At 41.2% G+C, this 72,089-nt stretch overlaps 1 protein-coding gene across 4 annotated transcripts; it reads right to left on the reverse strand.

Moving 5' to 3' along the window:
- Nucleotides 1-23,393: 23,393 nt before the first annotated feature.
- On the reverse strand, nt 23,394-53,730 carry VSTM2A (V-set and transmembrane domain containing 2A). Of its 4 annotated transcripts, none has more exons than XM_006119378.4 (5): nt 53,215-53,729; nt 50,895-51,061; nt 49,787-49,837; nt 43,174-43,510; nt 23,394-24,678 (listed from the first exon to the last, which is right to left on the reverse strand). In XM_006119378.4, the coding sequence occupies exons 1-5, from the start codon at nt 53,291-53,293 to the stop codon at nt 24,602-24,604; spliced, it is 711 nt and encodes a 236-aa protein (XP_006119440.1). In that variant the 5' UTR covers nt 53,294-53,729; the 3' UTR covers nt 23,394-24,601. The 4 variants fall into 4 exon arrangements, with proteins under 4 accessions (XP_006119440.1, XP_006119441.1, XP_006119439.1 ...); XM_006119379.4 differs by having other exon boundaries at nt 23,394-24,815; nt 53,215-53,727; XM_006119377.4 differs by having other exon boundaries at nt 23,395-24,556; nt 53,215-53,727.
- Between the last annotated feature and the right edge of the window lie 18,359 nt (nt 53,731-72,089).

A 72,089-nucleotide genomic window follows, 5' to 3' on the forward strand; every position in this document is an offset into this window, starting at 1 on the left:
TGGCACGGGCACCGTAGCCAGCCCGTGCCCCTTTAAGGGGTCCGGGGCCGGGAGGGGGGCATAGAGTTTCCCTGGTGTTGGCCAGAGTGGCCACCAGGGAAACCTGGGGAGGGCTAGCCTCCCACTAGTTCGAACTAAAGGGCTACACAGCCCTTAGTTCGAACTAGCTAGTTCGAACTAGGCGTTAGTCCTCGTAAAATGAGGTTTACCTAGTTCGAACTAAGCGCTCCGCTAGTTCGATTCAAATTCGAACTAGCGGAGCGCTAGTGTAGCACCTATTAAAGTTAGTTCGAACTAACGTCCGTTAGTTCGAACTAACTTTGTAGTGTAGACATACCCTTAGTTAGTTCGAATTAGTGCTGTAGTGTAGACATACCCTTTGACATCGGGGGCGGGTTAGGGAGGAGTAAGTGGAAGGACGTGAGGGAGGAATGAGGCACAAGCACCCAGTGGGGCAGACCAGAGAGACTCTTAGTGCTCCTTAGGGTGGAAGCTCTCCCGCAGGGCCTCCTTAATACTGACAGCCTCGCGATGGACCTCCTGGATTGAAGCTTGCAGAAAGTGCATCCAGGCTTGCAGCAACACATCCATGAGAAGCACCAGGGTGCCCAGGGGCAGCTCTGGCTCCATGTTGCAGAGAGCTGTGGTGTCCCGAGTGAGGGCAACCAGAGCACCCAGAGACAAAATGCTTTGCTGTCCCTCATCGATGTAGGCAAGCATGTAGGGAAACCTGAGAACCAGCTATCCAGGAGAGGGTCCCTTTAAGCACAGGCCTCTGATAGCCTCAGGCAGCAGCCACACAAAGTAACTCCTGACCTGATGCTCTGCCAGACCTGGTTCCGGCCGGCCTTAAATGCGATGTAGCATCCACTCAGTGTGGATGCGCTATTTCAAAATAGCCAAACGCTATTTTGAAATGCATTTTGTGTGTATATGCGTTATTTTGAAAAAGCTATTTTGAAATAATTATTTTGAAATACAATATTTTAAAATAACGCTGTTGTGTAGACATACCCTAAGGGTACGTCTTGACTGTGCTTCTCTTTCGAAAGACGTTTTTTCGAAAGACACTTTTGAAAAGTGTCTTTCAAAAAAGAGTGTCTAGATTACATTATGTGGATCGGAAAATAGATCTGCTTTTTCAAAAAAGAGCGTCCTGACTGCTGGACGCTCTTTCAAAAGAAAAAGCCACCTGGAACCGCTTCTTGCAGGCCATGGGGGCAGCATTTCCTTCCGGGTGCTGCTGCCTGCTCTTTGCAGAGACACGTGGTTAAAGGGACCCGCCTGAACACTCATTGCTCTGCTCCTGCAGCTGCCTTTGCTGTCCTTCTAGGAGGTATGCAAGGTATTGCAATGCTTGTTTTGAGTGCCCAGCTTCCTGGGACAGCAAAGCAGGTTTTTTTGTTTGGAGGTTTTCCTGATTTGGATCACTTTTTTTTTACATGGAGCCAGAGCTGCCCCTGGGCAGGCGATGGCCCCATCCCATCATACTGCAAGTTTTTCTTCATCTGCATGGCACAGTCATGATGCTACTTCCCCATCTGGCCCCAGACCAGATGTACGAAAGGTTCACCCATCATGCAGCCCCACTGCCTTTGCCTCCAAACTTCTTCGTGGAGAGACATTTTTGGAGGCTTGACACCAGCTCCGACTGGTGGGATTGGCTCGTTATGGAGCTGTGGGATGACAAGCAGTGGCTCCGCAACTTCCGGATGCGGAAGGCCACTTTCCAGGAGCTGTGTACCTGGCTCGCCCCCGCTCTGCAATGGCAGGACACCCATCTGCAGCCCACCATCCCCCTGGAAAAGAGGGTCACTATTGCCCTCTGGAAGCTGGCCACCCCTGACAGCTACCGCTCCATGGGACACCAGTTTGGAGTGGGCAGGTCTCCTGTTGGGTCCACCTTGATGGAAGTAAGTCATTGTAGGGGGAGAGTCACAGTTGGGTGTAGGGTAAAAAAGAAAGACTGTCAGGAAAGAGCAAGGCGGAGTAGGGGATGGGGTGGAGTGGGAGTGGGAGGGAGCTCCTCCACTCACCCTGAGCTGCCGGGAACAGGTGGGTGGAGTTCTGAGGAGGGGATTCCTGGGGTGTTGGACGGGGAAGGTGGGTGGTTGGTTCTCCTCCCAAAAGATCAGGCACCCCTTCTAAAATGTTGTTGTCTATTTGTCTTTCTGCAGGTGGTGAGGGCCATCAGTTCTGAGCTGCTGAACAGGCTCATCCATCTAGCAGACCTGGACAGCATTGTGGCCGGCTTTGCTGCCCTTGGCTTCCCGAACTGTGGAGGAGCGCTCTATGGGATACACATTCCAATCCGTGCACCGCCCCATCGAGCAGCCCAATTCATTAACAGGAAGAGCTACTTTTCAATGGTCCTCCAGGCCCTGGTTGACCATCGTGGCCAGTTTACTGACATTTGTGTTGGGTGGTCAGGGCAGGCACATGATGCCCACATCTTCAGGAACTCATACCTCTACCGGAGGCTGCAGGCAGGAACATTTTTCCCGCATTGTGACTTTGCGGTTGGGGACATGCAAATGCCAGTGTGCATAATGACTGATGCCACCTACCCCCTGATGCCATGGCTGATGAAGCCCTATACCAGCCACCTGGATGTGAGCAAGAAGCAGTTTAATGCTCATCTTATCCGGGCTCGCAACCAGATGGAATGTGCATTCGGACGTTTTAAAGGGAGATTCAGGTGCTTGCTCACACGGCTAGAAATGGGGGAACGCAACATCCCTGAGGTGGTGGCTGCATGTTGCATTCTCCATAACCTGGTGTAGAGGAAAGGGGAGGTCTTCCTACCAGGGTGGGGTACAGGTGCTGATGGTCAGGAGAGGCACTTTGACCAGCCCCAGACAGCTGCCATCCGCCAGGCTCACCGGTCTTGTGTTCACATCTGGGAGGTTCTACGAGAGCAATTCTCTAATGGAGGCCACTGACTCTCTTGAGGGCCTCCTGTCTGGGGGCATGGCCCTCGCTCAATACAACCTTCCATCCTGAACCCTCACCCTGACTCTGTTTGTAGAAATAATAAACACCAGGTTTTGTCTGGAAAGAATATTTTCTGTTTTATTGTTGTAAATATCAATAAGTGAAAGAATGTAGAAATGTTGCAAACATATAAAATCTTTTGTTTATTGTACATAATTTTTTCTCAAAGTATACTTTATGCATCAAAAATAAACATTTTCTTAAATACCCAACATTGTGTTTAACTGGGGTGGTGGGGGTGCTTAAAACCTAAAGGGGAAAGGGGACTTGAAACCTGGAGGGGGGAAGGGGATCAGGTTGGACAGTGTTTGCCTGCCTGCAGGCTCCTGGTGCCTTGTGTTAGGGGTCCTCCATGGCCCCTGGATCGCATGGAGCGATTGAGTTTTGGCTGGACAAGAGAGGGTAGTGCACTTGGGTCTGGGAGGCCTAGGAAAGAGGAGGGCCAGGGGGAGAGAGGTGCTGAGTGACTGGGGGGGGGGGGGCTGGGGAAGAAGGGTGCTGGGGGAAAGGGACGTACAAGGGTGGAAAGGGGTTTGGTGGGGTAGAGTCATGGTGTGCTGGAGGAGCAGGACCAGGCACAGGAGCAGGCAAGCCACAGACCTTCCTGAGAGTCTCACACAGGGACGTGAGCTGCTGGACAAACTCCTCCATCAGCCGATTATGCCATCGAGCCTCTGCCTCTGTCCTCTTTCGCAGGATGGTTTTGAGCTCCTGCAGGGCTGCCACATGCTGCCTCAGGATGTCTGCATAGACACACCTGTGTCTGCGGCTCCCATGTCCCCGGGATGAAGGTGGGACTGGGGTGCTGCAGCCCTATTGCACGGCTGGTCTGGCTGTGGAGGAAGAGGAAGACACAATCAGTCATGTGTGCAACAGATGTCCAAAAGGGCATGCCCTCTCCTTCGGACAGGGGACTCAGATGTTCTGAAGGTAGCACCATGTGTGACCTGGGCATCAGCCTGAGCATCACAGGGGTCCCAAAGTGCCAATGGGACCTTGCACTGACAACCCACCTGGGTGTGTTCTGGACATGGTTTATGCCACTACATGGCGCACCCCCATGTGTCACACTCTACCGCTGAACATGTTGTCACATGCACAGCCATCTGCATTATGTACAGGGTGAGCATTACAGGTTTCCCTAGTGCATCACCCACTGTGCACCCACCTCCCCAACCCTGTGTGTTAGCACGCACCTGCTGCTTCGTCTCCGGCATCAGATGACACCTGGGAGGCCTCTGGGGTCTGGGTGACTGGCTCCAGAGTGAGGGTCACGGTCTCCTCTCTGTCCTCCTCCTCCAGCACCATCTCCCCATCTCCAGACTCCCTGGAGTGCTCTAGGTCCTGCTCTGGTGCGTCCACCGCAGGGTTCCCGAAGCCAGACTGGATGAGACGCAGTGATGTGTGTAATTCCCCACCACCAAGGATCTGGGCCAGCTCAGAGTAATAAGGGCAGTAGTGGGAGACTGCCCCAGAATGGGAGCTCTCTTCCCTGGCCTTTTCATATTCCTGGCGCAGTTCTTTCACTTTAGAGCGCACCTGGTCCTGGGTGCAGGGGTGGTGCCCTCTCTTGGCCAGGGCCTCTGCCATGCAGCCAAAAATGTCCACTTTTCTCTGCCTGATGTTCAGGGCTTGTAAGGCCTCCTCCTCCGACCAGAGCTCAAGAAGGGTCTTGAGCTCTGGCCCAGACCATGCCGGTGCCCGGCAGTTGGAGCCCCTGGTTGGGTCCCCAGAAGGCTCTCTGGAAGGGCCAGGAGGGTTTTGGGGCTGGGACATGGCTGCACTGGAAGAGCCATGTGCTCTGGCTGCTTTGCTACCACAACTGGCTATGAGGGCGACTGTCCCTTTGAAAGATGGCTGCAGACAGGAACCAGAGAGATGCAAGGCATGCCCCGGACTGTCCACCAGGGCTTCTTCCTGGAGGCCTTTTTTTTCAAAAAAACTGTCTGCCTGCATCTACACACACTTTTTTTTGACGGCTCTCCATCGAAAAAGGCCTTCTTCCTCGTGAAATGAGGAGTACCGCCGTCGAAAGAAAAGCCGAGTTCTTTTGATTTAATTTTGAAAGAATGTAGCTGTAGTCTAGATTCAGGGTGAATTTTTTTTTTAAATAAGGCTACTTTTTTTGAAAAAAACCTGCAGTCTTGACACAGCCTAAGAGTCTACTCAGCTCTCATAGCCATAGCAACCTATGGGAGTGAAACCTGGAAATATAAAAAATAGATGCTTAGGAGTTATATATGTTTTATCATGAGTGCTTGAGGAGAATACTAGTATTAAGCTAAGAGGAAAGAAAAATGACTGATGAAGTCAGAAAATGGCTAAAATGAGGTCTCTATTGGAAATAATTTGAAAGAAGATATATCAATGGCTAGGGCATGTGTTACAAATGGATTGTAACTGACTTCCAATTATATCTCTTAGTTGGAAGCCAGAATATCCACAAGAAAGGGTGGTAGATCTAGGATGACTTGGACGCATATGTTTATCAATGACATAGGAAAAATAATTTGAAATGGGAGGACTTAGGTCTCATGGCAGCTGACAAGCATGCATAGAGAATGTGGGCAGCCCAAAGTGCTGAAAAGCACAAGATGGATGAAAATCTAAGTTTTAAAGATTTTCTAGTGGTTTGAGATTTAACAGGCTGTGTTCTTTCATCTCTAACTAAGGTGATCAAATCATATTGCAGTGTTCCATGTAACATGCAGTTCCAATGTCTGGTCAGTAGTTTGGAAAAAGATGTGCCTTTGCCCTATCAAATAAAGAAAATACCCTTTAGAATTTGGATTTTGTTTTAAGAACTCTACCAAGGTGTTTCAATGATGAAAATCAAAGCATGTGGCTCATACATAAACTAACTCTATTTGGGCAATATTCCTGAAGTAGGATTTTGAATCTAAGTGTCCTTTGTACTTTTTGTTTCTTGAGTTGTCTGCCAGGCTTGAATGATATAAAATTAATAATTGAGTGCTGGCTATTTTACATTCCTCTGCAATATATGCACGTGAGAGAAAAAGAAAAGGGAGGGGGAAGAAAGGTTTGCAGCTTGGGGTACTAATGGCAAAAAGTATCCTTCTATGTGATGCTTGAAAGACAGAACAGTAAAGATGAAATAATAATGTAAAGTAATCCATCTGTCAATCTGCCTTTGCTCAGTCTTTGCATATTAATTCCCATTCTTCCTCATTTTCAGACAAGACTTGTTTTCACCATTTTCTATTGAAGTCAATGGGAAGATTCCAGTGACTTCAGTGGGAGCAGTATTGAGCTATTTCTTCCTATTACAGTATATGCCATAGAGCAAGGAGATAAAATTAGGCAAAACAGATTCAAACTACACCTTGTATTGGTATGGTAGGACTGTTGTTTTCTACTACCTCTCATAGGTGTGTGAAAATATTAGACTATAAGGGAAATGTACTTTCTTTCTTAGTTCTGAGAAGTGGAGTCTATTTTAGCAGGCTTTGTGAAATGTATCTAAATTGAGAATATAACCTTCACTAAGAGCTGGTCTCCTATTGAATCTTATAAAGTTAAAAAAGGCACGTTCTTACACTGTTTCCAAGCCACTCACCTGGTTATGTTGATTGCAGATCTGTTGTGTGTTTGTAATGGCAGTTCTGACTAGCAGCCATATCCATTCCTGGTCCCTTCAGTGTTAAGAACAATGAATAATGTAGATTTGTGGGTCTGCTGTAAGAAAAGTTTAATATGGCACAGCTTTCACTAGCCTAACAGCAACTAGCCAAAATAAAAAATCTCCTGGACAGACTTGTGTTTCACGTAGCTTATTAATAACATTGAAAAATCTCTGCAGTTTCTTGTATCCTGGTTATCCAAAGCACAAACAGCTACACTGAATCAGACAAGAAGTCCTACTAACTCAATATCCTTTCTTGGAATGATGTCAGTACTAAATATTTTTGAGAAAGCTGAAAGAAGCCTAATGATTAATGTCCATAAGTTAACTTCTTCCTAACTACAGGTTGGAACTCCTTGATCTGGCACCCTTGGTACCTGACGGTCCTGCATGAGGGATTTTGTCAGACCGGGAAGGTCATTTCTGGGCTCACCCCTGTCACCAGCCCCCCAGGCATGGCCTCACTGCCAGCCTCCCAACCAGCTTTCCCCTGCCGCTGGCCCCTCCACATGCAGTGCTCCTGACCCCATTGGGCCCCTCTGCTCCTGGGTCATCCGTGGTCCTGCCAGACCAGGAATGTTGCCGGACCAGAGAGCCCCGGTTAAGAGAGGTTCAACCTGTAGTAACAATTACTGGTTGGCTTATGATCTGAAGCCCAAGGATGTATATGAATTCACACAAACCCTATAAAAACTTTTCTAGTGTAATTGTTGTCATTATCCATATACATTTCCAGATCAATTTGGAATCCTACTATCTGTCTTAAGCATTTACATGGCCTCTGGAATTGCAACTTACAATTTTAAAATGTAGTTATCTTCACAACACCTTTTTGAGGTAAGAAAGGACTAGTCTCCCTATTTCATGTGGTGTTGAGAAACAGAAAGAGGCCATATCATGAGCAAGATCACACAAGAAGTCTGTGGCAGAACCGGGGATTTAACCTGCATCTCTTAAGTCCCAAGTTAGTTCTCTAAACAGGAGACCATCCTTTCTCATAAGCAGAGGCTTTAATGTTGTTGATGGTAATGAGTTTCACAGATTAACCGGGTGCTGAGTTTTAAAAATAACTCCTTTTACCAACTGTAAATGTTTATCTTTTAATAATGAGTAATGGTAAATAGAAGGGTATTTTAAACCTCCTCCATACCATTTCTTAATAAGTATTCATCTTGTATATCTACTCTTACTTATCTCTGCTTCATGCTATAGTGATGTTTTTAAATGTGAGTCCATCCAGAGCTCTAATCATTTTTAACATTCACCATGGAACTCTTCTATTTTCTGCCATACACACAACTATATATTGACATATATTCGTAAATTCCAAGGACAGAAGAGATCATCCAGTCAGGCCTATGTAATCCTGGAAGCATCTTTTTTAGAAAAACAACCAATTTTGATTTTAGAAATAATCAGTGATGGAGAATCTGAGTTTGATTTAGCAGGTCTTAACTAGACCAGCTAAAACAAACTCCAGAAGATCGATCATGGCCGTGTTGATCTTTTGTTTAGTGAAGGCATTTCCTGAGTGAAGATATTTTTGAGCTAGAAACAGTGGTGGCCAAGCTTTTTCCAACCCATCAAAAATATACAGCTGATCATTTAAATGTATTCCTTTTTGCATGTGTTTGCCTTTCTTAACAGTGAATTTCAATTCTTATTTTGCTGCCTAGCTCTTTTATGTTCTTCTGAACTTCCTTCCAATCTTCTCTAGTGTTGATCAGGGCTGGCTGGAAAGTAAAAACTTAATTTTACAAAATAAAGCAAACAAACATAGGTATTTTGGAATTTGATTTTTGTTGTTCATCAAAATGAAACTTAGAGAGAGAGAAAGAGAGAGCCAAGAGGTGAAGACATTCACCTTGGCTGTGGAAGACTCCAGTTGAAGTTCGTACTCTGCTTGATTCCCTGGGCTATAAGTCTCTTCTGGGATCAATTGGTTTTGTTCACCAGAAATTCCATCCTGAATCTGAAGTGTCCCCAAACAAATGCACTTCCACAAAGTTTCAGTTTTGCCAATCAGCATTTTCCAATAAATAAAGCTTGAATAAAAAAAAATCCTCAAGCCATGACTAACCTAAATATTATGTTACCTACCATTTTTGCTTCCTCATAGTTTATTTCCTGCAGTTTATACCTGCAGAAAATAGAAATTTCATTCACTTAAACAATGTTCAAGCTAAGATACAGTCATGCTTTCTGAATAGCATATGGTACTCTTAACATCCAGCTTTGTTTGTTGTGCCCTAAATGTTGTTTTTGTTGCAGTGTATCCATCTGTGCCAGGATGCTGCTAGGAAAGCCCTTAGTCAGCTCTTGCCACCCCGGCCCCAATCAGGAAGAATGGACCAGGGTGGGGCTGAGTCAATAGTTAAAGCCTGCCTGAGAACTGCTTCTCATTAGCAGGAATTACAAGGCTGGGAGGAAGTGGGATAAGAGCGGGGTGGGGAGGAGACCAAGAGGGGAAGGTCAGTGCAAGAGGGAGCAATAAGCCTACTATTCTGTTGCTGGTTAGGCCAGTGTGAAGAGAAGCCATGTAAATAGCTTGCAAATACAGGCAGTCCCCGGGTTACATGGATCTGACTTACATCGGATCCCTACTTACAAATGGGGTGAGGCAACCCTGCACTAGCTGCTTCCCCCCAGCAGACCAGGGAGACGCGAAGCTAGTGCCCCCCCTCCCCCCCCAGGAGACCAGGGAGATGCGGAGCAGTTTTTCTCAGCAAACACCTCAGCTTGAGAATAAAGGACTGAGGGAAGTGAGGTGTGGGAGAATAAAACTGAGCTCTGGAGAAATGTTTGTCTAGAGTTTCCCCTACAATATGTACCAGTTCCGACTTACATACAAATTCAACTTAAGAACAAACCTACAGTCCCTATCTTGTACGTAACCTGGGGACTGCCTGTAGTGGGAAACTGGGCATAGGAAACAGACACAAAATAAAGAGTACAGGTTTTTTCACCAGGTTGGAACATCCCTGAATCTTTAATGAGCAAGGCCAAGGGGACGAATCCAACAGGGCACAAGGTTCACCTCATCAGGTCATCTGATGATTTACATCCAATAATTTAGCATGTGGTGTAGATATATCTGCTAATGATACTGTGTACCTGGTGCAAACTAGTGCCCTCCATTTTTCATGATCATTCACTAAGAATATGTCAAATCAGTATCTTCCAAACCCAGAAACACAGCAAACTGTGTGCAAACTAGAGCAAATTGGCTGCAAAATAGAAAGAGCTTGATGTATAGATAAATGAAAATAAAGAAAAGGAGAAAATTGGAGAAGCACAAGAGGTAAAGCTAGAATACAAGTGTGGTGTTAGAATTAAAATTAAAATGATGGGGGCAAGGGGAATCACCTTATACATGGAAATGTGGAAGCCTTTCTTCCAAACAAAGTTCATGTAAGACTTCATGTTGCTAGGCACGTCCTGCAAGATTTTTTTTTCATTGCCCTCAAACCCTATTGACTGCATCAATAACTGAGAATATTCTACAACCCATAAAAAGCTCTGCATTCATGAAGCCCATAAAGCACTGTTTTCCTGGGGGAATGTATAACATGCACTACTATATAAGGTGCATGTTTAAAAAAAAATATGTGTGATTAAAATCCAGTCCCATGGAGAAAGACAATGACTAATATAAGAAACCAAATCACTGGAGCCTATGTATATTCTGGGGAGGAAACACTGGTACGTCTTTTCTCTAGCAATATTTTATTGTTGTTCAGGGACTGAACCAAATGGCCACTACTGATCAGCAAGAAGAGTGTTAAAAAGTGTGTTATCCTTTCATGGAGGAAAATAAATGCCTTATCTTGTGCAGATCCATCTAAAATAAACACTCTCAGAGTATCATTGCAATGCAGTAATTTCCTTTACTGTGTAAAATATTAGGATTATATATATTTAAATGAGTTAACTGTATGATATTGGTGATTATTTGACATGTAACTTTGAACATGGGTTATATTTCAATTGATTTTTCGTTTCATTCATCAGATATTTTTCTGTACAACAGTATAGATATGTTTTATAACTAATATAATTCAAATGGCACAGAATGAAAGCATGGGAGGTATGTTAAATGATTCAGCAGAAATGCTACTCTTCTATGTCCACCAACAGAAACAATCCAAAATAATATTGCTGTTACCCACAGAACTTCTTATCAAATACGGCTACCCCCAAATATGCAAATTCATGAATCAGTCATCCAAAATGTAGATGTAAAAAAATATTTTGGAGTTCTTTTTATTTTCCTTCTGAATTTTGACCCGTTAGGGGCTAGTTAGGTCAAATTTTCAACATTTTTTTCCTGAAACTGTGAGTGATAGAAACTCTCTTTATATTAAAAAAAAAAATGAAAGGAGGTAAATCTTTACTTAAAAATACAGTTATTGGAAGATTTGTGAGAAAATCACAACAGTTGGCAACAGATTTGAATCCCAACCCTAAAACACTGTCCTGCACTGCTAGCCTCACAAAAGTAATTCACTTCTAGCTCAATTGGGAGAGCTTGTGAGACTAACCTTGAGCACTGATGTACGGATTTGCAGTGCTAGGCCCTAAAACAGGATGAAGCTGAAGATAAATTAATTTGAAATGAGCTGAAATGGATTATACAATTCTTGTTTTCTTCCTCAAAGTACCCTCATTACTAGCAAGCAATTATATTAGGGCATGTCTACACGACAGCATTATTTCAGTCGATGCACCTGACCCAGTGGCCCCAGCATGAGCCAGGCAGCCAGTGCCAGCCTGCCCTCTACCACTCCCCAGGACCAGTCTGCCATCTCCCAGAAGCCAGCCACAGGCCAGAAAAGGCGGACGCCTGCCTTGTCCACTACGAAGCACTGGGACCTAATTCAGGTTTGGGGGGGATGCCTCCAATGTCTATGATCTCCGCACTAAATGGAGGACCGCAACTGTCTACAGGTGGATGGCTGCCAACCTGGCCACCAAAGGCCACATGTGAACCCAGGAGCAGGTTCGCATGAAAATAAAGGAGCTGCAGCAGGCGTATGCCGAGCCACAGGGGGCAGCTCCCAACCAGGGGCAGACCCAGACCTCTGCCCCTATTTTGATGCCATGGACTGCATCCTGGGGGGCAGGGTAGTCCGTGCCCCCCAGGTGGTCATCAACCCTGGGGCAGAGCTTGATGCCTCCCACTTCTCCAGCCCCTGCCACTCTTCCTTCCACTCCTACTCCCCCTCCTTCTTCTTCCTCCCTACCCACCCAACACCCCCACTGAGTCCCCCCACACTCACCATGCACGGAGACAGTTGGTCCAGCAAGACCCCCAGCCCTGAGCCCTGCCAGCTCCCTCCTCCCAGGTTTCCCCCTCCCCTCTCCCACTCTTCCTCCTCCCCTCTCCCATCTCCTTTCCCCAGTCTCACCAGAGTTTCATTCCTTCCCCCCCCCCCCATTTTGTTCAATAAAAAGAGTTTGTGTTCATGAAAATACATGTATTTTATTTGATATCAGGAAGGGGGGTTAGGGAGGGGTAAGTGGAAGGACATGAGGGAGGAATGAGCCAGTGGGGCAGACCAGGGAGACTCTTAGGGTATGTCTACACTAGAAAGTTAGTTCGAACTAACGGACGTTAGTTCGAACTAACTTTCCTATGCGCTACACTAGCGCTCCGCTAGTTCGAATTTGAATCGAACTAGCGGAGCGCTTAGTTCGAACTAGGTAAACCTCATTTTACGAGGACTAACGCCTAGTTCGAACTAGCTAGTTCGAACTAAGGGCTGTGTAGCCCTTTAGTTCGAACTAGTGGGAGGCTAGCCCTCCCCAGGTTTCCCTGGTGGCCACTCTGGCCAACACCAGGGAAACTCTATGCCCCCCTCCCGGCCCCGGACCCCTTAAAGGGGCACGGGCTGGCTACGGTGCCCGTGCCAGGTGCAAGCCTGCCAGCACCCAGCTAGCAGACCCTGCACCTGGCACGGCACAGAGCCACCCACCCGATGCCCCCCAGCCCACCCCCTCTTGCCGGGACCAGGCTGGCGGCTCCCGGGAGCTTGCCCTGGACCGCAAGAGGCGGGCACCTTCCTGGGCTAGTGCGGACATCGTGGACCTCGTCCACGATCTCCGCACTAGGCACAGGAAAGTGGCCGGCTAGGTCAGGAGAGCTGCCAGCCTGGCCACCCAGGACCAGGTGTGCATGAAAATCAAGGGGGTCCACTGAGACCCCCGACACTGAGCCCTGAGCTTACAATGGCCGTACTGGGTCAGACCAAAGGTCCATCTAGCCCAGTAGCCTGTCTGCCAACAGCGGCCAACCCTAGGGACCCTGGAGGGGATGGACCGAAGACAATGACCAAGCCATTTGTCTCGTGCCATCCCTCTCCAGCCTTCCACAAACTTTGGGCAGGGACACCACTCCTACCCTCTGGCTAATAGGACTCCATGGACCCAACCTCCATCACTTGATCTCACTTCCCTTTAAACTCTGTTCTAGTTCTAGCCTTCACAGCCTCCTGCAGCAAGGAGTTCCACAGGTTAACTATTTGCTTTGGGAAGAAGAACAACTTTCTCTTACTAGTTTGAAGCCTGCTACCCATTCCTTTCCTTTGGTGTCCTCTAGTCCTTCTTTATGGGAACTCCTGAAGAACTTTTCTGAATGCACCCTCTCCACCCAACCCCTGCTTTTAGAGACCTCTATCCTGTCCCCCCTCCGTCTCCTCTTTTCTAAGCTGAACAGTCCCAGTCTCTGTAGCCTCTCTTCATCTGGGACCTGTTCCCAACCCCTGATCATGTTAGTTGCCCTCCCCTCTCCCAGCCTTTCTCTTCCCCTCTCCCACCTCCTTTTCCCAGTCTCCCCCAGTTTTTTTCAATAAAGACAGAGTCAATGTTGGAAGAAACGTTATCTTTATTTTGTACATCAATAAGAAGGGGGGCTAGGGAAGGGCAAGTGGAAGAAGGTGAGGGAGGAATGGGGTACGAGCCCCCGATGGGGAGGACTGGGCTGGCTCTGCGGGCTTCTGGGGGTGGAAGCTCTCCTGCAGCCCCCCAATTACTCCCTCTCCCCAGATGGCAGCCTGCGGCAAGTGCAGCCGGGCTGATGGCCGAGTGGTGTGATGTGCCCAGTGTGGGCACTCAGGGCACTCCAAGCCAGAACTTCTTTGCAAGCGGGGCACCCCTTAGAACTGTGTGTCCGGGGTGGGGGTCGGGACCCTTTAAGCGCAGCCCTCGGCTAGCCTGAGACAGTATCTCCATGCTCTAAGTCCTCCTTTTATGCCCTGCCGGCACTGCTTCCGGCCATCATTAAGCCCTGTTCAGAGTCCACTCAATGTGGACTTACTAGTTCGAACTAGCAAAACGCTAGTTCGAACTAGTTTTTAGTTCTAGATGCGTTAGTTCGAACTAGCTTAGTTCGAATTAACTAATTCGAACTAAGTTAGTTCGAACTAGCGCTGTAGTGTAGACGTACCCTTAGTGCTCCTCAGGGTGGAAGCTCTCCCACACGGCCTCCTGGATACTGACAGCCCCCTGATGAACCTCCCAGATGGCAGCCTGCAGAAAGTGCAGCCAGGCTCGCAGCAATGTGTCCAAGAGAAGCACCAAAGTGCCCAGGGGCAGCTCCAGCTCCATGTTGCAGAGTGCTGTGGTGTCGCGAGTGAGGGCAACCAGAGTACGCAGAGACAAAATGCTTTGCTGTCCCTCATTGAGATAGGGAAGCAAGCAGGGAAACCTGAGAACCGGCTGTCCAGGTGGGGTCCCTTTAAGTACAGGCCTCCGATAGCCTCAGGCAGCAGCCACAAAAAGTAAATCCTGACCTGATGCCCTGCCAGACCTGGTTCTGGCTGGCATTGAATGCGATTCAGCCTCCACTCAGTGTGAATGCACTGTTTCAAAATAGCCAAACGCTATTTTGAAATGCATTTTGTGTGTAGACATGTTATTTCGAAATAAGCTATTTCGAATGAAATATTTCAAAATAGCTTATTTCAAAATAACGCTATAGTATAGACATCCCCTTACAGAAAAAGTATTATGGATTTAGATTTCAATATATTCCAAGGTCTGAAATCATTATTATGACCATCTAGTTTTACTTCCTGCATAACACAACCCATGGGTCTTCCCCGAAATGTAAAAATGTACCATGTCCAACACACTGAACAATCCATAGCTGAGAATCTTTTTGAAAATTACATTTGTGAAGCTTACAAGCTACATTGTGTTGGTCTTCTGTGCTTAGCTCCTCAGCCATAATTAACTAAGGGTAAGTGTACATGGCAGTTCTATTTCAGAATAACTGACATTATTCCAAAATAACATAGTCCACATCTACATTACATGCAGTTATTTTGACGTAGTGTCAAAATAATTTCAAGCTGGAAGACTTCTTACTCTGACTCCTGTAATCTTCATTTTATGAGGAGTAAGGGATGTCAGAGGAAGAGTGCTCTTTCACAGACTTCCTGCTGTGTAGACAGCATCAAAAGCCGAAATAATCTATAATAATAATCTATTTTGACCTAAGCTACGCAATTGACGTAGTACAAGTTGTGTAACTTATCTCAGCTTTAGCCCTGCTGTGTAGATGTGCTCTAACAGTATTTCCAGGACCGCGAATAATATAGGGGATGAAGGTGCTATAAAATAAACCTACCTTTCCCTTCTCCTCATAAAACAAAACAAACAAAAAATAAATAGCTTACTCCATGAAAGATATTTTGACATGATATTATATATATTTAAAATTGTTGTTAAAAAGAAACAGCTTTATTAATTGTTGTTCCTTTCATAAAATGGAAAGGACCTTTTGCTCTATGCTGTAGAAGGGAAGTGCAGTATTATCATGTTTGAGAGGGTAATGAGAACAGAAAAGACTATTTCAGAATGGAGAAAAATGAATTAAAATATTAATTTGTTATTTAGCTATCCTTTTAATTACAAAGTTATGCTGTTATAGGGTATAGAAAAAACATCTTTGTAACTTCCTGAAAATATGGTAGACAAATAACTGTCAGAGATTTACAAGGTTTAACATGGGAGGAAGATGGACTAGATGGTCTCTTAAGGTCCCTTCCAAGACTATATTTGTATTATTTATATTTTTAAAAAGTCTTTTAAAACAATATTGACCTCTCTGTTTGTCCTTTATTTGCCTCTAATTCTTCCATTATGTAATGAGTCATCAATGTAGAAGGATCTAGCTTTCCCCCCTTTTTTTTCTGTCTCATATTGGTGATATTTAGAGCACCTAAATATATATATCCTTTTGTGTTCATTATGCCTTCAATAAAATTTGATCTCGAGGAAATAAAATAAACTATTTTGGGGATGTTTGAAACAAGAGACTGCAGCAATTTCTGATGATCTGCATTAAAAATGTTACTGTGTGCTTATTGCTCAGCAAAGCTAATCTTGACAGATTAACATTTAAAAAATTATATTGTGAGGTATTTGATCCCATTCTAGAATTGTAATGCTTTTAGCTCTGTAAACATTTCACAATTGTCAATAGTAATGTCAGAAAAAATCATTCCACTACAATGATTTTGGTTGGCATTTCCCCCCCTGTTAGAGCTGAGATGGGACAGAGGGAACATTTTCTTTATTTTTTAGAATGTGATGTGACTGCAGAGGTTACTACTCAAAAGTTTAACATTTTAAATTGCCACATGGCAACTATAGGTTAATACTGGCTTTTGGTGGTGACCTCTCTATGATATTCATATTAAAAAGCAATGCTTGTTAAAGAGATGAACATAAATTGGTTATTTCATTTTACAATGTCCATTTGCATTCTCAGTCAGCCACATACTTAACCAAATGTAGAATAGTGATAGAGATGCAGCCGTGTTAGTCTGGTCTAGTTGAAACAAAAGACAGGAGTATGTAGCACTTTAAAGACTAACAAGATGGTTTATTAAGCAATGAGCTTTCGTGGGCCAGACCCACTTCCTCAGATCAATAGAAAATTGGCACAACCATATATAGCAAAGTGATACAATCAAAGAAAAAGTGAACACATATAAAAATGACGAATCAGGTTTAAGAACAAACGAGGGATGAGGGGGGAAGGTTAGTGTCTGTGAGGTAATGACATTGGGGTGATAATTGAGGAAGCTATCTTTGTAATGGGTGAGATAATTAGCATCTTTGTTAAGACCCGTACGCAAAGTGTCAAATTTAAGCATGAATGACAGTTCTGAGGATTCTCTTTGAAGTCTGGAGTTAAACTCTCTTTGAAGCAATATGTCCATTTCCTGGACACCACAGTACAAATCACCAATGGTAAATTAGACACCACTCTCTACAGAAAACCCACTGATTCCTACAGTTACCTACATGCCTCTAGCTCCAATCCAGGACACACCGTACGATCCATCGTCTATAGCCAAGCCCTTAGATACAATAGCATCTGCTCTAATCCTACTGACAGAGACCAGAAACTTCAGGATCTCTACTAAGCATTTATAAACCTCAGTTACCCACCCGGAGAAATAAAAAACCAAATTGAAAGAGCCAGACGAATACCCAGAAACCATCTACTTCAAGACAGACCCAAGAAAACCAACAATAGAACACCACTTGTCATCACCTATAGCCCCCAACTTAAACCCGTCCAACACATTATCAATAAACTACAACCAATACTGGAACAGGATACTACAGACGCATAGTCTCCTATATCACCTAACCTCAGGATGATTCTTTCCAACAACCACAGGACATGCCACACTAATACCAACCCTGGAACTTTCCCTTGCAACAAACCCTGGTGCCAGCTTTGTCCACATATTTACTCTGCTGACACCATTATTGGATCTAACCATGCCAGTTACAAGATCAAGAACACACATTCCTGTTCATCCAGAAATATAATTTATGCCATCATGTGCCTAAAGTGTCCATCTGCTATATTGGACAAACTTCTCAGATACTTTGCCGAAGAATCAATGCACATAGAACAGACATCAGGCTCTCTCAGGGTATGTCTACACTACCCCGCTAGTTCGAACTAGCGGGGTAATGTAGGCATACCACACTTGCAAATGAAGCCAGGGATTTGAATTTCCCGGGCATCATTTGCATAAGCCAGGCGCCGCCATTTTTAAATGCCGGCTGGTTCGAACCCCGTGCCGCGCAGCTACACGCGGCATGAACTAGGTAGTTCGAACTAGGCTTCCTAGTTCGAACTACCGTTACTCCTCGTGGAATGAGGAGTAATGGTAGTTCGAACTAGGAAACCTAGTTCGAACTACCTACTTCGTGCCGTGGGTAGCCGCGCAGCACGGGGTTCGAACCAGCCGGGATTTAAAAAAGGCAGCGCCCGGCTTATGCAAATGAAGCCCGGGAAATTCAAATCCAGGGCTTCATTTGCAAGTGTGGTATGCCTACATTACCCTCCTAGTTCGAACTAGGAGGGTAGTGTAGACATACCCTCACAGAGAGAAAACTGTTGCTTGCCGTTTTAACCAGACTGACCATTCTCTCAACGACCTTAAAACATGCATATTGCTTCAAAGAGATTTTAACTCCAGACTTCAAAGAGAAGCCCCAGAACTGTCATTCATGCTTAAATTTGACACTTTCCGTACGGGTCTTAACAAAGATGCTAATTATCTCACCCATTACAAAGATAGCTTTCTCAATTATCATCCCTAATGTCATTTACCTCACAGACACTAACCTTCCCCCCTCATCCTTCCTCTGTTCTTAAACTTGATTCATCATTTTTATGTGTTCACTTTTTTTGGATTGTATCACTTTGCTATATATGGTTGTGCCAATTTGCTTCCACATATTGATCTGAGGAAGTGGGTCTGGCTCACGAAAGCTCATCACCTAATAAACCATCTTGTTAGTCTTTAAAGAGCTGCATACTCCTGTCTTTTGTTTTAACCAAATGTGTATGTTTAAGCCTACAAATCGTCTTCCTGAAGGCAATAACATTACTGCTCACATGTTTAAAGCTATCCTGGTACTAAAGTAACATTCTGACTTAGAATCTTTGTTGTAAGTAACTGACTGTGCTTCAATCAGTAAGTATTATTTAGATTTCCTTTGTAAGAGCTCATAAAGTACCATTTTGGTCTCCATGCACTGACAGATAAAACTGAAATGTCTTTGATCCTATTTTATAAGGTCCAGAAAAAATAATATTGCACATTCCCCAAAACCACTCTCCTGTAACCCTATGAATGCTGCATGCTAACATGTGAAAATAAGGTAATACATTTGTCTTACAAGTGAATTTTCCAGGATTCAGTGCACTGTGTATAAAACTTTTGTTTATAATATGCAGGATTTGCAACTGACCTGTTTTATTACTTCCGACATAAAGGCACCAGTTTAACTCATTTAATTCAACCAGACTTTTCTCATTTTTGTAAGTGGTTACTGATTTCACATGCATCAGGTTTTGTGTGACCAATGTGGAATCTGAGTTTCAGAGGGTGCTAATAAAGGAAATTATAAGAACCCTAAATAACTGTGGGGTTTTAAAATCTCACTTTTAAAGTTGTTCTTTTGATGCTGGGGATCTGACTAATTATTTTACATCTTTGAAGATTGCCCTATTGATAAGAACATTTCTGTGGGTAACAAACAATATTGCCTAGGAACTCCTCCATAAGTTGACATAGAAATGGAGAGTTTCTACTGAATCATTCAGCCCATCTCCAGAGGTTTCATTCTGTCATTTGGGTTATATTATTACATGAAGTACTTGTCAACATTTGAACAAAAAAAATCTGATAAATGATGTGAAATGTACATTGAATCATATCCCATATTTAAAATTATATGCAAGAAACATCACCAGCTTTTATGTAGATAACTACTTTGAAATCTACTAAACCCTCATTTTTTACACAGGAAAGGAAATGACTGCATTGTCATAATACTTTTCTAAGAGAAGTTTGGAATTTCTATTCTTTTACTGAAATTTAGTTAGAGACCTAATAATTTATTATGTGATATTTTGGTTTACATGATTTACTCTATAGGAAAAAAAGTCTAGGCCTACAGCTTGAAGTATGCACAAGACACAAAAGAATTGAACACTATGTGAATGTGCACAGAGTAAGGCATTCCTTTTCTTTAGAAAGATTATATATTTTCTTAACACTCTTCTTACCAATCAAGAAATAAACCAAATAACAACTACAGAATAAGGATGAAATGATGCTAGAGAAAAGTAATACCAGTATTTCTTCCTCTGAAACATATTGTGCAATATTTTCCCTCTTATATTAGCCACTTCCCCTCTCCATAAGAATGGGATATTAATCCCTAAGAAAAATATGTTTTTCAACATGTGCACCTTATAAAGTAGTGCATGTTTTACATTTCTCCAGGAAAGCAATGCTTTATGGGTCTCATCTTGCAAAATGCTGAGCTTTTTGTGGGCTGTGGAGTTTTCTCAGCTTTTAATGCAGCCAATAGGATTTACAGGCACTAAAAAGAAGAGGTTGATAGAAGTGTTCAGTTTATCGCAGGATGAAGTCTAATATCAACTTAGATTGGAAAATGGTTACCAGAGTGAATGCCACAAATGGATACATTAATTTTAGTACCATGTATATGGTTACCTATCCCCATCTTTTTCATTTCAGTTCTACCTCTGCTTTTGCCTCTTGGTCTTTGCTCCTTTTCTTCCTTTCTTTATTTCTATGGCTGTGTCTAGACTGGCCAATTTTTCTGGAAAATCAGCTGCTTTTCCGGAAAAACTTGCCAGCTGTTTACACTGGCCGCTTGAATTTCAGCAAAAGCACTGACTTCCTACTGTAAGAAATCAATGCTTTTTGCGGAAATACTATGCTGCTCCCTTTCGGGCAAATGTCTGTTAAAAGCATTTCCGGAAAATCATGTCAGTCTAGACGTAGCCTATGTGTCTGTACATCAAGCTTTTTCTACTGTATGGGCAGTTTGTCCTAGTTTGCCCACAGTTTGCTCTATGTTTCTGGATTTGGAAGATACTCTTTTAGTATATTTAATGGTTGATTAAGTGCAAAACTGGAGGGTAGAGGTACTGTTAGTTTGCAAAATATACATAAATATCTCCATCAAATTAATCTCCATCACATAATCAGTTATAGCAATTGTTTCATCGGATGGATACATTACAAGAAAAACAAGAATTAGGGCACAGCAAGCTAAGGTGGATATTGTGACATATGCCTAAGGCATGATATTCCCAGCATCTGACTCTAAGTCAGCTTGAACCACAGGGGCTGATAGAAATGCTGGGTCCCTGGGCAAGGTATGTGTGTGGTGGGGGGAGGAGGGAGCTCCATGCAGCTCCAGTCTCCCTGAAGGGACAGTGCCTTGGGCAGATGGGGCAGGGTTGGGGACAGCCAGCCTTCAGCATCTCCCAGACTGTGCCACACCCTCCCCCACAGACTCAGTGACATACAGAGAGCAGAGCCCGGGGCTTTGGCAGCGATTTAAAGGACCCGAGACACCATCTGCTGCCATTGTCAGTAGTGGCAGTGGTGGTCAGGAGGCTAAGAGATCCTTCAAAGAGATCCTCTGGAATAGGGCTTTATTCCGGAGGATCGGGCCAGTCTAGACGCTTTTTTTCCGGCTTTTCCCCAAGCCGGAAAAAAAGCGGCGGACATGTTTATTTAAATCCACAGGGGATATTTAAATCCCCCAAGGATATCTCTATTCCCACTTTCAAAATTAGCATGCCCCTTCCGAAAAAGGGGCCAGTGTAGACGTAGCCCTGGAGCAAAGCCGGGGAGGTGGAGGGGTCCCGTGCCTCTGAGGCTTTGCTTTGGCAAAGCCTCAGAGGCGCGGGACTCCGCTGCCACTGCGGCTTTGCTCCTGGTGTCCCCGGTCTGCTAGTGCACCCCCCCCCCCCCCAGCAGACCAGGCTTTTGTTGTGGACCCTGGGGTAGAGCAGCTGGGGTGCTGCCGGGTTGGTCCTGCAGGGACCTACCTGGCAGCCCAGCTGTTCTGTCCCAGGCTCGAGATTCAGCCGCTGTTGAAACTGAGCAGTGGCTGATTCCAGGAAGCTGGGGGCAGAGCAATTCTGCCTCCAGCTTCCTGTAGTCAGCCCCTGGTCAGTTTCAGCAGCAGCGGCTGAATCTGGAGCCAGTTCTGACTTGCATACAAATTCAACTTAAGAACAAACCTATAGTCCCTATCTTGTACGTAACCCGGGGACTGCCTGTAAAAGGAAGCAAAATGTGTAGATGGGACAAAATTATTTAGGTTGGTCATAACTAAGATGGTCAGGATTTCTTTTTAGGTGATATGCTTTTTGTAGGAGTATGTTGATTGGTCCAAATTGAAAATTTGAGGAAGTGCATTGGATTGGTGACACTCTTTAGATTCCAGATGGAATTTCTGATGAGAAGCAAAGAGAAACTGATCCCAGAGGAGCCAATAGTCTAAGGAATGAGGCAAAGTGAGGACTTGAACTGGAGTTGCACTAGGGGAGTGCTCAAGCCACTTGGCTCTTCCTCTTTCTCAATCTTTGAAGGGTTTCAGTGTCATTCCAATTCAGAACAAAGAAACAAAAAAATCAAATTTTTAAATCTTATTTAAAAACAGAAACAAAAATCCTTGAGTTGTTCTCTAGCCAACACTAGCCAAGGCAAGAGAATACTGGAATTTCCAAAGGACCTAACTAGTAGCTAGTATAAGATGAGGTGAAATTCACTGCTGACAAAGGCAAAGTAATGTAGGTAAAAAGGGATGAATTGAACTACTAACTGTATATTTTGTGTTCCAAGTTAACTGTAACTGCGCTGAAAAAAGATCAGACTATCACATGGATAGCTCAGTAAATATCTTCCCTCAGTGTGCACTGGTGGTCAAAGAGCCTAATATTAGGATGTATAAGGAATGCATTGAATTTTTTCCAAGTAAATTGTGATCCATATTGCACTTGATTTACTCTTGTGAATCTTCCAAATGAAGTTACTAGAAATGAATCTGTGAACAGTCCAAAGAAGATTGCACCTTTACATTATCCAGACACAAATCACTAATGCATAACTCTTTTATCCCAGAAGTATATGATTTGATCTTAACCCCATGAAAATTAATGAGAGATTTGTTATTGACATTAGGAGGGAAAGACAGCGACTTTTGTGGGCCTTTTAAACTTTAATATAAAGGTGTTATACTCATAGGACATTAAATGTGGCTAAGCTAATTTTTCCTAGCTATAAGGAGAAAATATTATGCTTAGGGGCCAGTCTTATATCAGAGAGTCCTCTAATAAGTAGGTCACAGAACCATTTGAAGTGTTACACGCATGTTTCACTGTGTTAGTACATGAAACAGCAGGAAGGATTTGGATTATTCAAGTGGGAAGAAAAGAAGAATGGACACTGAAAGCTACCTAACTGATTCCATTAACAAATATTTGTGGTTTTTCCTTTCTTCATTAATATATTAATTCACATTATGAATATTACTTCAAATCAACAGCAACATTTTCATTTTGTAGGCATACAGAAATATAATTGAATATGAATGAACAATGGCTAGCCACCTACAGAAAGAATGAAGATACCATTTTAGCTATTGCAAGAAGAATTCTTGAATGATTCATTGTAGTAAATTACTTGACTAAAACTCATCACTAAAATAAAATCTTCCAAGAACACATTCTATTTTTTTTTGCTTGACCTTGCTTGCATGCAGTATTTGCCTGCAGACTTATACTTTACATTCCATGATGATAAAATCACTTCATTCCCAATAAACATAATAAATTAAAATGGCTTTCAGCCACCAGATTCCAAAATAGCATACAGACAAGTAAAATAATTCATTGTTCAGAGACCATAACAAATTTTAATGTGCATTTTACAGAGTAAACAGAGGGCTGCACTGCCATCTGCGAGGGGTCAAACGAGTGGAAGTGAATGCATGTATTACAAAATCCACACAGTACTGAGTTACAAATTAAAAAATAATGCATCATCAAAAAAGGAAACAAAAATGTCTGTTGGTGGTACGACATATAGATAATATTAAAAACTGTCTTGCATGAGGACCATGGTATGTCTACTGTGATGTTATATCACACATACTCTAAGCAATTTACAGAATTGAAGTTAGTTTTGCATATACAGGAGTTGCAAAATTAGAGAAAACACATTGAAAGATAGAACACACACAAAAAAAATGTATTTATATAACCACCACACAGTCAAAAGGGGTTGGCCTAAGTCAGCAACTGCCACCATTGAACAAGAAACAAACCAAGAAAAAAAAGGAAAATGAAAAGGAAAAGGAAGGGGGTGAAAAAAAGTGGAAAATTTTCAAAAAAGTAAAATTAAAAAATCCTCAGTAATAATTCTTGCTTGTCTTCAGAAACAACGTCCTCTAGTTCTGTTAGTTGTTTTACAATGTTGTTATTTTCATTTTGCACTCTCCCGCACAAACAAAAATAGGCTTTCAATCAGTTTCTGAGGTGTTTTTGCCAGACGTGATGCTGAGTCATTTTGTTTTCTTGAGATTTTTTTGTTGTTTTTTATCTATGTATATATAATTAGCTGCTGCTTGCCTCTTGCCTTCAACAGTCCTTTCAAAGAAGGAAATGAAATATCATCCATAGTGATTTTTTATAATAGTGATGACTTGCAAGCCAACCCCTGAGCAGTCAAAAATATGATACTTCTATTTGCTGAAAGAAAAGGAAACTAGGTCCTGCTGTTACAAAATGTCCTGTGACATCACACCAGTTCTCTTTAAATAAATGATCAGTGATACAGCAAAGAAAATAATATAGATCAAGAAAACGTAGTATCCTCTTCATATATATATTTATATGTTTAAACAATATATATGTTTGTTTTGTTTTTGTACTTCCTGAAGGTGCTCCATGTGTAGCGAATTAGAGTACATTGGGTGCAGAGTGGTGGTTGGAGGTTAGGGTCAACTTTGCTGTCCGCTCCGTGGATTTTACAGGCGATTTGCTCTTTGCTTTAAGAAGAGAAAGTGATATTGGAAAAAGTCAGCACTTTTAGATTAAAGCAAAGCACCCTTCACAAAGCCACAAATAAGAAGCAGGACAGAAAGTCCATGGCTTGTAGCTATCCTCGCACCTGCGGAAGAAGTTATAAGATATTCGCTCATCTTGCAGATTTCCAATGCTCCTTATAAGGCTGTTTAAACACATACATTTATATATTTAATTAGCTCGCCAGCTTGGCTCTGGTGCCCATGAATGTCTTGGCATGCACTGCAAATAACAACACATACAAAGTATTTCAGTCCCAGGGAGGTTTTTTTTTGCTTGCTATGTCTTTTTAAACAATGTAATCCAATTACCATATACAGAGAGAAATAAATCTACCTTCCACCTCAATTCATCAAATCCTTACAAAATAATTTCTAAAGTTGCTTTGTAATGAAAATATTGGATACTAACAAAACAGACTATTGTCAACTTCAAAATATTTGCTTGCAAAATAAAAGCAATGCTAAGGAACCTGGGAGAATGTAGTGCAGTCTAAGGGAAGAAATTGCTTGAAGTCTATTTTGAGTACCAGATCTTCCAGGGATTTTTTTTCTTCAGAAACCTAAGAGAATGATGCTTAAACTGGCACTAGATTTAATGTAAGTTCCCTTAGAACTATGCTAATCAAAACTGAAAAATTTGCATAAGTATTCTTGAATTCTAGATGTGTGATATACTAGTCCTTAAAGTCTAAAGCCAGTGCTGTACCTCATAAATATATGCAAAAGTATTTATATTATTTTAGGGAAAAGTTGTAAACTGAATGTCGTCATACTCTACATTAAGGGGTGCTTTATAAAGTATTACTGAATAATATATTAGACGTTACAAATACAATCAGCATGTGTTTATAAATGTTTATAAAGTCATCTCTGGATAGTACTGTCACTGCTTATAAGTCACTTGATGTGGTTTTGAACTCTAATAACTGATCTAACATTGAAGACAGCATCTGTAAATGAACTACCAATACTTCATAAATTATTTAAATATAGAACTTCAATATCAAGTGTGTCCCTGAATTGGTTCATCAATGACTGGCTGCAAAAATTGCAGTTTTTCCCTTTTCAATTTTGAAACACTTACGCCAATTTCATTTTGTAAGAGGGGTTTCCTTCACCATTGTGTTATGGTTTTCAAACTGACAATCAGTTACTATTAAATAATTTTTCAAAACAAGCTTTTTTTAAAGTATTCATACGGGATTTGTGAGCCTTTTGTCCTTAAACTGTGTTGTACATTCGATGAGAAGAGGGTGCAATTCTAATCACTTTTTAAAGAATTTGATTGAACAATTGAAATAGGATCATATTGATAAGACAAGGATCACAAAAAGATTGTAAAACCACCTGAAAAATAAAAATAACCTGAATTAGTCTAAATGTAGAAAAAAATTCCTCCTTTAATTAAGGAAAAGAGGAAAATCGTTTCTTCTCAGCCACCATTTTTGTAGAACCCAGAACTGATGGCGTGTTCTGAATACTCAAGAGTGCATCCTTTTATCTCAATCATAACATAAATGTATCCTGCAAATGATATTTCCACCATACAAATTCCAGGGTCTCTATCTATGGCAGGTTGATTTTGTTTGTTCACAGATTTTATATGAACAGGTTACACATGTGCAAGTTAAAGCTTAACTGAGCATATTGGGAACAATCTCAAAATTAATATATTTTAAATGTCATAATAAAAAGAGGCTGTTAAAAATAGATGAGGTTACTTTAGTTATGTAGCATAGTCATCATGGGCCTGCATCAGAATCCTTAAGTAGTCTACGAAGTTGACCCTCTAGCATCCTAACACAATACTGGAGTCTTACTTGTTCTAAGTAGTTTTATTTCTTTTCAAAATGCTCATCTAACCATGACAGACACATTTCTAGTAACATCTCCTATAAAATAAAATTGATTTCTAAGCTACAATGAATATGAGTGAGTATGAATGGTCATGAAGATTAAATGCATTTTTATCCTTCAAAGATAACTTTGAAATACAGTAGGAGTCTAAATGTATTCAGCTTTTTCACTGAACCACTGAAGAAGTTTCTTCATTCTTTTCCTGGCTCAAACATTTCTCTTCCCTATTTGTCAGTAGTGGGAAAAATAAACAAAGTACAGAACACATTAAAGCAATTAAACAAAAAGCAACTGTTAAAGATCCATCTTGTTTGGGGGTTTTTAGTCACCAGTGGAAGCTATTTAGTATTCCTATAAACTTCTCTATTTTAGGAGCTTTAGCATGTTTAGCTAGGTTGCACCCCAAGGGACAGCTAACCTCTGCAGAGTGGTTGGGTATCTGAGTGCTTCTCATCTTTCCAGTTCTTATTATCTTGCAGATATACTAAATTCTAATGGCCAGATCCTCTTAGAACTTTATGCACAGTGAATAATACCCTATTCCAAAAGCAATTGGACTGAATGCAGGCTGGTTATGGGCATCCAAATGTGGCCTTTAGGATTTGGAATATCAGATGAAATCTCAGAGACAAATTTATGAGAAAAATGAAAGAATGGTGCTCAGCAATCAGGAGTAGTACAGTTAATCAGAAACTTTTCAGTTCATCACATGGACGGAATACAAATCACCTGAATTTCAACACCATAGATGTGTATACATTTATAAAGGTATGAGTGTCTAGTATTCTCCTGATCACCTAAATCATAAATAGAAGTGTGTGAACATTTGGCTGTTGTGCATTGCAGAAATTTGGCTGATGTTTTCTTCAGTTCAGTTTTCTGACTTGCATCTTCCTCCACTCTCTTCAGTGTTCCTTTGTGATCTGGATTGCAAATAACCTAAATCTCAAAGCCAAATGATAAGAAGTCACAATTCTGCATGCTTTCCATGTAAAATCAGTCCAGGATAACTTAACTTGTCCTAAGATCATTCAAACTATGAACCTTAAATCAGGTTTGTTGAAAGGTTTTCAGAATTTTGAGTTTGGAAAGAGTGTTGGATCCAGAAAGGTTCATTTCATTTGATCGTGTATTATTTCATGCAGTCCTCAAATTAATAAATGCCTTCTCTGTCGTCACTCTACTAATCATTGCCAAGGTTTATCTTTGGAAATCTTGACCATCTGAATGATTTTGCTATGCAGTAAATTTTTTGAGATGTCAAAAAAAAAACAACCCCACCAATCTGAAGCAAGGGAAAACGTGAGAAATCTCACAATTTTTTGCAAACAAAAATTGGGGGAAAGAGGAGAGGAGTGGTGCAGGTGAAACAAAATATTTTATTTTTAAAATTTCAGAATTTCATTTCAATTTCAATCCCTTTTAATGTTTTTTATTCTAAACGTACTGAAATTTCAGTTGAAAAAGTCACTTGGAATTGAAAAAAACCCCTGTATTTCTATATTCTTTACAATGAAAATTTTAATACTGTGACAATTGCAACATTTTCTTCCAATAATTGTTATGAGTCAGGAGAGTCATCAAAAGTAAAACTGGTTTGTTAACAAGTATAGGATTCATCAACAAGGCATTTCAATTAAAAAAAAACCTTTCTCCACCAGAAAAAGATCCTAACCTATTCTGCATCTCTCTTATGCAACTACACTGCTATTTTTTATATATATTTATTTATATATATATTTTTATAAAAAAAACATTAAAGACCTCTAGCAGCCTTGTGAGAAAGGTAAATAGCATCTCTCTTATGCAACCCACTGTACAAACTAGTATAACGAGATATAGAGAGTTTACCAGTGATTTGCCTGAGTTTGTGGAAGAACAAGGACTAGCAGTCAAGTCAGTATTAAAGCCCAAGTGCCCTTTCCTCAGGCCAATTTTTGTAACCAAAAGAATATATTTTTCCTCTCAGGTACTTCTTTAGCTGTCTTGGGAAATATTGTGAGGCTAACAGCTGGCTACATGAACATTTAGTTTGTGCTCGCTTGGGTATGAATATGCCTTGCACAATCCTGCTGCACCTTAAGTGTCTATGTGGACCCTGCTGCCATGCATTAACAGTCCCACAGTATCCCACTTTGCAATTGGAATAGATGGAAAGTAAACTAAGGAGCTGTGAGTGTATGACACAGAGATCTACACAGACACTTAGAATAGGCTCGTATGGGGTAGACTCACATCTCAATATGCTAAAAACTCAATATTTGTGTAGATAAGCCCTAAGTGCTGAGACATAAAAAAAGAGAAACTTGAGGTTGTCACAGCTCAGAAACGGGACTAGATTAACTCATTCCAAATTTGAGCAAAGGATCTATTCAGTTCTTATATAATCTGAACTAGTCACCTCTGTACATCAACATGCACATTCCAAAACCGTGTTGTAACCCTTTATTTTATCCTTCTCTTCTTGTCTTGATCTTCCAACTTTCCTGACCCACTTAATAACCCTTCTGAGTATAAGGTTGTGTATATCAGTGGTTGTTAATCATGAATAGTCATGTTCATACTTCAGTCTGTTATGACCCATACCTGATTTCTCTTCCCTAATTTAGGGCCTGATTCTTTAATATTTTCTCACTCTGAATATCCTTTATTCATCTGACATTTCCCATTGACTTAAACCCACTTGGCATGAATAAATGCTTCTCTGCAAAAGGGTTGAGATGTACGGGTTCTTTGCATCCTGGCATCTGGAATGTCACTGCTAGTTACTCAAACTGAGTTCAGAAGCAGACTGTTGGTTGCAGACTGTGGTAGTGCAGCTAAAATCCTAACAGTAAATTGGTAGTTACTCCTAATATTTGGGAAACACTGGTAGCATGTGCTGTGAATACTCTTATTGGATTCTTTATGCACTGAACAGACATTTACTTTGTTTCTCCCTTGGAAACAGAGGTCTTAAGATATCTTAGGGTATGTCTCCATTAGTTCGAATTAACTTTGATAGGTGTTACACTAGCGCTCTGCTAGTTCGAACTTAATTCGAACTAGCGGAGCGCTTAGTTCGAACTAGGTAAACCTCATTCTACGAGGACTAAGCCTATTTCGAACTTACTAGTTCGAATTAAGGGGTGTGTAGCCCCTTAATTCGAACTAGTGGGATGCTAACCCTCCCCAGCTTTCCCTGGTGGCCACTCTGGCCAACACCAAGGAAACTCTATTGCCCCCCTCCCGGCCCCGGACCCCTTAAAGGGGCACGGGCTGGCTACGGTGCCCGTGCCAGGTGAAAGCCTGCCAGAACCCAGCCAGCAGACCCTGCACCTGGCACGGCTCGAGCCAGCCACCCGATGCCCCCCAGCCCTCCCCCTCTTCCCGGGACCAGGCTGGCAGCTCCCGGGAGCTTGCCCAGGACCGCAAGAGGCGGGCACCCACCTGGTCCAGTGCAGACATCGTGGACCTCGTCCACGACCTCCGCTCTAGGCACAGGAAAATGGCTGTCTAGGGCAGGAGAGCTGCCAGCCTGGCCACCCAGGAGCAGGTTTGCATGAAAATCAAGGTGGTCCACTGAGACCCCCGACCCTGAGCCCTGAGCTTAGAATGGCCGTACTGGGTCAGACCAAAGGTCCATCTAGCCCAGTAGCCTGTCTGCCGACAGCGGCCAACCCTAGGGACCCTGGAGGGGATGGACCGAAGACAGTGACCAAGCCATTTGTCTCATACCATCCCTCTCCAGCCTTCCACAAACTTCGGGAAGGGACACCACTCCTACCCCCTGGCTAATACCACTCCATGGACCCAACCTCCATGACTTTATCTCACTTCTCTTTAAACTCTGTTATAGTTGTAGCCTTCACAGCCTCCTGCAGCAAGAAGTTCCACAGGTTGACTATTTGCTTTGTGAAGAAGCCTGTTACTAGTTTGAAGCCTGCTACCCATTCCTTTCCTTTGGTGTCCTCTAGTCCTTCTATTATGGGAACTAATGAAGAACTTTTCTGTATGCACCCTCTCCACCCCACTCCTGCTTTTATAGACCTCTATCATATCCCCCCTCCATCTCCTCTTTTCTAAGATGAAAAGTCCCAGTCTCTTTAGCCTCTCTTCATATGGGACCTGTTCCAAACCCCTCATCATTTTAGTTGCCCTCCCCTCTCCCACCCTCTCTCTTCCCCTCTCCCACCTCCTTTTCCCAGTCTCCCCGAGTTTTGTTCAATAAAGAGAGATTCTATTTTTGAACACAATTGTCCTTTATTTTGTACATCAGGAAGGGGGTCTAGGGAGGGGTAAGTGGATGGAGGTGAGGGAGGAATGGGGTACGAGCCCCCGATGGGGAGGACTGGGCTGGCTCTGCGGGATTCTGGGGGTGGAAGCTCTCCTGCAGCCCCCCAATTGCCCCCTCTCCCCAGATGGCAGCCTGCGGCAAGTGCAGCTGGTCTGATGTCGAGTGCTGTGATGTGCCCAGTGTGGGTACTCCGGGCAATCCAAGCCAGGACTGCTTTGTAAGCAGGGCACCCCTGAGAACTGTCTGTCTGGCGTGGGGGTCGGGTCCCTTTAAGCACAGCCCTCGGCTAGCCTGAGTCCACAGCTCCACGCTCTAAGTCCTCATCTGATGCCCTGCCGGCACTGCTTCTGGCCATCCTTAACCCTGGTTCAGGGTCCACTCTGTGTGGACATGCTACTTCGAATTAGCAAAACGCTAATTCAAACTAGTTTTTTAGTCTGGATGCGTTAGTTCGAAGTAGCTTAATTCGAATGAACTAAGTCGAACTAAGTTAGTTCGAATTAGCGCTGTAGTGTAGACATACCCTTAGATATTTTTAAAAAAATGCAAATGAGCAAACCAATGCACTACTAGGTCACTGGTAAGCAAGCAGCATAAAGGATTAGGTTTGATCACTTTTCTCTCACTTTATGATAACTAAGGATGACTGTCAGAACTTCTTATACATTAAACCTAATCACCAAATAACAATATAGCTTCTGGCTGGTAAAAAGGCCTTTACATTATCCACAAGAAAACATGATTCACATTTCAAAACTGAATTACACCAATCTCCTCCTCCTACCTACCACTCGTTCACTCCTCCAAAAAAAGAAATCCTACCTAATATAGGTCTTAATACTGTATCAGAATTCAGAAGCACTTTCATAAAAAAAATCTACAAAATTAAGCTTCTGTGTCATAGACATTGAAGAATTATTAATCATTAGAGAGAAACATGTCTGTGCCAGGTATGCAAACCACATATCAATGTTGGCACCTATATGACCATGTTCAGCCTCATCTTTTAGATGTAGCTAGCCTGAATCTCTCTTCCTTTCCACTGGTGTAAACTGGAAGTAATTCCATGAAAATCCATTAGCTCATAATGACATAAAAATGGTGAGATGGGTGATACAGGTCTAAAGTCTTTCTCTAAATGCTTTAAATCCATCCTCCCACTAATTCTAAATCACTGAGCTTCTCTACCATTCTCTTCAATCTATTTTCAATCTTCCCCCCTCCTCTCTTAAGCTGATGAGAGTTGGGGTGGTTAGAACTGTGTGCAGTCCTTTGACAGTATTCTATATAGCAGGCACCTCGACTGTGTCCAGACTCAGGTTTTTTTTTTAAAAAAGTAGCCTTTTTTCGAAAAAACTTCACCTGCATCTAGACTGCAGCTGTGTTCTTTCGAAATTAAATCGAAAGAACGCGGCTTTTCTTTCGACGGCGGTAAACCTAATTTCACGAGGAAGAACGCCTTCTTTCGAAAGTGCTCTTTCGAAAAAAGGCGTTCTTGAATGCAAACAGGGGTTTTTCAAAAGAGAGCATCCAGACTGCCTGGGTGCTCTCTTTGGAAAAAGCAGCTTGCTTTTTCGAAAGTTCCACTTGCAGTCTAGACGCTCTTTTTCGAAAGAGGCTTGCAGTCTAGACATAGCCCTAGGGAATAGCATGAACACTCACAGATATTGTGTATGTGCTTCAAGAAAAAAAATAAATGTGTGAGCTATTATTTCAGTAGATGCAGTGTCTGACAGGGACAATATAATCATATTTATAAATCAACATTGCTTCATTGAAGCCAATGGGCTTACATCAGCTGAGAATCAGGCTCATAATTATTTAGTGACAAGCTACTCCTTTTTCCTCAATTCTTAATTCCCCCCTTCTCCCAACTAATCTTATCATTTTAACATTTTGTTCAGAGGCACAAGAGGAACTGGAAGAAGGGGAATACTGTAGGTCTATTGTGGTGTCCAACAATGTATTCCAATTTTCATGGTGTCAATGAGCACTGCTCTTCTGAAAGTGTTATTTTGCTGGACAGTTTCCCCAGTGACACTGTTCATGAAAGTAACAATAGCAGTTGACGTAAAAGAAGCTGTAACAACAGAAGAAACAGCAACAGCAAAATGGTGTTCTATGTTTTAGTAACTGTTGCAGGATATATAGAGCCTGAGTGAATAGTATCTATAATATTTTCTGTGGCCATTATCTTACACTTTTATGTTTTTACTCTTTTCATTATGTTAGACAGCTTAGTTCCAGAAAAGTAACATTTGCTGGAGGGAGTGTGTTTGGGGGTGTCAAACTTCAATTAGATGTATCAGACTGGAGCACACATGTGCATATTCACACGCGCACACAAACATACACACACATACACAAAGTGTACTAAATTGTAGTAACAAAATGTGCCAGATGCATTTTGTAAACGAAATGGTAAAATGAAAAGGGGAAACCCCCCAACACCCTGTCTAGGGTATAGAAAAAGAGAATCCTATATTCTTCAAACGACATCCATCTTCCTAAAGAAGCAATCAGGAGTGGAGTTTTCCTTCAGAGAAAGGAAATTCCCTGCTTCATATCCAAAATCATGAAAAAGAATGCCTTCCACATTGCTGTATATTTATCAAGTAACAAACTGGATGATTTCTGAAACCAGGAAATCCCATCAATTATGCTAAGTGTGTGTCCTGTCTCATGCTTTGTGATTTCCAATGTCCTGGTGCAAGATACTGAACGAGCAGCAATGATAAGTAATTTGTATGAACAAATAAAACACATTGGTCCATGCATATTTTTCATAGTGGTTAATGATTACTTGTTCTTTGCTCTCTACTAAGGAGGCTTCTCAGAGGTTTCCTCATGAAATTTATCATTTTTGGCTCTGGAGGCAAGGTAACTGAGGGTATGTCTACACTACCCCGCTAGTTCGAACTAGCGGGGTAATGTATGCATACCGAACTTGCTAATGAAGCCCGGGATTTGAACTTCCCGGGCTTCATTAGCATAAAGCCGGCACCGCCATTTTTAAAAGCCGGCTAGTGCGAACCCCGTGCCGTGTGGCTACACGCGGCACGGGCTAGATAGTTCGAACTACGTAGCCATTCCGAACTATCTGTACTCCTCGTGGAACGTGGAGTACAGATAGTTCGGAATGGCTACGTAGTTCGAACTATCTAGCCCGTGCCGCGTGTAGCCGCGCGGCACGGGGTTCGCACTAGCCGGCTTTTAAAAATGGCGGCGCCGGCTTTATGCTAATGAAGCCCGGGAAGTTCAAATCCCGGGCTTCATTAGCAAGTTCGGTATGTATACATTACCCCGCTAGTTCGAACTAGCGGGGTAGTGTAGACATACCCTCAGAGGTTAAACCATTTTTAAATAACTAAAGATAAGCAATAGGGTGGCTTTACAGAATATGACTATCCATACTTAGCCCAAAGAACAAAGCAACTGGTAATACTTTCCAGACTCTGTATTCCATGTTTGCCCCAGAAAAGGAATCCTCTTATGGGGCTTAACATAGTATGATGCTGACTGCTTTGGCTCACATCCAGCAATGAACTTAAACATGTGCTTACATTTGAAGCATGTGAGTACTCTCATTGACTTCAATGTGTCTATGTATTTATGTGCCTAATGAAACCCAGTCATATTGATCATCACCTGTGAAGATTGAATCCTGTAATTATCAAAATGCATCACAAAATACATAGAACTGCAGTTATTATGCACATTTTTCTCAGGTCCCAAATCTGTTATCTCCATTGGGAATTTGAAGGGTGGTGAGATTTTGTTTTATAATATTTTCCTACTTACTGGCAGTTGCATAGAAGAATGGGAGCAGTTGCTACTGATTTATGTATTTTCATAAGCATCAGGAGATGAAATCCTGGCTCCACTGAAGTAAAAGGGAGTATTTTTAGGGTGCGTCTACACATTACCCTTACCTCAAAATGAGCTACACAATTTGTGCTATGCAAATTCTGTAGATTATTTTGAGATAATTTCAAAATAGCTTATTTCAAAATTTGGTATTGTCTACACCGAGTCAAATTTTGAAATAAAGTACTACTCCAAAACATCCTTTAACTCTTGTGGAATAAGGTTTATGGAGGCGTCGGAATAGCAAGCCCATTATATTTCAAAATAATGGGCATGCCCAAAGACGTGGAATAGCTATTTTGGGATACTTCTGTATCGTGAAATAGTACCACAGTTTAGACATAGTCTTATTATTCTCAGGGGGACTAGGGTTACCCTGAGGGTGCCTAGTGTCTGGAATACACGCATATATAAAATAAATTAAACTAGGATTTTTAAAAATCCCTAAGGAACTAGCAACTTAATTCTTTACCTCTTCTGTGAAATTCCCAGCCTAATAAAATGTTGTCATAAAAATTTGCTTTAAGGTAGAACTTGGAACAAAAAAAAGTCTCACCCCATACAAAGCTTTAATCAGAATGAATGCTATACAGTGATTAAAGCAAGTATAGCAAGATGTGATGGGTCAGGCATACATCAAGACTCACAGACAGTACAGCTGTCACTGCATAGTACCCACAGGAACTGAAATGACCACTTGGCCAATCTCCAAAGAAATGGGAAGATTTTATTGTGAAAAGACATGGCCATACATGGAGAAGGAAGTTTAGAATAAGAGAAAAATGGAGGACACGTTTTGATTAACACAAGAACTGAAGGACTGATCAATCAAGGGGACCGAGTATACTATTAAGTAGAAAAATATATTTTCCTGAACCATACTTTATGTCATAGAAAAGAGTGTGTAGAAATGTTTGGAGTCTGTTACTTCATTCCTTTATTATTGTTCCTTGCATCACAAGGGATAACAATGGGAGCTGAAGGTACTTAGCATTTTTCAAACTGAGGTCCACATTTCCTTGGGCATCAGCATATAAATTGGATGTTTATTCTGTTATTTGAGATTAACTGAAAAATGATTGTTGCTTTCAGAAAAGATGAATATGCAAGTCCTTTTAAGTAAACAAAAATTAAAGATCATGGCACGTAAATATATCTAATTGTAACAGATAGTATATAACCTATTACCTACACATTATTTTACTGATGGAATTATTAAAATTGGTAATGTATAAAAAAATAAAAATCAACAGTCCTTTTTTTTATGTTGCACCCCAACACCTTATTTTCTGTATTGCTGAGCATCCTCAGCTACATTTGACTTCAGCTGTCATTGTGGATGTTCAATACTTTAGAAAATCAGCCCCCAAGTGATGCCAGTGGGAAATTTGCCAGTGGTCTCAGTGTGAAGGCTGAAGGGTTTTTTGTAGACTGACTCTGTGTGGATGTTCTAATATATAGACAGAAGGAAAAACATGTTGGTGAATATTCTATAACACTACAATTTGGGCATTGGAGTGTGTCTTAATTGTAAGCTGGTAGATTCAGACTATGTACTCAAAGTCCCAGATGAGGGGGAGCATCCATTATTAGAGTCTGCAGACTCCAAGAATGTTATAATTTCCTCCCTTTGTCTTTCTGCTTGGTACTGAGGTTTGCCATGGGTCTTCCTGATTCAAGGAATTTAGTAGGTGCTATAAAATGCAAAGACCCATTTACCCTTACTTGCTCTCTTAGGGTATGTCTACACTATCCCGCTAGTTCGAACTAGCGGGGTAATGTAGGCATACCGCACTTGCAAATGAAGCCCGGGATTTGAATTTCCCGGGCTTCATTTGCATAAGCCGTCCGGCGCCATTTTTAAATGCCGGCTTGTTCGAACCCTGTGCCGCGTGGCTACACCCGGCACGGGCTAGATAGTTCGAACTAGCAAGCCATTCCGCACTATCTGTACACCTCATTCCACGAGGCGTACCGGTAGTTCGGAGTAGGAACCTAGTCCGAACTAGCTAGTTCGAGCCCCGTGTAGCCGCGCTATACAGGGTTCGAACAAGCGGGGATTTAAAAATGGCGGCTCCCCACTTATGCAAATGAAGCCCAGGAAATTCAAATCCCGGGCTTCATTTGCAAGTGCGGTATGCCTACATTACCCCGCTAGTTCGAACTAGCGGGGTAGTGTAGACATACCCTTACAGGTTATTTACTGAACCCCCTTGTCATCAAAGGTATTGCTCTTCACACATTTCCTGTCTAAGGGCATGTCTACACTGCAGGGCAAAAGTCGAATTAAGCTACACATCTTCAGGTATGTCAATTGCGTAGCTGAAGTCAAAATGCTTTACTTTGGCTTTTGGCACTGTCTACCCAGCAGGAAGTCAAAGGAAGAACATTCTTCCTTCATATTCCCTTACTCCTTGTGAAATGAGGGTTACACTCATTTCAGAAGTCCTCCATCTTGACATTATTTCAAAATAATGGCTTGCTGTATAGACATGCACTTTGTTAGTTTGAAATAATGTCAGTTATGCCAAAATAACACTGCTGTGTAGACATACCCAAAGATGACAGAAAGGTTACTAAGATGTAGCCGGTTCTGTGTTTGAATTAGCGAGTCCTGAGAAGTATATAGATTTCCTAGGTATCTAAGAAGTCTGCATTTAAGTAGCCAGATTATGGACCTAAAATAACTTTTTATATGTATCAAAGACACATTTGGCCCAATCGCTCTAATTCAGTTGGCTTCCCTTTACATGGAACCAAATTCATTTGACTGTTGATGCTTAGCAAAAAAAACCCACACCTTTTGCCATAGTTATAAGACTTAGTGATAAATGAAATGTGTAATTTCACCTTTGGAATATGATACACTCTTTTGAATTATGCAGAGAAAATGTCTATCACTCCACCTACTTAAGACATTTTCCTGAATATATGCATATCAGGCTGTCATATTACTCAGATTGCTGTTATGCTGTGATGGCAGACTTCATTTGCAGCCAACCGTGCACATGAAATCGAAGGGCCAAACTATGACAGCTCTGACTTTTGCTTCACTGATTTTTTTAAAATTTCAAAATAGACTTTACTACATCTTCAGCGAATTTTTTCAATATATGTTTTTGTTCTTTCTTTTCTAGTCTATATCTGTCTCTGTATTTATAGTGATTTTTCAAGTATATGTATGGTATTTTATTGCAACACTTCACTGTGCTATATACACTTTCATTAAGTAAGCTTCAAAATATCCTGTGAGGTAAATAAGGGCTATATGAGACCCACAGAGGTATACAAAAGCCCACAAATCATACATACAGAATAAGACAATCAAAATTATAATTTACCAATCATTGCTATGCAATCCCCTCACAATTACCACATATATTCTGTTTCCTGAGGATATGGGGAAATTATGGTAACCACAGGTATTAGTAAATGGTGATAGTTGGGAAATGCCTTTTTATGTTGATGACTGCTGTCTCTAGTGCTAAATTTTACAAAACTAGTGCCATCTGAAACACACTTTTGTGGTAAACATCAGCCGTGAAAGAGTTCAACAGAGTGATGTTCAAATATAAATTTGGGTTGAAAAACATGCATATCATTAGATACAACTGATCTTGCCTAACTCATAGCTATGCCCTGCGATAGGGAGAGAGAGAGAGAGAGAAAATTTACCTGGCATTGCTTGTGTTCTTAACTAAATTTTTTGGGTGGGAAATAAAATGAAAATGCACATGCTTCATTTAAATCAGTGCTCTGAGGGAGGGCTGTAGATGAGGGGTTCAGTATGTAGGCTGTTCCAGGAGAGAGAACTACCCAGCCCTCTCTCACCACAGCAGCTTAGGCCAGGTGAGCAGTGCCTCTCCATGGCTGTTGCAGCTCCAGTGGGCAGAGCTGGGGGATGTGTGCATGTTCCCTGGCTGAGGCAGGTCCAGGTCCATCTGCACCCTGTGCTTCCCAGCCAGAGTGAAGAATGCAGAAAACTGTGCAGTTTCCTCTTGCTCCCTGATCAAGGGTGCCTTAGGGGTGGGAGGCCCAGGGCTGGGGCAGTCCTGGAGAAGGCACCCCCAGCCAGCCACTTGCATTTGCCACGTGATTCTCTTTTTCTGTACAGGGCATTCCCGAAATATGTTGCTCTAGTATATGTTGGTTCCGCATGTAGGAACTGTTGTGTTATTAAATCTTTCCCTTCTCCACTCATACATCTCTCACACACACGGAAAGACCAATTTGTGCAAACAGAAGTCATCCACGGGAAAAAAATTCCCTCCTTTATGTCATTTTGCTGTACGTCCATGTTTTTAGGAACGTATCTTCAATGTATAGAGGGGATGCCCTGTATGGTTTTATGAGAATCAATCCCATTCCAGGCACATCCAATTTCCTGACACAACCAAAACCTTACCTTACTTAAATTATGATAAGAAAAACAATATACCGAAATTCTTGAACAAACAAACAGACACACAGACACACAAAGTCTTTCAAATATGTAGCCTATAGTGTGTGTATGTGTGTGTGTGTGTGTATTCCCAAATATTTGTCTATTATTATATGAGCCAGATTTTTTTGTAATGTGCTTATCAATGCAATGAAAAAATTTCCTGTTAGTCATAAGGTAACACAACCCCTACTCTAATATTGGACCAAATTCTGATATCATCACCCACACTGAGTGAAACCTTATTCTGCAAGCAATCCCATTGATGTCAAGGTACTACTCAACAAAAGTAAAGGTCTCACCAGCTATGGCCTGGCATGAACTCTAATAAATATTTGAATTATACAGGTATGCAATTTTAACAATGTTTCCATTCTCTAGGATTGATATAATCACTGAAGAAAATTAAATTAAATAGGAAATGTCTCTCTCGCCATTTCTGTATTTGTGCACTATATTGAAAGATGGGGAAAGAGATTTTTTTGAACCATACAAGTAAATCAGTGCAGACCTGTTGATTAAATGTATGAGTAAGAAAGATTATCCATGATGTGCCTGCCTTGGCTATAATCTCTCTTCCTTTCTGAAGCCCCACATTTGGATGCCTCCTTTTCTACAATTGGAATCACGAGACAAATTCTCCTCTGCCCTGTGACTTACATAGTTAGTTACACCTCTGTGAAGAGAGTGTAAAGTGGATCTAAAATATTACCAAATCAGACTGAAAGTGAAAAATCAGCTCAATCTTCTCAGTGAGGAAACTGATCTTGAGCTTCAAAAGTTAAACTACTGGTGTTGAATCCACTGTCAGTTACATTATGGCACTTGAGTGTTTATTAGAAGAATTCAACATAAAATATAATGAGTCAATTCAGTACTGGTGAAAATCCATTTTCTTCAGTAGGTGAACTTGTCTTTGTGTATGGCACATGAAATTTTGTATATTCCATACATATAGATAAGAAATTAAATTCCTAATATTTTATTATTATGACTCTCTATTGTCAATAAATGACAATAAATACCATATTTGAAAACAAACTACCATTTGAAAGAGGCATACTTCTTGTCCATTCAGAGCTATGACTGCAAATCATTTTGAATTTGAAATACCAGTACAATTCAATTAGAGGTTTGTGTCCAGATCACTGACGGGACACTGCCCTTCCAGAGCAAAATGTTGGAAAAAAACCTGAATTATAATATTGAATCTTTTATACCTGTGATACTACCAGAGCAGTTTGCTGGACTACTGCTGCATCCATATTCTGGTCAAAGTACTTAAGTATGTGTCTATCGTTAAGCTTCTATCTTGTCCTAGTGACTTAAGGGGAAGTACTCATATGTAGAGCTTTTTGAGAATTTCAAGCTCTGATTTGTAGGAAATTCTGTTATTTTGAGCTTAGTTTTATTCTGAATCTAAATGAGGATGAAGGATTTATGTGACATAAAATTGACAGTAAAAATGTTGCTCAGGCCAATCAAAAATTGTTTCAATAAAATCGAAGCATTGTATTTCAATTTTCATATTTTAAGACTTATATATATATATACACACACACTCTATGGGTACGTCTAGACTGTAAGCCTCTTTCAAAAGAGGCTTTTTCAAAAGAATCTTTCAAAAAAGCCTCTTTCAAAAGAGAACGTCTATACTGAAATCACTTCCTTTGAAAAGGCAAGCCGCTTCTTCGAAAGAAAGCATCCAGGCAGTCTGGATGCTCTCTCTTGAAAAAGCCCTGTTTGAGTTCAATAACACCTTTTTTCGAAAGAGCACTTTCGAAAAAAAGCATTATTCCTCGTAAAATGAGGTTTTCTGAGATTGAAAAAACTGCTGCGTTCTTTTGATTTAATTTCTAAAGAAGGTGGCAGCAGTCTAGACTCAGGTGAAGTTTTTTTTAAAAAAAGGCCACTTTTTAAAGAAAAAAACCCTGTAGTCTGGACACACCCTATAAAAGAAAAGAAAATTCTAAACAGAACATCATTTTGATATGAAAAATCAACATATTCTATTAAAAAATGTCTCACTGGAATGTATTGACTTATCACAATTTTCGTTTTTATTTATTTAACAAAATAGAATTTCTTTGGAAATTAACACATTTCCATAAAAAGTTTCAGTTTTGATGAAATGGCATTTTCTAATATCAAAATATTCCATTTTAAGAGCTTTATTTATGTTCTTATAGTTAGGCACATCCTTAAATATCTTGCTGAACTGCTCTCTCTTTCAGTCAATGGGAGTATACCTGTGAATCACTGGAAGGTAGGACTGGAGGGGACCTCAATAGGTCATCTAGTCCAGTATCCTGGAGTAAGCACTAAGAACCATCCCTGCCAGGTGTTTGTCTAACTTGTTCTTAAAAACATGTAATGATGGAGATTCCACAACCTTCCTAGGTAATTTGTTCTAGTGTTAACTATTCTTAACAGTTAGGAAGTTCATTCTCATATTTAATATAATTTGCCCTTACTGCAGTTTAAACCCATTACTTTTTGTCCTGTCCTCAGTGGTTAAGAAAGAACAATTTATCACCCTTCCATTTATAATGATCTTTTACATACTTAAAATGTTATGTCTCCTCTCAGTCTATTCTTTCCAGATCAAACACTCCCCATTTTTTTCAATTGCATACCTTATTTCAAGGTAATTTCAAAATAAAGTGCTAGTCCGAAACATCCCTTAACCCTCATGGAATGAGGTTTACAGGGACGTCAGAATAGCAAGGCCGTTATATTTCAAAATAATGGATGCACTCAAAAGAGGAAATAGGGTGTCGTACATAGTATTTGTTCTTAGTGAATTTCATTCTATTAATTTCAAACTTTTTCTCTAATTTGTCAAGTTCAGTTTGAATTCTAATCTTGTCATCCAAAACACTTGTAGCCCTTCCCAGCTTGGTATCATCCACAAACTTTATAAGTGTACTCCCTATGCCATTATCAAAATAATTTATGAGGCTATAGAAGAGAAGCAGACACAGAAAAAACCTCTGTGGATCCCCATTCATTATATCCTTCCAGTTTGACTGTGAACCATTGATAACTACTCTTTAAGCCCTGGTCAACACTAGGGAATTATTTCAAAATAACCCCCCTTCTTTCGAAATAATATGTGAAGCACTCATGCTACCAAGCCCCCTTTTTTTTTAAATTGGGGGCTGGTTATTTCAAAATCTGTACTCCTGCTTTCCTCTGGGAATAGCACGTGTTTCAAAATAGTTATTTCAAAATAGCATTAGTGTGAACAATCCACTGCTTCTATTTTGAAATAGCTATTCCTGGGGCTCTAGGTTGAGGTAGCGCATCCACCACAATAGAGCTTGCCTTGGATTAATTTTGAGGCTCTCCCGTTGTGGGGATTTGCTATTTCAATTTTATAAAATCAGGACTTACTATTTTGAATGTAGTTATTTCTAAATAATTTCCTAATGTAGACATACCCTAAGTATGGTTTTCTAGCCAGTAGTACACCCATGTATAATATGCTTATTAGGCTATATTTCCCTATCTGGTCTATAAGAAGGTCATGTAAAGTCTCAGAAGCTTTAACTTGCACAACTGACTTTTCAGAACTTTTTTTTAGATGCTTTGCATTTCTAAAGCACTTGTTTTGATCATTCATCCGTGTTTTATTTCTTCATTCCCTCAGTCTCACCATCAGTATCATGAAACCATGCAGGACCACACTCTAATCCCTGTTGTAAATTAGGTGTCAAACACTCATGCTAGTGAAGGTTATTCATGGCTTCCAAATAAAACAGAGATTAATTTCTGTGACACAGAAAATGAGACATTGCCATATGAGTGCCTTTAGTCTGATGACTGACTAGTGGCAAATGATCATTCTCTGTGCATCTGTTCCTAAAGCATACACAATGCATTATTTGTTTAAAAAAATTAAGTGAGTTAGGAGTCTAAGTCCAAATTTCATAAATGAGATAGGTACTAAAGCTCAAATTCTCTTACACATTTTTGAAAATGTTACCCATAATGTTTAGTTTCAGTTAATTATGCAGAGAATGTTTATTGGGCACCAACCTTTCCTTTTCTGTTAGAGTTAACCTCATGTTGTGCGCTGGTTAGAAATAAATAAATTAATTAAATTAAATAAAATGCTCAAAATGCTTATCATACCTGATTGTGGACTCTGTTTTGGGATTTTAGCTGCTGCTTCGGGGCTGGATGTGGAGCGCAGATGCTGATTGGAAGAGTTATGAACACTACTTGGAACAGCTGCTGAGATGTTCTTGCGAGGTTTCATACCTTGCAACCACATTGGGGATGCTTCAAAGGCCTGCATTCGCCGAGAGTGGCTGTTAGCATTGACTTTAAGAAATGCCTGGGCCTTGTATTCCTGAAGATCTCCGTAGTTGGCATCTGTCACCCTGCACTCATACAAGCCTTCATCCTTTTTCCTCACTTTTGAAATCTGCAGCTTGTGGGAGATGTCATTCCCTTGTACTTTCACTGTCTGAAATTTGTCCAGGAACAAAAAATACTGTCAGATATTATCATTCTGCCATTCTTTCTCTATGAAGCATATAGCGACCTACAGAATGCAGCTATCTTAAGGGTATGTCTACACTGTAGCTAAACCCCAAGAGCTGGCCCATGCCTACTGATTTGGGCTTACATGACTCATGCTGCAAGCCTGTTTATTTCAATGTAGACTTCTGAGCTCGGCTGAAATCCAGGCTCTAAGATCTGCAAAGTGGGAGGGTCCCAGAGCTCAGATTGCAGCATGCACCTGGAAGTCTACACATCTGTTAAATAGCCCCGAAGCTTAAGCCCAAAACCCCAAGTAAGTTGGAAGGGGCCAGTCCCTGGTGTCTAAATGCCATGTAGCAGACCATAAAAGACCATAGTCTTAAATCAATATGATGTAATTTTGCTTACTTCAGTTTAAGTTATACCAAAGATTAATTTTGCTCTCTATATGCATAGGGACAACTGGTGACTTAATTCCAAATCTATTTAGATGGTATGCTCTGAAATGTTAATTGGCCTCAGACAAACAACCTCGTCTGCCATGCTCCTTAATTAATTCTTTAAGATCATGAGCATTCTTAATGAGCTTTCTTGCATGAAGCTGATGTCAGTGCATTTTTTTGGTTAAACCTTTCCAATTAGATGACTTTATTGAATCATTCAGATTTTGAACCACTATATTAGCAGTATTATTGGAGATGTTTGCCAATGTTTAAATTTCTTTATTAGATTAACTTGTAGTCTTCATTGTTTTAAAAATTATCACAACATTAAATGCGTCTCCTTCAGACTTGTAGAAGCCTGTGTACATTAGTTTCTTAGCAGTAATGATGAAGCATCTGGTGACATGTAGCCAGTTTTTTCCCCCTCTTATTTATAGAAGCATGTGCTAATTAAAATATTGTGACATATCTGTGATTTGACAATAGAAAATAGCTCATACTCTGTTATGTTAGGAGGCATCAACTAATACTGAGGTATTCAATGCAGCCTTTGATATCCTAAGGCAATGTAACATTTTTCACCTTGTATAATTAATTTAAAAGCATAAATTATGTATTTTTTTTAAACAGAACAAGACATTTCAATGTACTCATAAGCAAAAGGTACCAAGCTACCCTAGCAAAAGTAGCCAATTTTTTTTCTGTACACTTCTTTCCTTATCGATCATAGGTGGAGAAACATTTTGGGTTGGGGCCACTAACCCAAGAGGATATCAATTGGGGGCCACACAAAAGTGAGAAGCAACCCCCCCAAACTGAGGCACGCACACATGTGCATGAATACACATGCTGTCTCTGTCGCACACACACACACACACACAAATCCCAGAAAACCCTTTACTGTGGTGTGATGTTCTTTTTTATTTAATATTTTAGTGTGGTGAGCCTTGTTATGTCTGCTAGAACTGAAGATGTTGCTATTCTTAACTGGCTTTCCAGGTTCATATCTGTTAATATGGCATGCAGGAGGTTCTTTGCAAGAAAAAGCTTTGAAAAGAACTGCCCAGCTGTGGCTGCCTTTGCCTCCCTTCTCCCAGCTCCCCATACTGGGAAGGAGTTCGGGGCTTCCCTTCCCTCCCACTCTTGCAAGTGGCTCTCCCCTCCCTCTCCTCTGCACTCACCACCTTAACTGCAGGCGAAAGAACTGCTGGCAGCCTCTGGCTGGGCTGCCTGACATAGTCCCCTATTGAAGCTACCCTATGCAGGGAAGGGGCTCTGGAGGGGGCTTTCCTTCCCTCCCACTCCTGTAAGGTATTTCCCCCTTCCCTTAACCTTAATCAATAGTAATGTAATGCCTATATTGATCCACTCATCAAAAACAATACAAGAGAAATTGAAAGGTTAGTCAATGTGGAAATTGCCTCTGTGAGGCCAAATTCTGCTTTCATGAATCTCCATGCAGCATCAACCAAATCAATGATGGTGAAGAGACATGTCTTTTCTCTTTGGCCATTTCTAAATTTTAAAATGCAATGACAGTTAGCTTCATTTTATAGTATCCCTCTTCCAAATTATATGTTCATAGATTGTTAGGCCAGAAAAGACCACTGTGATCACTTAATCTGACCATGTATAATACAAGCCATTGAACTTCTCCAAAATAACTTTTCAGAGAAAAAATCCAATCTTGATTTAAAAATTGACAGTGATGGAGAATCTACCATGACCCTTGGTAATATGTTCCAAGGATTAATTATTTTAACCAATGACACCTTATTGCAGTTTGAATGTGCCTGTCTTCAACTTCTGGTTATCAGATAGCATTTTGCTTTTCGCTGCTTGATTGTAGACCCATTATTAAATATGTCCCTCATACACATACTTATCAACTCCAGATGTTCAATCAATTTAGCTAAACAAAAAGAAAGCTAGAGGGTGACTTAATTACAATAGAGTTGATCATCTTGAGTCACTGCTTCCAAGGACAGAGTTCACCATCCTGCACGTATGGCCTACATTCTGTGTTCCCAGTCATATGTGTTTATAATTAGCCTTATTACAATGTATACTGTTTGCTTTTGCCCAGTTTAACAGACAATCTAGATCATTCTGAATCAGCAACCTGTTCTTTTCATTATTTATCATTCATTCCCACATTTTTAAATGTTATGTGCATACTTTTTCAATGGGGATGTTATATTGTCTTGAAGGTCATTGTTAAAGGTACTATATAACCTAGAGCAAAGAACCAATCCCAGTTGGACCCCATTGGAAATGGACCCGCTCATTACAACTACTTTTTGAAAACTATCAATTAACTAGTTTTTTTTTAAATCCATATAATGTGTATCATGTTAATTTTATATTGTTCTAGTTTTTTTAGCAAATATTTTGAGGTACCAAGTCAAACCCCTTATAGAAGTTTAAGTTTTTATATCAACACTATTACCGTTGTTAAACAAATTTGTAATTGGACCAAAAAAAAACCTTCCATTAGACAGGATCTATTTTCCATAAATCCATGTCAATTTGTATTAATTATATTACTCTCTTTTAATTCTTCATTAATCAAGTCCCTTATCAGGCACTCCATTAGCTTTCCAGCGATCGATGTCAGGATGACAAGCCTATAATTATCCAGGTCATACTGTTTACCCTTTTTAAAATTGGCCTTACATCAGCTTTCTTCTAGTCTTCTGGAGCCTCTCAGTGCTCTAAGACTTACTGAAAATCAACATTAGCTGACCAGTAAGCTCCTCAGTCAGCTCTTTTTAAAATCTTTGATTCAAGTGATCTGGATCTGCAGATTTAAAAATGTCTAACTTAGTAACTTCTCTTAAGTGATCTCCAAAGATACTAGTGGAATGGGAAGAGTGTCCTCATCAGTTGATGAAACCAAACCATCTGTTCCCCCCAGATACAGAATAAAAATATGTATTAAACTATTCTGCCTTTTTTTTCATTATTATATATAATTCTACCATTTCCATTCAGTAATGGAACAGTAATTGTGTCAGGATTCATTTTGTTCCTAATACATTAAAAAAAAATCCCTGCTTCTTATTGTCTTTAACTCTATTGGCCATAGCTTTCAACTCGTGTCCCTTGGTTTCCCTGACCAATTTGCTTCAATTCCTAATTTCTTATTTATATTATTTACTATCAAGTTCTCCTTTCTTTGTTTTTATTTATTTTTATTTTTATAGCTGTCTTCCCTTCCCATTCAAACCAGGTAGGTTTTGTTCTGTTTTTTAACCAGCACATTTTTCTTCTTTTGCAGGATTGTGGCTTTTGAGGCATCTAGTCAGGCATTCTTAAATGATTTCCAAATATCATTCACATTTTTCTAATTAAATTCTTTCTTCCAGATGATTTGTTTCTTAATTGTTTTCAGTTTTGTGAAACTGGTCTATTAAAGTACAATTTATATACCTACGCATATACACCTTTCAGGCCAGGATTTCATTCTTCTTGCATGTTTTAAAAGTAATCAAGTCATGATCACGTGTACTAAAGCTACTGTTAATTTATAGTTCTGTGATCAGTCCCTCTTTATCTGATAGGACAAGGTCTAATATATAATTTCCCCATATTGGCTGCAACACTTTTTGAGTTAGGAAATTGTCATCTATACTATTTAGAAATTCCAATGATGGCTTAGTACTAGGAGGATGAGAATTCCAGCACATGTAACTCAAACTGATTTTCCCCATGATCAATTTTTTCCCTATACAATTTTGATAGGTGCATGAAGAGATGGACAACCTGTTCCCTAGTGTGAATTAGCTGGTGTTCGCTTGTGTCCCATATTGAACTTTATCTGTTAGGTGATTGATCACCAGAAAAGGTGAGTTTCATCATTGTTAAAAACCCAGACTCCACCTTTTACCATCTCTTCATAAGGATTTACCAAATGCAGACATGGTTTATTCTCCATTTCTTAAGTATAAACTCCATTAATGTTAATGTGAATTCTATTCATGCATCCAAGAAAAAGTAGTCTCCTCTTATAACAAGTATATCAAGTTAATGTATTTTACAAATATAAAATATCTATTACACAAGTCTATAAAATATTGGGCTGTATAATACAATATCCTGGCCTTAATTATTAACATACATAATAGGAGACACATTTACTGTCAAAAGCCTGACCACTGTAACAAACATGAGCCAAATCCTGTATTAAGTCAACATTTCTATGAACGTTGGTGGGAGTTTTGAATGAGTAGGTGCTGAGTAATTAGAGAGTTTATTAGGAGCGGTTGTATTTCTATTGTGTTAGTACACAAAAAGCCTCAATCAGAAGTCCTTATCAGAACATATGATCTGTTATGCAATGGGTTTACAGGGTAAAGTGGCAAGCAACATAGGAAATGTGAGTCAGAGGACTGTGGTCAAAGTGTGTACACTGTTTAACAGAACATTAAAATGTCACTTCAGCTACAGCCAACTGCCCTTCAATCTAATATTAATTAGTCAGCTTGTAGGCACCAGAGAAGAAGGGAGTGAAGTATTTAATATACATGATTAGTATATATTGCTGGTTAATGTGGTTGTTGATGATTTAGGGCCATACTGTGCTTGTGTTGGGCTGCACTGCTCCAGCAGGAGTTCAAAATGGAGTTTATCTGAAAGGCAAAATCCCTCTGCAGGACAAGTGAGATGTGTACACTGCAGTATTTGTTAAGAATTCACTATGGTCCTATCACCTTAAATCTCTAGGGCACTGAAAGGGGGTAGTCCCTCTCCTCCTGTAAGTGCAGAGACTGCAGAAGAGGGAAAAGGCTTCTGTGCCCTCCACTCTCTGCTACAAGCTCCATAAGAACATAAGAACAGCCATGCTGGGACAGACAAAAGGTCCACCTTACTCAGGATGCTGTCTGCTGACAGTGGTGAATCCCATTTGCCCCAGAGAAAATGAACAGAACAGGCAATCAACAAGTAATCCATCCCATGTTGCCCATTCCCAGCTTCTGACAGAGCCCAGGCCCAGCATTTGCCTGACCCACAACTGCATGGAAATATTAATATCCAAATGGGGACTAGTTAATTCCAGTATTTTAGAGTCTATTCTTGAAGGTTTTACACAGAGAGCACACCTAATGAAAGCAAAAGAGGTATTACCACAGGAAGAATTACATCTTGGATCTTATCAGGCCAGAAGCCTCTGGCTCCCAGCTTTCACAAATTTCTGAAATCACCCATTTAAGTAGCTGAATCAATTTAAGTAGGTACCTACTCCACCAGAAGGGAAATACGGTTTCAGGGCAACAAAATGTATTCCTCTTTTAGAATTCTGGGTCTGGATCAACTTCTCCTGGGGTCAATCCAACAGAAGGGATTAATTGGAAATGGATAGGTGGGGACTTTAGGTGACATACTCCTGCAGATCCCAGCCCCAATGTAGAGCCCTCTGCAAGACCTTGGGATGTATGCCTGGGTTCAACTGAAATGGGGAGCAGTTCTCAGGAGGAAACTGACCCACCTTTCTGTGTAGGGTGAGGAATATTTGTGGCAAGCATGCCCTGGCCCTTGATTTTACTTCTATTGAGGAAATCTGTACCAATGCAGATTAATGAGACCCCTTGGGCGGTATTGTTCCTGTCATATTGTGTACAGGGCTACGAAAATATCTGTCCAGAAGTCTGTCACATCCTGTAACCAGCCTGAGAGGGAGGAACAGAAAAACCAAAGTAAGCCCCATCCCTATAACAAGTTGGTTGCCCACCGACTTTTGGAAGCGTGTGAAATCAGATGGCAAGAGTGTCATCAGCTCTGGAGAGATGCTCTCTCATTTAGCGTCAGATACTTACGCTTATCTTTGTTCCGTCGTTGTCCAAGTCTCTCTCTGGCAGGAGCTCCACCTGTTGGGAAAGGATCACATTTGTGGCCAGCAGTCGCTGTGCCGGGCTGGGCTACTGGCCCTTCTGCCAAACCATCCCTAAGGCAAAGCAGCCGGGCTTTCTCCGGGAACACTCGCGTGCTAAGGGCGCCACCTATCGGCACAACCTCGTTGGGAGCGCGAAGCCAGCGTCGGTTCGGAACAAGGGCTAATGCGGCAGCCAGCATGACAGGCGCGTGCACACGGCAAACACTGGAGCACTAGACCAGATGCCTAGGGTCTGCTTTGGAGATGACGCTGTCACTTTGCACCCTGTTAGGATTAGGCGGCGAGACTGGCCCTTAGCTTAATACGCGTGGGGAGGGCAGGGAAGGGTGAAAAGGTTAGAGACGATGCTTATCTCCTCTCCCCCCCTTCAAATGTTTAAAGCAAAGGGAGAGTTCCCTCTCCCCTTTCTTTACATAAGGAGGCACTGAACGCAGGCGATGCGGGTGTGGTTGTCCCGAAATGCTACACAGACTCGGATCTGACCGCTATCCAGTTTTTTTTCAGTGTTAACTATCAATCAGAAACAAAGCAAGGAGAAAAAAGGAGACTCTCTACAAAAAAGAGTCCTCGCTGGCAGTGCACTTGGAAGGCTCCCGCGATGGATTTTTTGGGAGGTGCGTATATAAGAGCTCCCCACAATAGTTCCCCTCCATGCCTGCCCAGTTAGACTTACACGTTCGAGTGCACCAATGGCTAATAGGGGATTGGGGTGTTATTCTGCCACTGGGGAAATACACGCCCTGCAAGGAGCACTCTATTAGCATAGGCTTTCTTTGACAAGGGATTCAGACTTGAGCTATCCATGTCGCTTCCCTAAGAGCGGCAGGCACCGAAGAACCCATCCCCTAGTGTGGGCATGTCTCCCTGATGCCTACTGAGATGCAGTTCATGGGGAGCATTAAGCCGTCGGCAAGAATAATGTATCCTCTCTCGCCCTCTCCCTCCTCCCCCCAGACTCCCGCTCTTTGGGAGTGTTTGGGCGGATTGGCCATTTGCAAGGGAGGGGGGACCCAGTGGAGGCGCCTCAGTACCTGAGTGCCCGTCACCTCGGCTCCAGCCTCTTGCTCCTCGGCTGCTCGCAGAAACCACCACTGGATCTCGAGGTACACGGAGGCGGAGCCGCTCTGGAAAGCGCACGACATCTCCACGTTCTGCCCTTCAGTGGCTGTGACATTTCGGGGGAATTCGGTGAATTTTGCTGCAAAACAAAGACACCGTTTGTTGGGATCTTCCGCTCCCTCCTCTCCCCCTTCCATTTTCATCTGTTTCCCCCTTATTTTCTTTCTCCCTACCTTTTCTCCTGTTTCCCTCCCACTCTCTTTGTCCTTTTTTCTCACTGCCCACCTTTCTACATCTCGTTCCCATTTCTCTCTTCCTGATCTTTTCTTGCTCCTTTTTCCCATCTCTCTTCTTCTCTCGTCCCCCTGCTCTTTGTTTCGCATCGCACATTTATGTATTTTCTCCCGTCTACACAACTCCTCTCTTGTAATCAAGTCTGGCTAATGGTCAGGCAAAGTATCCCCTCTGATCACTCTCGGGTTAAGAAAGTTACCTATAGGTCTAAATATCCTTGGGGGAATACATTATGTCACCGAACACGTTGGGAGATTTCACTGAAAGGCCATTTGGGAAATCAACCCCGCTCATGTATTGCATTTCCTAGATGAGCTATACCCTTTGAATTATTAAACACTATATGGTTAACTGAAATAGATATTTAGATTGTGTAATGTGCTAAGGGGTGGGTTATGATCACTCATCAAAACGTACCTTTCAAACACATTAACTGAGTCACGTATATTTCTATGGTAATTTATGCTGGCACAATGAAATCAAGAAACAGTATTTCTTATCATTCTTCGTCCTAGCACACACACTTTACGAAACGAACAAACCTCACACGTCCTCAGAGATGATTCTCCCCTCTCCCCTTACTATATCTCTCTACCGGTTTAGCAAATTCCTACAAATGCACACTGTGCAAGACACCAATATTTCTTAAAGTCAGCATTGTATCTGCCTGTGTTTTTCTTAGCTTCACGTGTGGCTCATTTCAAAATAGAGCAAACTTGATGGTACTGTATATCTTATCTTATAAACCGCACCCTGGCCAAAGCGGGGGGGGGGGGGGGCGGAGAAGGGGGGGATCAAATAAACCTTCTGCTTGAAATCTGAGAGAGGTTGGGCAGGCAGACCCATTGCTCAAAGAATACAACATCCATTCGCAGCTGTGTGTAGTTATAGGTTGACAAAGCTCAGGAAGGAATACTCCTAGTGTTCCTCTTTCTCCCTAATGCGCCCAACCTCGTTATTAGAAGTTTATTTGGGGGAAGAGGTGATTTGGGAATATAGTGAACCACCTTTTGTTTTCTAAACACCTGCATTATGAAACAGAGGCATAAACAGACTGGTCATTTTTTATCCTAGTGTTCTCCCGCCACATTATTTTTACTTATTGCTGGCTATTCAGCGGGTAAGATGACCGTTCCTTCAGCGTGCTCAGGGGCTGAAAGAAGTTTTCCTCCCAGGTCAATGTAAAACACACACACACACACACACACACACACACACACACACACACACACACACACACACACACTCTCTCTCTCTCTCTCTCTCTCTCTCTCTCTCTTTCTCTCTCTCAAGACGGGAGTTGTGTGTTGCAGAAATGATGCAGCGTTCGGAGGACAGCCTGAGGCGCTCTGTCCATGGTTCTGAAATGATCACTGCAGCCCTCAAAGTCCCACACAACTGAATTCTGCAGAGCGGGCTCTGTTTGGAATGCAAGACAAGCTTTTTTTTTTTTTTAGTGGGGTCTTCAAAGAAGTCGATCTTTTTTTCAGATCTATCCCTAGTCACCAAAGAGAAACAAAGGTCTGAGAATCGGGATCACGGGAAAGAGTGGAAAGGGAGCCAGACCCTATACAGTTTGAAATATTTAAGAAAGGCATATGATTTAGCCATCTTATATTACGTGTGCATGTAATAATCATGTATGCATGGGCGGGTATTTTCTGTAAACCCACATATATACTCAACCCAAACATGCGTTTGTGTACATTCATCATAAACATACACACACATTTTTTTTGGGGGGGGGGGGGAGTCTGGCTAGCGTGTTCCTTTAAATTCCTCCTTGCAATCGAGACAAGGAACCCGGTTTAGTTTCACTAGGAGTAAACTTCTTCCCTCTTCCGCTGTTTGTTTATCGTTTCTAACGCTGACATTTCTGATTTTCTTGGGCATCTTTTTTTGGAAGCTCTGTTTCGGATTTGAAACGGAGCGCGCGCGCGCGCGCACACACACACACACACACACACACACACACTATTTGCCAATGCGCGAGCTTACCTTGGGTAGAAAGTCCTTGTTGAATGTACAAAACGGAAAAGAAAATGCATCCAACATACGCCAGAAAGATCCCCATCATTCCAAAGCGAAGCGAAAGTCACATCAGGGTAACCAAAACCAGAGGTGCCCTCAAAGGAAGGAATCTCACACACCAATTTACAGAACGGCTCTGCGCGGTAGCCCTGGCTGCGACACTGCGAGCATTCTGCGACTCGGTGGAATCTTTTCTTTGGGAAGAGCGAGTATTGCAATACACTGAGGGTTCAGATGCGCTGGCTCGGGCGCTGTGATGCTTGAAGTCCAGACTGAGACTAGGGGGAAAAAAGGAAAAGAAACGTCGAAAAGTGGGTATCAGTTGCCTTCTCTGCCTTTTTTTCAGCTACCTGGCAGCTCTGTCTAACGTCAGCTCCAGCTGCTCAGGATTGCGTGGTCATGACTGCCCTCCCTAAACACTGATCCGGCTTAGGAAGTGGGGAGTGAGGGAAAGGGGAGGGGAGGAAGGGAGAGGAGTCTACTGTGTTTGCATTGCTTCAACTTTTCCCTCAAATGGCTGCAATGATGCCTTTAACCCTTCGTGCTTTCTGGGGTCTCTGTACCTTTCCACCTACTGTTACTTAGGCTGGGTAACAGGCTAGAGGAAAGCAGGTTTTTGTCTGGAACCAAAGTGCTTTTCTTGCACTGATACAATTTCCAGTCAGGCATCCCACATCGGTCAGAGATTACGAGGGTAATGCAGTGATTTGATTTTTTGATGGTTTCCTCCCTGTCTCCCTATGCAACTTAGGGGGAAATGGTTAATAATATCAGAATGCTGTTGAACTTCTTGTTGACTGCCCCAAACAACTATGCTCACCTAATCATTTTCATTCAAAATGTTGTCCATCATCTCTCCCTTCTAAATAGATTAATAGGATTTTAAAGTGATGAGTTGCTCATAGGCTACATGTATTTATATATGATCTTAGGATATATATAGGGAAATGTCCGTACACACTCCCACATCTGTTTGTGTCTGATTTTCCCTAAAAATCAGACTTTGATACTTTGATATTCTATTGACGTGTCATAGTAAAAATTATATATATATATAATATATATACACAGAGAGAGAGAGAGAGAGAGAGAGAGAGAGAGTACAGAGCTTCTGAACTATATTAAGAATGTTTCCTTTCAAACTGTATTCATTGCACATTCCTTGTATCAACTGGGATTCACAAGACTATGATACCATATTGCAGTCAAGAGGCAATCCTTGACTATAAGAGGAATTCAAAAGTCTTAAAAAGACCCCTCTGACCAAAATATCCCACTGCCTGTAGGAAGGAGCCATTCAGAAAGTATTTGTTGTGTTAAGGAAATACTAAATACCTTTGAATGGATACCAAAGAGTAAGAAAAAATTCCAGACACTGAAATGAAGTGGGTATATGGCAAGTAGTCAGACTGACAGATTGTTTTTATCATTCATAGATAAAAGCCAAAAAGAAGCATTTACAGTCCGTTAGGAAAAATGTAGCCATAAAATTGCATTATATCCATATGAACAAATTGCATCCCCATTGACTGAAGCATTGGGTTGGTCTGCCATTTAAAACAATGGGAATGCAGCAATTCCACAATGGCTAAGGAACAACTTTTGCCTTACTCACTGCACCAGTCTCTCTCAGATAAAGTGATTATATCTACATCAGGTATTTGCCAGATGGAAGATAGCTGTCTGGAACGAGACCATGGGATTAGTGTCTCCAGCTTCAAGAATAGTCATTTTTTCTTCACCTCAATACTTATTTACTTTACAAATGTCATACTTCCCCCTAGATATTTATATAGCAGAAAGAGATATTTCCCTGTGAGAATGGTCTGTTCCACTGATGTCACCTTTTAAGTATAGCAATGGTTTTTCACAAAAAAGAGTACAATGTAAATACTCATAAATGACTGCAGATAGAGCAAAAGTACTTAATTTTCAAAGGTTTATTTTGCTATAGACATTTAATTTTTTTATGGAAGTCATGGTAAATGTATCAAAAGCCTGCTAACGGTCTACAAAATGAAGGGAGAGAAAAATAAGTTCTTAAATATGAGACTGAATTTTCAAAAGTGACTAGTGATTTTGAGCATCTCCATTCTCAGGTATCCAACATTAAACGCCTGATTTTTTAAGGTGGGATCCAAGCATTTTATGAAAAGTCAGACCTCTTTCAGATATCTCAAGTTGAGCAGCGCAAATCCTTAGTCATCTTTGAAAATATACGGTGACTGATTATATGTTTACATTTAACTACATACATGTAATCAGTAATGAATGTAAATTACAAATTACACATACGTTATTAGTAGTCAAGTTGGAAAAATTCTATGCAGCATCACCTGGTTTGGAGGGAAAGCGGGGACCATAAATAGAGCAATCATTTTTATTCAATCCAGACACAATTTAATTTTGTAATTTGCAATTCCAGGTAAAAGCAAATAGATTTCTCAGAAAGGCCTTATAATCATCTGTAGTGACTAAAACTTGTGCTACCATGATAGCAAGGAGATTCTTTATTGGATATACAAAATAACATCCATTCCTGTTAATGTGAGAGGGGAAGCGAAAGAACAAGAAGTTGAAATAGGGAAAAGTATCCTAAAACTTGGACTATCGTCAGTATATTGCTTTATTTATACAATGAAATAGTGTTTTGTGATGTTACCATGTTGCTGATAGATATGGTTAGATTTAAGCAGTTTCACATAGAGGAAAGAATTCCTCTTCAGCCTGTCCAAGTAAAATGCATCTAGATGCAGAGACCTTGTCCAGAGCCAATCGCATCATGGAAGTCCCACACTGGGTCTGTGCAAGGAAGTACTTGGACCAACTATGCTTGGAAATCTCTTTGTTCCTCTTGTGCTACAGAAAGGGGTTTTATGCTGACCCATAAAGTATGGTGTGAAGATCACTGGCTTGTGGGAGGAGTTATGGTATTGAAGCTTTTGCAAATTCAGTGGCTCTAAGACATGCATAAGTGGCAAGGAGGTGCTGTGTGTAGGCTAGAGCACATGCACACAGTAAAGGAGAATTTCAAAACTGCTTACAAATTTAGAAGCAGAAATCCCATTGATCTGGATCTGAATATTGCAGCTTCAGCTTGTTTCTAATAGCCATGCGTTATAAAAATTGTTTAATATGTATATCAATGTAGCATCCATCCAGGATCAGTATGCCCTTATATACTATTAAACACACACAGAAACATGTGTCCTCCAACCAAAGAATCTTATGATCTTAATAAATGTATACCCCTATTGACTGATCTCAATGACTTCAAGGTTCAGATTGATTATGAATTTTCTCGGTTAATTATTGATCTCATTCACAATATGTCTTTATCTATATCTGTTGTTGGAGAAAATTGTCAACGCTTTAAGAAGGGAGGGGTGTCAGCATCTATTAAAGAAACCATCACTAGGTTCCTTCTCCAGACACCTTTTGGTGATGTGGAAGATCTTACTTATTGATCTGTTTCAGGTTTCTCATTTCAGAGGAAGGTAATCAAAAATTGTGGGAAAGGCAGTCTTGATAATCCCAATTGTGAGGCTGGCAGACCAGGTGTCAGCTCTTGCCAATGCCTCTGGCCTCACTGAATACTGATGAGTGCACAGCTGGGAGCCAGTCTGAGTCACCATGATGTCTGTCTCCCATAATATAAGGTGTTATTTAAATGTTTGCTCTGTAACTATAAAATGTTTGGTAAGGGCTAGTCTACACTTATAGCAGTACAGAAAAGCATCTCCTCTGGTGCAACAGTGCCACTGTAGTGTTTAGTGAAGATGCTGCCGATGCAGATTGAAGAGTTTCTTCTGTTGACATAGGTACTATGTCAGAAGCCCTGCTATTGACAAAGTGCTGCTTACATTAGAGGTTAAGTCTATAAAACTATGTCATTCAGGCGTATGGAAAATCCCAAACTTCTCTTTGTAATGCTGCTCCCCTGTCTGTGGGAAATTTACAATCTTAAGCTTGGTCTTCATTACAAACTACAAAGTGTGAATTACTCCATAAGAAATATTACAGGAAGGGCTACTGAATCCAAATGGCCCATTGTGGAACAAGTCTTTGTTGTTGCTTTGCCTACAGCCCTTAAGAGGATATGTGCCCTTACTTGCTTTAACCACATAAATAATTCTCCTTTCTTTTTTCCTAGCTAGAAGAGGTGTAGTTAGTTTACCATAGATTTGTCTTCAGCATGAAGTCTAAAGTGCAAATTGACCTGGGATAAGCGAATGGTCCTTTGGGACTAGTAGTAACCTGAATATTTTGTGAACGTTGCTGAAAAGTCATCAACTGTCACACAGTCAAGTTTGCCTGGGTGGAAAGATAGATCAGACTTCTGAAGAAGAATATCTGTGACTCCATTTTAAAGCTGTATTGTGCCTGAGGAGTTTACATTTTTATTTGGTTATGGAAATCTAAGTGTAAAACTCACAATCAGTTTGGGTTATGCTCCTTAACAGGCTGATATTCTTGCCTGTGAGCCACTCCAGACACAGTGACATCACTCATTCCTGTATTAGGCTGTTGTATTGAGTGGACAATGTACTATCCATCGCCTCTGTTGATGGAGACATATGAAGTTTCCTTTTAATTATTTTAGGTCTATCTGATTATTTTTATTGCTCCTAACCATGAGGTATTGTTGGCATGTTTGCTGATCATAGCAAAGCTTGACAAAGTTTCACTTGGATGGCTCAATTTCTTTCTTTGAAATGGTCCCAGGAGGTGGTATTGGACCAGGTCTGTTCTCAGAAATCTCTCATGAGAGATTTGACAAGAATCGCCCCTTCCCTTCAATGTTTATGTGAAGTTACTATGAGCCTTAATGAAATGATTTTTGCCATGTTGCCTTCTGTAAGTAGATTACATCTAAAGCTATGTATCTAGTTTTTTTGGACTGGATAGTGCATTCAAGCAATATATCCAACGTCTGGTTGAGGTATAAAGGAGATTTAGCTGGCTGAGACTCAACCCAGAAAGATATGTGGATCCTTGGCTGCTTGAGGGTGCCCATTAGTTGCAGTGGACAAATGTATTTTTTCATCTGCATTTGGCAAGAAGGGTGCAACCTTTTCTGTAGATGTGAGCCCTGCTACCATTAATCATGCCTTTATCTTTTTTTTTTTTTTTTTTTGGTAAAGAATTTCCCCCCTTTCTTCCAGGAATAAAACATCAAATTAAAAAATAGCTACTTGTACTTTTGCAATGTTTTACATACTATCCCTAAGCATGCAAATAGCAATTCACAAAATACATTACATGATAGCTACATACTCTGCATATGTACATATACAGTCATTGCTGCATGAAATACTTGTCATGATACATGCTGATAAGCAACCAGTTGAGGATGAATTTGTACTATTCAAGTTTTCAATTGCCTAAGTGATTGGGGTTCACTAACAAGCATCTGAAAGCAGAATAGACTCTTAGGGCTTTGAAATCGCTCTGCAGAACAAAGGAAGAGAGGCTTTCTTGGATGCCATTTATTTAGCTTCTTCTGTGAAATGTCTCTGCTGCTGAGTGTGACTGAAGGATATGTAATGCCATTCTCTGTCCAATCAGCTGCCCCTTTTTCATAGATTCAGAGGAGAAAAGTGGCCCTTATGATCCTCTAGTCTGACTTCCTGTATAACACAGGCCCTAGAACTTCCCCACAATAATTTCCTAGATCACATCTTTCAGCAAAACACCAGTTTTGTTTTTAAAAAGGTGGGAGATGGACCATCAGCCATGATCCATGGCAAATTGTTCCAATTGTTAATTGTTCTTCTTGTTAAACATGCTTTATAGCCAGTCTAAATTTGTCTTGCTTCAACATCCAGACATTGGCTGTGACCCTTGCCTCAGTGAAATACAAATTATTATACCTTTCATCCTAGAACATGTGCTATACAAGCTAAAGAAGTTTGTTTATTTGTTTGTTTTTAGGTTAACCTCTCACTAAGTTGGAAGCTTAATGATGTATCACAAGTTTATGCTCAGTATGAGAAGTTATTTAAATTTTTAACCTCTTGCATTTATGTGCTTTTAGTGGGGTAGAAGACATTCCTCCTAATGCTTATTAGGCAACTAAAGATGGGGAGTTAACCTTGCAGCAGTTACCACAACTATCATCATGGTAGATGCACCGACAAACAGCAGCTACCAGCATGGACAGCAAATGATTTGATTCCAGCTTTAGGAAGGACTGAACATTTCACTAAGAATAGACTTGAGTGTTTTGATATGGGCCTGAAATAAAACAGTTTGGAGATCCAATTATTGATTATTCTCTGACATCATTGTCACACTATTGTGTGTCAAGACAGACTAAGCATTTTGGATATATTAGTCAGGTGATGCTTTTGGGTACAACTCAAATTTATGACTCATTTTATACAAATACAAAAGTGTTTGTGTATGTGTGTGTGTGTGAGAGAGAGAGACAGAGAAAAAGGGAGAGGGAGGGTCAGTGCATTGGTACTTTAGCCTTATGAGTGTGCTACAAAAGTGGAGCCCACATACTTGTCCATTTCAATCTAGGGATCAGTTTACCATATCAAAGCTAGCTTTGCAAGAAAAAAAATTCAGCTAGCAACTTTTTTAAAGGAAGAAGTTGGATTTCTTTCTTCATGGGATCTTTCTGCCTCTGCTAACAAGGGGCTTGTGCAAACCCTTTCCAGCATATTACAGCTTTAAATATATTGGTAACACTTAATTTAAAAATAAACCAAGTCTGATGACTAAACCTGATTGCAAAAAAAAAATGTTATTTGATGTCTCCTGGCCTGCAAGTTTATCAAAGCTACTGCCAATCTAACTAAGTGATAATTACTTAGGCACCAATCCCAAGGAGTTCAATAGGATTACTCACAAACTCAGCATTAAGCACCTACATAAACCTTTTATGATCAGGGCTTCGGACTGTAAATTGTTTGCGCCAGGAACTGTCCTTTCATTATATGTGTGGGCATTATCTAGCACAATGGGTTCCAATCCCTGACTGAGGTTGCCAGATGCTACTTCAATGCAAAATATTAAATCATTAGCAGCAGCAGAAGAGAAAACAAAACTGTACAAACTTCTATATAGATAAGCTTAAAAAAACAAGAATATATTTTTAAAATTAAGCTTTCCATTGCATGTTATAGGTGGGGCTGGCAGGGCTTACCATTATTAAGATTTACCCAAAACTTTAAAAACATAAGAATGGCCATACTGAATCAGACCAAAGGTGCATCTATCCCTGTATCCTGTCTTCTGACAGTGGCCAATGCCAGGTGCCCTAGAGGGAATGAACAGAGCAGGTAATCATCAAGTGATCCATCCTGTCACCCATTCCCACCTATGTCACTGAGCATTTCTCTTAGTGCTGGCAGGGCTGTGTGTGCACCATTCCTCCATAATGATTGAAAGAGCTCCTCTCTATATCTACAGAGACAAAGCTAGACATTCCCTGTAATGGCTGATCCCAGCTGTTGTGGGCAGGGCATTGGCTCTAAGAGCAAGGAGCCTGTTTCTCCTGTGCTATCACTTACCGACCCCCTGCTGATGCCCAGGCAGCAGGAAAGAATGTCTGATTTGAGGGCAGAGGGGGAGCTCAGAAAGTAGATTGAAAAAATTGGACTGGTAAGACCTGGGCCTGAAGAGTGCAAGGGAAGAGAAGCTATGGCTGACAATTGAATTGGGGGAGGAGAGTTGGGACTACTGGGCAAGGAAAGTGGAGCAAGGAGGTCATGGTGTGACTGGTACACAAAAGAGATGGAACTGGGAGCCCTGCTGAGAACATTGGGACTGGGAGACATAAGGAAAATGGGGAGAGAGGACAGAGGTCAAATTGGCTTGTAGGGGCAGGAACATTTTGGGATTGGATGAGGGACTGGAGCTACTAGGACTGTCTGGACTGGGATAAGGAATCTTTGGGGGAAGGGGGTTGTGGTAGGAGAGGAAGAAACTCATATGACAAGTGGCTGGGCTCTGGGGAGATGTGAGACTGCCCGAGCAAAAAGGCAAACATGAGGAAGATTCTGAGATTGGATGAGGAGCTTCAGAAGGGAGATTGAGATGAGAACTTAGTAGGACCAGGGCAGAGACTGATTGGATTAGAAACTGAGAAGTGGGACTAGCTAAAGACAGGACTGTGCATGAGGAGAAGGAGAGATTGAGAAATTGGGGTGGAGCTCTGGACTCAAGCTATGGAGCCAGAAGGAAGCTCTAGGACTAGCCAGGAGAGGAGACTGGAATTGGGATTAGGAGTCTAAGAAATAGAGGCGGGGGCTGGGCAGACAAGGAGAATGGGACTATGACAGCGGTGGTAAAGAGAGAGGACTGTGACAAATTGGAGGGGAAGGACAGAATGGGTTGAAGTTGAGAGAAATGGGCAGAAGAGTATGAGCCTACTCTCTGCCAGGTTCTGGAGCAGAGCTTGAGGTTCCTGAGTCTCAGCATTCCCCTGTTAGCAGAAAGTATCCATGCGAATTTCTGTTGTTTTCTGTTTACTTTTATAAAAACTTAGGAAGTTACACACACACAAACAAAACTGCTGTGACAGGGCACATTCCTTCCCTCAGTCAGGCCCTCTCCAGGGAAACTAATTGGATTTACAGTGACCACAGTGCTGATTCATCTGCCGGCTCTCATCACACAGTCACAACTTCATTAAAAGAAAATTGCAAAGTCTACCACTCAGAAGTTAGGAAATGCATATACAGTAGGATAATCGCTAACTATGGAATCACATATAATTGATACATGATCACATACTATTTTCCATTAGACCCTAATCTCATTTAATGTTCAGGATGGACCAGCTATGGGAATATAGTGTCGAAGGAGGCCGTTGTCTTATAGCACCCTTATCTCATTTATTGCAGAAGTTGGAGGTTCTGTAATAAAAGAAACAAGGGACTGCAGGAAGAGAAAGAAGGGTCTCATGGTTAAGGGAGATGAATGCTGCTTGGTTCTGCCACAAAGGTGCCATGTGATGTTAGGCAAATCACTTAATCCAATCTTTTCAGAAGTGGGCATGAATTGTGTGTTCTTCATGGAGTGCTTAATTTGCAGTCTGATTTAGGTAACTGGTGAACACTGACCGCTGCAACAAAAATCAGCTGGAGCTGTGCTTTAAACATATTATGTGCTATATAAGGCTAAGAACTTTGTAAACTCAGGCCAGATTGGGCACCCAAAATTAGTAGATTTTTTTTACGGTAATCTCTGGGTATGTGTACTGCAATTAAAAAGCTGTGCCTAGTCTGTGAGAGCTGACTCAGGCTCCTAGGACATGGGCTCAGGGACTGTGTAATTGCTGTATAGGTGAGATCTGGGACCCTCCCACCTCTTAGGGGCCTAAAAACCAGGCTCCATCCTGAGCCAAACATCTACACTGCAATTAAACAGCACTTAGCCTGAGCCCTGTGAGCTCAAATCAGCTGGCATGGGCTAGCCATGGCATTTTTATTGCAGTGTAGACATGCCCTCTGTGTCCCAGTAACCCATGTGCAAAATAGGAATAATAACACTCCCTCATCTCACAGGGATGTTAGGAAGATAAATGAATATCTGCAAAGCACATGGATACTGCAGTGATGGGTGAATAGAAAAGCTCACAAGGACATTAATAATTCTGTCTCCAGAACAGGGTTGAACAGTGTGCAGTAGATAAGGCACAGAGACACACATTGAACAATAAGGATAAGGCAAGAGATTCAATAACTGCACAATATCTGTGAATCCTGTTAACCGAAGGAGGCAAGTGTCCAGTGCAAAAAATAGTAGGTGATCATGTAATTAAAGACTTTGTCCAGGCCTGCCAATAGGAGAACGTGGGGGAGAGGCAAAGGAGACAGTTGCTCCAGGGCCAGGTGCTTCAATAGGGTCCGAGTTTCCTGGCCACCACCACTGCTACTGCAAGAGTGACATTACCCAGAGCCCCAGACCCTTTAAATGCTGCATGGTGCACTCTGGGTGGCTTTGAGATCAGTGCAGTGTGCTCCACCCCTTTTGCCCAAGGCCCCAACCCTTCCGAGAACATGAAGCCCCTTCCACCTTGCATAGCGGCCTGGCAAGTCTGTCGGCTCCCTTGACTGTAGCGTAGTACATAAGAGTAAGGAGGCAAATTAAGGTTACCCATGCAGATTTAATTCTGGGGCTTTCCCCAAATTTGAGTGCTTGACCTTGCCACCTTTGTATTGTTCTGTTACTGTAGCTTCTTGTTTGTAATATGATCAAGATTTGCCTTGTGAATTTTGTATGGCTCCATCCAAACTTATCTCTTTTTGTCTCTAGTGTTATATGGGAGGGAAAACCAAACAAAAAAACCCACAGCCTTAAAATGGCATTTTGGGCATTTATCCAAATGCTCCTTCTCCTCTTTGTCATTGTGAGAGAAAAATTATGTTAAAGTGCTGTTATAAGCACAAAGCTACCTTTGAGTTTAAATAAAACATGATAAAAATCACATCCAGAACATCATACTGATGTAGTCTTCTTGTTCTGAATGTTGCTTTTTGTTTAGCTAACACCTGGATCAGTTTTAATTTCCTCTATACTAACTGTACATCATTGCAGCCTGTAGAAGTGAACCTGGATCAACAGTACTGTGCTCAGAACAATTGTGTAGCTGTTGCTGTAGGTTGAAGGTCAGGCTCTTACACCTAATGAGGTGGGCTGTTTCAGAGTCTATGCTCCAGCTGAACCATTATTTCAAAGAGCTACAGAGTCATTTTTAGAACAGTATTACAAGTCCCCCACACATAAGCCTATTAGGACTGAGAGGCTCACTTCTATGCAGACATACTCTCTTGGGCAGAATTTTAACCTTCACTATAGTCTTATACTTCAGGCTTAAACAACTTTTGAAGAGGAAATTAGGGCCCATTCATGTACATTTGTAAAGGTACTTAAACCTTTAAGAATGTTTTAATAGGCAAATAGCGGGATTTCACAGGTTTGGGACCAAACGCCTGTTGATTTCAATGGGAAAAATGAATCCACTTTCTAGCCATTTTGTAAAACTGGTCAAAGTATTTCACCTGTAAAGTTTTGCCATAAAAAAAAGGTGTTCAAAAGTGAAATGTAGGAAAAAGGTAGTTATATTGTTAACAATTTCCATACATTTTTCAGACATATTTTTGTCAAATTTTTTATTGAGATCTACTATAGAAAATGTTTAATATACCAACACATTTATCATGTAACATTCAGCCTTTCAATAAATGCAGCATTTCAGTACAATTCTGTTGAGAAATATTCTGGGATTTTGTTAACAGTTAGTGAGTCAATTTTAAATCCTGCTAAATAGAATCAACTTTGTCATTTCATCATTTTGTGCAGTTGTTTTCCCATTTGTCAACAAGCTTTGTCATTTTGAGAATCCTGTTCTGTATTAGGGAACAAGCTCTTTGTGGGGATTCCAAGGAACACATAGAATCATAGAACTGGAAGAGACCTCAGAAGGTCATCAAGTACAGCCCCCTGCTCTAGGCAGGACCAATTCCAACTAAATCAACCCGGCCAGGGCTTTGTCAAGCCGAGACTTAAACACCTCTAGGGATGGAGACTCCACTACTTCCCTAGGTAACCCATTCCAGTGCTTACCACCCTCCTAGTGAAATGGTTTTTCCTAATATCCAACCTGGACCTCTCCCACCACAACTTGAGACCATTGCTCCTTGTTCTGCCATCTGTCACTACTGAGAACAGCCTCTCTCCATCCTCTTTGGAACCTCCTTTCAGGAAGTTGAAGTCTGCTATCAAATCCCCCCTCACTCTTCGCTCCTGCAGACTAAACAGACCCAACTCCCTCAGCCTCTCCTCATAAGTCCAGCCCCCTAATCATTTTGGTTGCCCTCCGCTGGACCCTCTCCAAAGACAAGGACAAGACACACAAGAGAGCTTGGCATCAGTTGAGCGGTGTTGTCCATGAACAGTAAACAGAGTCTAAAGTTTCCATATGCATACCTCCAAGATTGAACTGATCCCCTCACATCTGTGGGTTTTGGGGCAAAAATAATATATTCATTTCCTAAGTGGAATGATCTGGGGTGAACTCCACACATAAAGAGTGGACCATCCCACATTCTCCCTGAAGGGTTTTTTTTTTTTTTTTTTTTTTTTTTTTGCTAGATGTGTACTGACTTTAAAACTGTAGCAGCAAACCTGGAAAGAAGAAGGCTGGCAAAGCTTATAGTCAGAGGCTCTTCAAGTGAAAACACCATTTTACATATTCTAAAGAAGTTCCATATTCAGCATTGCAAGAAACCAACACTTTCTGTGATGCTTTACCATTGTCACATGATGGGAGCTCTGTGGCTATTCAATTGTAAGCTAGAATTTATTGGATTTCCATAGGTCCTTACAATCTAGAATGGTGTTCCCTTGTGACATTACTGGTTGGTCATTTTTATTTGTCTGTTCCTTAGGCCTTATCTACACTCAGTAGTTTTGTCGCATCAGCTATCCTGGTATTTTTATAAAGGTGCTTATTGTAGAATATTTTATTCCCATACGGGAAGAGGAATCAGTTATAATGGAAAAAAGCACCTTTATATCAGTATAAATGCATCAAGATATGGGGTAGCAAAGGGGCCAATTTTGTGATTTTCCTGGGGATGCTGGACCCTGCTTGGCCACAGATGCATTCCCTGTCCTCCCCTTCACCAAGGACCCTCTCTCACCCTGTCACACTATGCCCCACCTCTTTGTACTCCTGCTCTTCTCCCTCCCCTTCCTAGTATGTCCTGCATGCTGCCAAACAACTGATTGTGGCAGGTGGGGGGCACTTGGAGAAAGGGGGAAGCACTGATCTATGGAGCTGTCAGGGGTGGTGGGCATGCACTATTTTTTTTCCATGCATGCTCCAGCCCCAGTATAACTATTTCACTGACAAGCCAACAAAAATTGCAGCCTTGACAAAAATATTTATACAGGTATCCATTCTGTGTATAGACCAGGCCTTCATTTTTTTAAGGGCCACATCATGACTGGCCTTCAAAGCACAATTCCAAAGGGAAGGAAAGGGAGAAGTGAGTAAGAAATGGTGCTGGTGCAGTCTGCAGGCAATCCACATTGTGGTGAGACGCTGGAGGGGAATCTGTGCTTGTGCATACAGGTCTGCACAGCTTCCAAAGGATCTAGATTGTAAAGGATACCGTTGCATCCTAACAATGTATCTGTCTGTTATCAGCCAAGATAGAGCGGTCACAGACACTAATTATGGATATCCATCTAGCAAAGCATGAGCCTTGCACAGAACCACTCAACACTACAATATCAATTCCTTTCAGCCATTTGCCAAATGCATTAATGTTGTTTTCTAAAAACCACAACCCCAGAAACCCCCCCCTACACCTAATGCTAAAAGGAAAATAGGCCTATTTAAAATGAACTGTATTCTTAAAACTATAATCTTTTGCTAAACTATGGATAAATGCAAATCTGGGACTTCAAAACAGAGTGGAGTGTTTGTCAACAATGAATGTGGTATTTTCCATTGAGGTAAGCTATTAAGAACACAACATGCCTAATATAATGTATTTTCAACAAATTCCAGCTTCATGAAAGAATTCTGGGGGGAAAAAAACAACACTAGGAAAGCTAAATCTATTTACATACCAAATTGCTTGTTCTTTTGGTAAATAAATTTACTTTCCTAGTTGTAACTGCAGGTATCTCTTTTGTGACAATTTCTTCCATGAAATAAAAATGCATTTTAGTTGTTTCATTAAAATCTATTTCCTCAAGACAGAAAAAAATAACTCCCAGTGACTGTCAGCCTCTGGCTTTGGGCATTATTGTGTTTGCTTGTCTCGGAGACAATAGCTTTTAACTCTAATGGTATACTACAGTCAGAGCTGTGCTTGCAGCCTGCACATATACACCAATGGTAGCTTTAATCTAACAGGGCTAAACATAGTGGCAAAGACATGGCAGTGCAGAGAGTAATGTGGGGTGTACACACCTGCTTGAGCCGTGGATACATACTAGCATTGCTAGCCCGTGGTAGAGTCTATGCTGTCACATTTTCACAGCGTTTTTAAAGCCATGCTAGATAAAACTTAAGTTAGCATAGGTATGCTTATCAGAGCTGCAATCATGCCTCCAACTTCACTATAGACCCACCTTATGCTTCAATATGACTAGACCCGGTGCTTTTTTTGTAAAAAAAAAAAAAAAAGTTTCCGTTACTCTTTAAGACCCAGCCGACTGTTGGCCATATTCATTACAAAGGTGCCGGTACTCTCTGTTCTTTCCAGCTAAGCTCTGACTGCATACTGGGCAGTACCATCACACACAAAAGCACTGATTAAACCACTCCATCCTTAAACACCTCTACTAGCTGCCCATTCCATTCAACCTCCTGTTTAAAATTGCTCTCCTGGGTTTTCTTTTAATGCTCTTCCTGGTCATACATCATGTCTCCCGGAACTTGTCTGTCTCCTGATTCTTTATAACCTTCCTGAACCTGCTTTCACTTTACCTAGCCCCAGTCATACTAAAGGAGAGATTTCCCTTGAAAATGCTTTTCTGCAGAGTAGTTTTGCCATATATTCTTACCTCCTGTGCTCTCTGCCTCCTTTCATTCTCATCTAAAGCAGATCTTTTCTTTCTTGCCTATACCTCTGAATGTGTCTCCCTTTTTGGCTATGGGTGTTATGATCAAATGTTTTAGAATCAGGTTGTAGATCTGACACAAATCCTGTGGTGTGTTCCCTCTATTTTTTTCTATTCATATGTAGGATAAATTTTGTTATGTGGACTGAGGCATGTGCAGACGGGCACCATCAGTAGAAACACCTTCTGTCAGCTGTGGGCCCTTTGCTAATCAGATGGGCAGCACCTGAATCTGTCCTGGGTGTTGGTCAAACATTCAGATTACAGGGAACACTGGTCCAATATAAGAGCATAGATGCACTTCCCCAGGGCAGTTCAGGGAAGAATGAATACCCCAGAAAGGTAGAATTTCTTATAAGCATGGCTCTTGTTACAAAAGGTGAGAATTTACTTCTGGTAAAGCCAGTAACATATTACTAACCTGCTTTCTGGGCTAGTTGAGCTAAGCTTGTTGATATGCTGGGTAAGAGGAAACAAAGCCCCCCCCCCCCCCTTTGCCCTTTCATCCCCCCCACCTTGTTTGGGAAGCAGTAAGTAAACATCAGCAGCTACTTGCCACAGAGAACCAAAATCCAAAGTCTAAGTAGCCTGCACTGAGATGTAAGGATGGAATTGGGGGAGTGCCCATTATGTCTCTGTACAGACACATTGATCTAATTGAACCTTTATTCCTGCCTGCATACTAATGTATATATATTTTTTAATGTATGCCATTTTACCGTGTAGTTTCTTGGAAGTGTGAATATGGTATTAGTTTCAAAAGCTGATCTGGATGAAAGAAGCTGTGAAGAGTGAAACACAGATGAATAGATAGCAAGAGATTCTGTTTTCCTTCATCTTTCATAAAGCTGGGAGAAAGTTCATTCCATCTCATGGAGAAGTTCAATATTTTGAAAGCTGTTTTTGTTATGATTGAGAACAATCCTACCAGCATTTCAAAATTCTCCATTAATGGAGCCCTGACTCAACAGTATCCCATGTGGCAAGCTTACCTAGTAAGCTCACAGGTAGTCCTCCTAGCATGCTGCTGAGCAGTTGGTAGTCTGGAAGCTGTTAGAAAAAACAGGGAGATTTCCAGTATAAACTTTCCCAGCCAAAAGGATCTTGCCTGCCAAGCAGATTTCAAAACCTATCACAACTGTTTCTGGCTTCCATCACAACTTTGTCAAAACTGAATTGTTTCCATAAAACATTTTTGATCTTGACAAACTTGCAAATTCTAACCCAAAATATGTAATAAGAATGTTTTTGACCAGCTCTCATCTTTGTAGTTTGCCAACATTCCATCTTCATTTTAAATAACTCCCCTATAGCTAGCTCCTACCATTTTTCTGAGCTTGAAGTAAACCCTTAGTCTGCTATGGTCCCATTGATGGTAAATGACTTCTTTAGAACTACTCACAAAGTAAGGGTCTACTCTTTGTGAGCACCAATAACAGAATATTTCCCATAATTAAGAGTGGAAGTCCTGCATACTACAGGGAAACTGTATATTTTGAGAAATATATGACAAGAGACTCAATTTCCATGAAATTTACATTGAAGAATTGAAATGGAATTAGGCCTGCAAGGCAGAACATTTCAGCATGTTTAAAAGCACATATTCTTCAACATGTGTATAAACTATTTCATGGTGAAGTATTAATAATCTACTATACAGGATGAGCTTTGGGGACTGTACATGTTTCTGCATTTTGACAACACATTATTAATTAGAAGCTTAAGGACAGAAGAAGCTACACATTGAAGTGTGAATAGGCTTATGGTTAAATGTTATGATTGACTGATGAAAATGATTGCTGTATCTTGTAGGCAGATTAATAATATTCAGTTTTGGACATTTTCTTTCTATGAAGATGTTTTGCTTCAGGAACATCATGTACAATGCAATTCAAAACAGGAAGTAAAATAAACAAACTGAACTTTCATTGTTCTAGAGATGAGCATATGTTGGAACTGAAAGTCTCATCGTCCAGGCATCTGCCTAAAATATCTACACAGTGGGACTGATCCTCAGCTCATTGAAGTTGATGGCAGGGTCTCAAATAATTTCAGGGAGTTCTGGATCAGGCTTTCTATGGCTAAATCTGAGGGCACACACCAGTCCAGTATAAATGAATGGGGCCATTGTGCACACCCCTCTCAGGATCAGGCCCCTAGAACACTTTCTCAAAAATACCACCTACATAAAAGTAGCAGTTGGGGATCAGCTAGTCACACTTTCATCATTCAACTCCTCTCACATCATAAGATCACATTTGGAGGTTTTGTGTTTTTGGGAATGGTAAAAAACTGAATGAGATGTACCAGGCCTCATTAGAACGCCCGTCCATTTCAGCTGGAGTAGAAATGGATCTGCGGTGTGTAGGAAGTTTTGGTTGCTGCTTGTTCCTTCCTCACTGATCTTTGATCATCTGTGTCCTCTTGGCGTACATCTACACAGCAGGGCTAAAATCAAATTAAGCTATGCAACTTCAGCTATATCAATTGTGTGGCTTAAGTCAAAATTTCTTAACTCGGCTTTAGGCACTGTTTACACTGCAGGAAGCTGAAGAAAGAACACTCTTCCTTTGACTTCCCTTACTCCTCTTGAAATGAGGGTTATAAGAGTCAGGGGTAAGAAACCCATTATTTTGAAATGAAATAATGGGCTTGCTGTGTAGATGCGCACTCTGTTATTTTGAAATAATTCATTCTTTCAAAATATGAGTGCAGTGTGGACATAGCCTAGGGTACCAAGGTATTAGGAGTATTCAACTTTTCCAATATTACTCTGCTTCATTATTATCTCATGATTATATCACGGTACGGGGGGGGGGGAAGAGAACTTGAAATACAACTTCTGTAATTCTGTATTTTTATATTTCAATCTGACTTGCTAAGAGCAATATAGAAAATACAATAACCCAAAAAAATATGTGCCAACCTTAGCATTTTAGAGTGCACATCTCTAAAACATCAGTGAAGGATATAATTTAGAATTATATGGAATGTGTGAAAAGAAACCAAAGTACCACACCACAAGCTGTATTATTGCATACAAGAGATAGCTCCCATTGTTTAATTTTCCTAGAAGAAAGATATAACCACTTAAGATGTTGAAAAGTAACACACCGTGGGCTATATAATTAACTGTAGCCTGAGATATAATCATCATGGCTTAGCTTAGCATAATGAAGAACCAGCCCTTAAATGGGAGAATGGGCATTATATAAAAAGTTGATATGGAAGGAACCTGCAGACACAGAACATTGAAAGAAAGAGAATGTTTTTAACTTCTTCTGTGGCATAGCCTCTTCCTATATTTTGTTTAAGCAAACTCAGTGATGGCTAAATTTCCATTCACTTAAAACAGAATGACTGATAAATAGCTACATTTATCTCCAATGTTATAGTACTTGTAAGGCTATGTCACAAATCAGTGAAAACAGGAAAATTAATGTTAAAGTGAGAGCTTAAACAACTTCCTGATGCAACTGTGCATAGCTCTTTTAGCACGTATATCACACAAAACAGTTGGGTCTAAATTTTCAAAAGTGAGCAGTGATCCAGAAGTTTCAGAGAGGCTACCGAGTCTGTAAGGGTATGTATGGATACCAGAGGTATCCTGGAAAAACTCAGCCATGTCCAGGGAACGCATCTGCTTTTTCAGGACAGTTTTGGAAAAAGTGGGCATATTCTTTTGGAATCCCTGTATTCTTCATTTTATGAGGAATAAGGGATCTTCCGAAAGAGGAGGGTTTTCCCACATTTGGCCCTGTGTACATGGGCCAACTGTCAGAAAAGCCTTTTCCAAAAAAAACAAGCAGAAAAAAGTACAAAAATTGTGGTTTGCAATCTGCATATCTTTTTCCATAAAAAAAATGCAGTGTAGACATAGCCTAACTGAAAAAACTTAAAAAATAAGGAATAGTATTGCGGCACCTTAGAGACTAACTACATTTGTAGATGGTATTATGAGCTTTCATGGGTACAGCCCACAATTTTTTAATGCCTAACTTGATACACTGAAAAGGCAGGTACTTGATACTTCTGAAAAACATTAAAGAGTCTTAAACTGAGTGACCAAGCTTTACTAGTCAGTTGTTGAAAATGTAGATCACAGTTTTACTGACCTATAGCTAGAGCTCTTTGGACATCAACCCATAAGTGGGATTCAATGCCTGGGAGTTAGTTATTGGGAAGGGGCAAGTGATGCAGTAAACAGATATTGGCCTGCGGGATGTTCATGCCAGCAGGTAGGG

Source organism: Pelodiscus sinensis, chromosome 2 (assembly GCF_049634645.1).
Source record: "Pelodiscus sinensis isolate JC-2024 chromosome 2, ASM4963464v1, whole genome shotgun sequence".
NCBI classification, from domain to species: domain Eukaryota; kingdom Metazoa; phylum Chordata; order Testudines; family Trionychidae; genus Pelodiscus; species Pelodiscus sinensis.

What these genes read in the sequence shown, in the direction of transcription:
- VSTM2A (XM_006119377.4), bottom strand. Translation starts at nt 53,293, where the DNA reads ATGATGGGGATCTTTCTGGCGTATGTTGGATGCATTTTCTTTTCCGTT. An exon ending in ACAAGGACTTTCTACCCAAG is followed by an intron (nt 51,062 to 53,214) that starts GTAAGCTCGCGC and finishes TTTGTTTTGCAG; the next exon opens with CAAAATTCACCGAATTCCCC. An exon ending in AAAACAGAGTCCACAATCAG is followed by an intron (nt 24,557 to 43,173) that starts GTATGATAAGCA and finishes CTCTTCTTAAAG; the next exon opens with CAAAGAGCAAATCGCCTGTA.